Raw genomic sequence first — 72,089 nt, 5'->3', positions numbered from 1 at the left:
AAAATAGGCATTCAGCATGGTAAGACATTAAAATTAACTCCACATCTGTTCCTTACATCACTGCTAAAATATGCCAGATTCATAAGCTTTAGGTAGAACAGGGTATCTGCTCTTCTGGAAGCTCCAACCACATGGAGAAATGAGACCAGTGAAACATTGGATTCACTTGTATTTCAGTCACAGCTCTAATAGTGCAAGGTGTTAAATTATTTATTTAATTTTTATCTTCTGCTCATGTCAACAACATTTTAGATTCAAAGAACACCTGTCACTTCTGACATACTTTCAATGCCTTAAAATTTCTTCCTAAGGAAATATATTTAAATTTAAAATGTTCTAAATATATTAATGCATCCCAAGTATAGCATTGTTGACATGTCCATTTTCTAATCTACATTCATCCTAATTCTCTACTGGCAGATTCCCAAACTATATGTAATACAAGAAAATATGACAGAAAAAATAAACCTTCATGTTACTTGATTTGTAAAAACAACTAGAAACTTTCCTTATATTTTACTGAAAGAAAATTTAGAAGAAAATATAAGATACACTAAGACACCTTGGCTTTTCTTAAATGTAATTTTTCCTGGAAATATTTCATTGTCTTTAGAATTTGTGTAATGATATATGAAGATAATTGCTATAATATGTATTTAATCCTGACATTTTTAAAATAAATCCAATAAATTATAACAAAATGATCTGAACTTGAAGTTTAGTATATAGTTTTTCGTGTACTTTTATGCCTAAACATTGCCTGAATTTTTTTTTAGTTGATGCAAAATATTTATTCCAAGTTAGTTATTTTATACAGTAGTGTTCTCCCTCTACAGACTTGTGATATCCACATCTTTTAAATTTTTAATTAATACTATCAAAATAATCATAATTTTGAAATCTTATAAAAATTTATATATTACAATCTGCCGTAAATATCAAAGCTTCAAGAATAACACAACATTTCCTATATCCAAATAGTTTACAGCTCTATCCAAAAAAGAAAAAGAAAAAAGGCAATAACAACAGCAACAAGAAAATATATATGCTTTGTTAAGGGTTAGATTTACCTGAGCAACAAATTGAATATTTGTCTATACTTAATACTGAAATACTGTTAAATGTTCTAGAATGTTTACGTGTATTATTTCTTCAACTAGAGTAATAAAACCCATGGTAATCTCTATGACAATTAGATAAACTTATAGAGCTAATGGTGAAGCTAAGAGGATTTCTTTCTTTGTATACACTTGTCTGAATTCTGTCTTAATGGTAGGAGAGATTTGATTTATGAATTAGAAAAACAAGCAAAAAGATAAGATTAAGTAAAATTCCATAATGAGTTTTGAAAAAAGCAACTTGGCTTTTGCTAAATATGTGGAGATCAGAATGAAAACAAACCACTGTGTTAACTTTGGGAGACTCATTTAAAAATGTTTGCAATTAAACCCGATAGTTTTCTCTAGGTTGTAAACTGATATTTAATGCTTTCACAAATTAGAGGTCTTTGTAGGGGTAGTCTTTTGAGATAAAACAGCAGTTCCATGCAGTTGCAAAGATAATTTATAATATACTGAGGCATAGAAAGTACTTTTGGACTTTTTAATAAGGCTATGCCATCATATTTAGACTATCTACTTGTAAATTTCAAACCAAAGACTCAACTAGCTAATAGAAAATGTCTTATAATGAATAATGTTTAAATATTTTAAGGAAGATATCATTGCACATGCTTGCATTTTTAACCAGCTATTTAATTCCCTTTTGATTTGTGATGCTATAGCATTATCCATTTTATTTCAATTGCCTGTTTCCTAAAACATTGTGTATATAATTTTAAAAAGCAAAGTACATAGATGAAATTATTTTACTATTCTTGAATATTGCACATTATTATGATCAAAGAAATCCCTTGAAATATTAAAAATAAACAGGATGATGATTAGATTCTAAATACATAGTTGATATAAAATATGAATACTAGTCACTTTTAATAATTTGTCATAGGTAAACATTTTTCATACTTCTTTACTCCTATTTATATATACACATACACATATGCAGTTATATATCACTAATGCAATGGTGCTTGAATTAATAATATTAACAACAAACTTTAATTATAATAATAATAATTTTATTTACTTTTCCAACTATGTAAAGTCACATTATACTTTTTTTTCTTCCTGTCATAGTAACCATGCAGGACACATGTGCATTTATTCATAAAGATGCTTTTCCTCAGAGAAGGAAAATAACCTCATGCTTTTAGCTCAAAGACTTTCTTTTTTGTTTGATTATAACATCTGTACATTTTCTAATGTGTCATGACTTAGATACATTGGAAAAGGCATAGACGATGTGCTCAATTCTTCAAAATAAATAGTCTGTTCTCCATAATAAATAAGTTCCAATTTTACTATTATTTATTTATTTATTTTTATTTTACTATTATTTATTTATTTATTTGAGAGAGAGAGAGAGAGAGAGAGAGAGAGAGAATTTTTAAATATTTATTTTTGGTGAACACATCTTTATTTTATTTTATATGGTGCTGAGGATGGAACCCAGTGCCCCACAGCATGCCAGGCGAGCGGGTTACCACTTGAACCATATCCCCAGCCCCAAATTTTATTATTTTCTAAGACACATGTTCTACATATAAACAGTGTGAGTTTAATAGATTGTATAAGAATTTCTTTCTTTTTTTCCTTCCTTTCTTCCTTCCTTCCTTCCTTCCTTCCTTCCTTCCTTCCTTCCTTCCTTCCTTCCTTCCTTCCTTCCTTCACTTGTGCTGGGGACTGAACCTAGGTATGGTGCCACTGAGCTACATCAAAGTTTTTATTTTGAGACAGGATCTTGCTAAATTGCTAAGGCTGCCCTCAAATTTGTAATCCCTCCGCCCCAGCTTCCTAAGTAGCTGTGATTATGGATGTGTGCCACTATGCCCAGGGATTTCCTCCCTCCCTCTATCCCTCCCTCCCTCTCTTCCCTCTTTTTCTCCTTCCTTTCTTCCTTCCTTCCTTCCTTCCTTCCTTCTCTCTCTTCCACACTCCCTCTCCCTCTCTTTCTCTTAACATCCAAAAAAAAAGTGGCATTTATACACCATGGAGTATTACACAGCACTAAAAAATGACAAAATCATGGAATTTGCAGGGAAATGGATGGCACTAGAGCAGATTATGCTTAGTGAAGCTAGCCAATCCCTAAAAAACAAATACCAAATGTCTTCTTTGATATAATGAGAGCAAGTAAGAACAGAGCAGGGAGGAAGAACAGGAAGAAAAGATTAACATTAAACAGAGACATGAGATGGGAGGGAAAGGGAGAGAAAAGGGAAATTGCATGGAAATGAAGGGAGACCCTCATTGCTATACAAAATTACATATAAGAGGTTGTGAGGGGAATGGGAAAAACAAGGAGAGAAATGAATTACAGTAGATGGGGTAGAGAGAAGATGGGAGGGGAGGGGAGGGGGGATAGTAGAGGATAGGAAAGGTAGCAGAATACAACAGTTACTAATAGGGCATTATGTAAAATTGTGGATGTGTAACCGACGTGATTCTGCAATCTGCATTTGGGGTAAAAATTGGGAGTTCATAACATTGAATCTAATGTATGAAATATAATATGTCAAGAGCTTTGTAAGGTTGTGAACAACCAATAAAAAAAAAAAGAAACTCATTTTCTCACAATGCTGGAGGCTAGAAGTTCAAGAGCAAGTTGGCCACAAGGTTTGATTTAAGCCCTGCCCTCTGTCCTTGAGAGCAGACGGTTTCCTTTCACTTATGTCCTCATGTTTTTTATACTATATTAATAAAGTACTGTGTGTGGACTTCTGCCTAGGTAGTACTAACAACAATCATCTTTCATCTTTTAGATTCTGAATTAAAACAAACTGATATGATAATGATGAAGATAGGATAGTAGCACATTATAGAATTTTACTCCCACGTTCTCTTTTTAGGTATCAGATGAAAAGGAACAATATTTAAAGCACATAACAATTCCTATCATCACCATAAATACAGAATCCATTTTATGGATGATAACAATGAAGAAATCTGTTTTTATTTTTGTAGCACTGGTTCTCAAAATAATCTTTCCTTTTTGCATTTAATTTTTATTTTATTTATTATTAACCCATATTTTTTAAAAAGTAGGTCTCACTCTGAAATTTTTATACACACACGTGACCTGATCATGTTCACCTCTAGGCTCTAGACTCTCCTGCATTCACTCCTCTTGCGCCCGCTTCTTGTTTGTCCAGGACCCCTTCACATTCCCTAAGAACCCCTATTCTACTTTCCCTTCTCTCTCCCTCCCCCCCCCCTCTCTCTTTCTCTCTCTCTCTCCCTCTCTCTCCCTCTCTCTCCCTCTCTCTTGTTTCTACATAAGAAAGAAAACATATAATATTTGGCTCTCTGTGCATGACTTAGTTCTCTTAACATATCTTCCAGTTCCACCTATTTTCCTGAAAATGACAGGATTTTACTCTTCTTTCTGGCTCATACTCCATTGTGCATATATACCAGATTTTCTTTACCTATTCATTTGCTGATTGGCACCTAAACTGATTCTGTATCTTAACTATTTAGTTCCACAATAAACACAGATATGCAGGCATCTCTTTTGTATGCTGAGTTCCTTTCATTCAAATATATACCCAAAGTGGTAGAGCTGCAGCATATGGCAGTTCAATATTTAATTTTTTTTAAGGAAGCTCCACACTGTTTTCTAGAGTGGCTGCACTAACTTAGCTTCATACTAATAGTGGACAAGAGGTCTTTTTGTTTGTTTGTTTCTAAACATCCTCATCAGGAATTGTAATGTATTCTTTTTTAATAATGGCCATTCTGACTGGGTGAAGGGAATCTCAGTGAAGTCTTAACTGGCCTTTTCCTAAAGATGTGAACATTTTCTCTTATATTTATTGGCCATTTGTATCTTTCTTATGAGAAGTGTCTTCATGTTTGTATTGGACTATTCTTGTATTAAGTTTGACTTACTTATATAATCTAGATATTAACTTTCTGTCAAAAGAAAAATATGGTCAAGGTTTTATCTTGTTCCACGTGTTTTTTTTTTTCTGTTTCGATGATAATATCCTTTCCTATACAGAAGGTTTTTAATTCAATGTGATTCCATTTGTCCAATTTAGTTCTGTTCCCTGAGCTACTGGAGTCCCATTCAGGAGATCGCTGCGTATGCCAATATCTTCACACATTTTCCCTATGTTTCCTTGAGGTAGTTTTATGGTTTCAAATTTTACATAAAGGTGTTTGATCCGTTTTGAGTTGATTTTTGTACAGAGTGAGAAAAAGCGATCTAGTTTCAATCTCCAACATGTGGATATCCAGTTTTCCAGCACCATTTGTTAATGAGGTTGTCTTTTCTTCAGTATAAGTTTTTGGCAACTTTGTAGAGAACCAGTTGGCTATAGATGCAGGGATTTCTTTCTGGATTCTCTATTTTGTTGGTCATTCTCTCTCTGTTGTTCTCTTGGTCATTATGTGAGTTTCTACACTAATACAATGCTTTGGTTGTTGTTACTATTAACTTTATAGTGTATTTCGAAGGCAGCATTGCTCATTTTGCTCACAACTATCTTGACAATTGACGGTTTTTCTGCTCCCATATAAATTTTTAGGATATTTTTTTTTCTAATTTTAAGAAGAAAATATCTGACGTTTGATTGTGATTATAGTATGCACATTTTGACAATATTAAGTTTTCCAATCCATGAACATGAAAGATATTTAATTAACGTAGTGTCTTATACAATTATTATTTGGGGGGGGTTATAATTTTTATTTTGGCTGTCTCATCTCCTTAGTTTGGTTTATTTCTAGGCATTTCATTTATTCTTTTTAAGTGTAGTTATTTATTTAGTGGTCTGGAGGATTGAACCCAGAGTGTTCTACCTCTAAGCCAGATCCCCACACATTTTCCATTTTTGGAAAATTTTGAGATGAGTTCACTAAATTGCTGAGGTTTACTTAAAATTTTGAATCCTCCTGCCTTGGCCTCCTTATTTGCTGGTATTGTAGGTGCCACCAGAACCACCTTAATTTAATTTCTTCAGTCTATTGTAAGTGGATCTGCTGTCCTGATTTCTTTCTCAGCAAGTTCACTATTCACCTACAGAAAAGCTACTGAATTTTGTTTGTTGATTTTTGTCTCTTGTTACTTTACAGAATTTGTTTATCAGTTCTAAGAATCTTTTGGTGGAGTATACAATCATATCATCAGCAAATAGGGATTACTTTGACTAGCTCTTTCTTATTTTCTAATCTTGCCTATTTACTTTAGCTAAAATTCCTAACATTTCTTATACCATATTGAATAAGACTGGTATAAATGGACTTGTTCCAGATGTGAGAGGAAATACTTTCAATTTTTCCCCACCCAGTATGATGTTGGCTGTGAACTTGTCTTATATAACCTTTGTCCTCTTGACGTATGATCCTTCTATACTCTATTTATTAAGTACTTTTTAATCATGAAGCAATACTCAATTTTATCAAAGGCTTTTTTTGGCATCTATTGAGATGATCATGTGATTTTTATCCTCATTTCTATTTATATGCTGCGACTGAATTATCCACTGGCTTCATAGAATGAGCTTGGAAGAATTCCTTCCTTTTCTATTTCATAGAACAGGTTGAGAAACATTGATATTATTTATTGTTTAGAAGTCTGGTAAAATTCAGCCATTATTCCATGTGGTTCTCGTCTTTGCTAGGCTTTTCATTACTGCTTCAATCTTATTTCTTGTTAATGAAATATTTTTCTATTAGATCAATAGAAATGAGATTGATAAATAAATTGATTTATTTATCTATTTTCTGTTGATCTGGTGTTCTATTCCCTTTTAGTTCAATTTGGTGGTCATAGGCACTGAGGAATTTGTTGATTTCTTCTTGATTTTCAAATTCATTGATATATGCCTTTTCAATGTATTCTCCTTGAATCTCTCAGTCTAGTCACTGATTAATAAAAACTTTCCTTATAATGCTGCTTTTGCTGTGTCCTACAGATGCTGGCATGTTGTGTTTCAATTGTAATTTGATTCTAGAAGGTTTTAAATTTCCTTGTTCAAGTTTCCAATGACCCATGCTTTGTTTGAAAGTGTGTGTTGTTCAAACTATATATTCCTCTAATTCTGAGTTTCTGTTGCTGTTGACATCTAGCTCCATTCCAAGGTGATCTAATAAGATGCAAGAAATTACTTCATGTTTTTTAAAACTTCTTTTGTGGTCTAATAATTTTTGATGAAAAGAATATTTATTCTGCGGATGTTGGATGGGATACTCTTTAGTGGTCTCTTAAGTCTATTTGATTTTTAGTGTAATTTAATTCTAATTATCTCTGTGCTGATTTTTTTGTCAGTATTATCTATTAATGAGAATACAGTATTGAAGTCACTCACTATTATTGTATTGGGGTTTATCTCTCCCTTGTGTCCACTGATATTTGTTTAATAAAATTAGGTGCTTTACATTTGATGCATATATATTATAATCACTTTATTTTCATGATGAATTGCTCACTTGATCAATTTGTAGTGACCTTATGAATTTGTTTTTCTAACTTATGTTTTCTTAAAGTCTATATTGTCTGACATAAATACAGCTTCCCCTGCTTGCTTTCAGGTTTCATTTGCTTGCAATATCATTTTTATTCTTTTACTTTCAGTCTGTGTATGTCTTTGCATGTGAGGTAAGTTTCTTGCAGGCAGCATATTTCAGTCTCATTTTAATCTAATCTGGTATTCTGCATCTTTTAATTGGAGATTAAAGAGAATTTACATTCAAGGTTACTGTTGAAAGTCATGTGATTTTTTCTATCATTTAAAAAAAATTCCTTCTTGCTGATTTGAATATTCTATGTTCATCTTTTTTTCTCTAATTCATCTAAGATATTGGATGGCTTCTTATATTGATAATATTTAGTACTTTTCTAGTTCTTATTTCCTATTTTTCACTACTCTTCTTGTGAGATTTATTTTTTCCCATGCTTCATGATTGTGTTCTCTGTCTTTCCCTTCTAGGTGTAAGATTACTTATAATCCTCTGTAATTACAGTCTATTGGTCATAAAGGTCTTTATTTCTGCTTTGATTCTGAAGACTAGACTGCTGGGAATAGTAATTTGGGTTGGCAGTTATTTTTCTTCAAGATTCAAAATACACATTCCATTCCTTCCTGACCTTTAGAATTCCTGCTGAAAAATCAGCTGTTATTTTAATGGTTTTCACCTAGAAATGCAACTTGACAATTCTCTCTTGCAAGTTTTAATATTCTCCCTTTGTTCTGTGCTTTTGTCAGTTTAACTATAATGTGTTATGGAGAGGTGCTTTTTGGTCATGTCTGTTTGAGGTTATAAATGTTATCTATACTTGGATGTCTATGCCTTTCCTAAGATTTTGGAAATTTTATGCTATTATTTCACTGAATAGGTTTTCTCTGCCCTCAGCATGTGACTTTTCTCCCTGAGTTAAACTGATTTTGAAAATGTATAATTCAATGGTATCCTAGAGATAATTCTTTATTTTTCTATATTTTTATGTAACTGTAATATTTTGGTAGATTGTTGTCAAATTATGATATTCTTTTTCTACATGATCTATCTACACTGTTGTTAAAGCTTTTAAGTGATTTATTTAAGTTAATGGAAATTTTAATTTTTAAAATATCTATTTGGTTTTTTTAAAATCTCTTTTTATTGAATTTTTCATTTATATTCTGCATTAATTTTTAAAATTTATTCAGCTATTTATTTGTATTCTCTTGAATTTCATTCAGTGTTTTAAAATATCATTTTTTCTGAATTCTTTGTCCAGCATTTTATGTACTTTGATATATTCATAATCTGTTAATAATGGCTATGAATATTAGGAGGTGTCATATTGCCAGGTTATTTAATATTTCTTGTGCTTCTATCTTGAGATTTTTGCATATTTGGGAGGATATTCCTTGCATTTTTATGTGAGTGCGTTTTAGTAAGCAGTCTTCTCTTTACAATATGCCCTGGGATAATGGTATATTTTGTAGTGCTAAATGTAAATCAATTGAGCTTCCTAGTGTAGTTTCCCAGTGGCTTCTTGGGCTACAATTAGCAGGTTTGGGCACAAAAAAACATCATGTTGGAGATTGAGGGACCCATTTACTCCATTAAGTGGAGTTGGTAGTTGGAGGAATTGTGATGTCAACAGCAGATTATATGAGGTGCACTCTTTGTGATTATCCTTGCGATGGTAATAGAAGCCCCCCTAAGATGGTGCAGGATTAATCAGCCTCTTTTTATATTGACAGTGTGCTTGAAAGCAATTTTGATACTAGCTGTTCCAATCATAGTGATGGCCCTGAAGCTTTTATCCAAATGATAGGGTGTGGGAGAAATTGATGCTGAAAACACTCATGGGTATGTTGTCCACTACACATGGATTATCTTTCTCTGATGATAACCTCATTATTTCCATCAATGCATTTATCATCATGAAAACTTTCTTTATAAATTTCTGCATGTTAATAATATTAATGGGAAAAAACTTTAAAAACAAATATGGGATAGCCACTGGGAAAACAGTTATGCAAATAATTGTTTACAAATTTCTCTTATAGAATAAATGTATCCATTTCACAATCTCTCCATTTGGTTTTAAGTTATATATTAATGGCTTCTGTATTTAAGTTTAAGTGTAATTTTCCATGAAACCTGTTATATTTATTTCAGTACTTTAAATATTTATGAAGTATATATTATCAGAAAAGCACTGAAGATAAAGTCAAAAGGAGCAAAAATATATATTTCCTTAAAAGAATTGTCAAACTTTTAGTTAAAGAAGTAAATATACAATGATAATAATAATGTGTATTTTATTACATAAAAATAATTAGAAAAAAACAATGCACATGTATTGCTAAGGGATGGAGCAAACAAGTACAACTGGGAAAAACTGAGGAGGTTCCAAAAAAAAAAAAAAGATCATGTTTAAAGTTGATTTATAGAGTCTGTGTTTTAAATCAAAGGCAAAGGATCAGGGAGAAAAGATTAACTGGCTATTCAGGGAATAGCTTGTTTTTCATTTGTGCTGTAGCATATGGTATGTGGAAAACACTACAGGGAGATAAAGTTTGAAAGTCATGATATAGCCTGGAGTGCCAAAGAGTTTGTATTTCATATGGTATTTAAAAAAAGGAGTTTTTTATTCAAGGTGCAACATAATCAGAGTTTCTATCATAAAAATTTATCTTGTAGGAAAGTTGAGGTTAATGTCATGAAGATGAGCCTCTCTCTAAACTTTATTCTCTGTAGTCCCTGGGAATAGACTAGACAGCTTTACAGATTTTCAATTTCTATTTGGATACTTCCTTATGTCAATGATTATAAATGTGAGTTAGAGTGTTTTGATTCTTTTCATTTCTCTGAAAAAGTTGGTCTTGTTTGAGAAAGCTTGCACACGATCTCCAAATGGCATTCGAGTGTCTATTGGCACCTCATTGTGCACAAAACTACATTCATTTCCCAGAATCCCAAAGATGATTTATTTTATTCCCACTATTAGCATGTTTATGCATTCAGTTGCCTAGAAATAAATTCAGGCCATCATATGGATTTTATTTTTAAATTTTCAGTCCAATCAGTCAGTATTAATTTATTCCCTCTAATTAAGTTCATATTCTGTGTCTTATCACAGTTAGTCTCAGTATTCATTATACCTTTGTTCCAAAGTCTTCACAGTCCTAATTTCCTGTAGGATAAGGAACACATTTCTTAGTTTGACATGAAAATCCATAAAATTTTTTTCATGTATACTACTTTTCTGTCCCTACTTCTCTTAAAATTTACCTTCCCACAATGAAGAATGACTGAGTTTTCAGAAAAAGATCATTCGGTTTCTCATCAGAAGCTTGTTTTCATCTAATCAGTCTTTATCCTTCAAATCACTGTACTTCCATCAAACCACCACAAATCTCTTTGAACTCTATCTCTATAACCTTAATTATAGTTAATGATTTGCTGTATGTACTGCTTACACATGAGACATATCTAGTACTAAATATGTCAAAAAGTATTAGAATCCATGGAATACACATCATTTTTTTTCCCCTTTACTTGGTCATTAGGCCAATTCTACATAAAAACATGGAGTAATTTTAAAATGTATTTCCACAGCAATTGGCACATAGAATATAAATGATGCTCAGATACACAATTATTAAAAAAAGAAAAAACAAGAAACTTCAAGCAAACAAAAAAACAGTCAAAAATAAGTAAAAAAAAGGTTTTCTGGATGGAGATTTTTACCCGAAGATTTAAAAAGTAAAGAAATAAAGATAAGAAAAAATTACGATGTTTTGAATATTTAATGCATTTTATTCTTAATCTCAACTGCAATTTCCACTGGACACAACCTGTAATAGAAAATAGAGTCAAATGAGAGAGAAAAGGATTTTTATGATTAGTATAAAGTATGTTAATAATCTAAGAATATTCTCATTACAATGTTATGGACTCTTATTAACTGAAACAATAGAATATGTATTTGTACATCATGGTGGCATCTGCCATTCTCCACACAGACCAACACTGATGCAAGAATTTAATATTAAGTAAATGTTAAAACAATATAGTAAAAAGTCTTATAAATAGCACTTTAATTATCACTAGATGTAGTTAAACTCAACTACAAATTATTTTTAGTTTTTTTCAATTTCATTTTAATCTTACTTTAGAAGCAAAATGAAAAAAAATCAAATAATTTACCTTAATATATAAAATATGCTTATTTATAAAATTAAATTATGTTTTAATTAAAAGTAAGATGAATTGGTCTAAAAATGTTCTTTGATGAAAGTAGAAACAAATGACCTCAAATTTGTTTCTTTACTTCAATTCATGATATCTATTCTACATCAATTCAACAAACAAAAACCATTAGGTTGATATTAAAATAATGTATTATCAATAAGAAGTTTAAATTGGGCATTCATGAATATTTATTTGATGAAGAACACAGAAAATTTCTCTGGGAGGAATAATTGGGACTAATAATTAAAAATCGTCAAACAAATTAGTGGGAAAAAAGTGAGTTTTTAGAAATAAAAATGTCATTGATAATTTTTATTATTATTATTATTTTTAATTTCTAAATTTAGAAATTTCAATGCTATATCAATAGTAAAAATCAGTATATTTCAATATACTATCTAATAGCAGACAGAATTTTTATTTTGAAAATTTTATTCATTCATCTTTTTATATGTATTTATTTTGCAAATAATATCAGTATGTCATAGACCTATTTATAAAAAATTTGTAAGTATACTTTCTCAATTATTTGAGATGGAGTAATTATCATTTTTGTTATACTACAGTTTCTAACAACAAAATATTTCTAAGCTCAAACACCATTTCTTAAGCTGATTGATTATACTAAATGACATTTTTTAAAAATATAAACATCAGGAATGTCTCAAAACAAGAGTATAATTTTCATAATGTCAGATCACTGAATATTGAAATCAAAGAGTCATCTTCACATTCTGGTAAAAAAAAAAATAAGAAATCCAAAAACAAGTAAATGTGCAAAAAAAGTAAAAGTGAAGAACTGTATACATAACTTGATCACATTAATTATGAAATACATTTTACCAAAGTGAGAAATAGGAAAGTCATTTTTAAGCACTGTACTGTGGCAAGTCAGTGATGAAAAATTAAATACTCATTCAAGTGACAGATACGAGATTCTAGAAGTTACCAAAAAAAGGACTTCCAAGAACATTCTAAAAATCAGTTGGGAGGATTTTTAAAAAATATTTCAGGAGTTTCTGTAAACATTAAAGACTACAAACGAATTAAAAAATATATAAAAAGTATAAATTAGAATAAAATGGACATATGACTGTGTGCCATTTTAGTTCTGCAACCTCCGAGTTGCCTAATTTACAGCCTTCATTTGTATCATTTCCCCAAAATGTTATGTTTGTTTTATAAATTGTTCTCAAAATCATAGTACTCATGTGTCTGCACACACATAAACACACACACACAAACAAAAACATTATTTATATTCACTTTATTGGCCAGAAAAAAAGTTCAAGCCTCTTTTATATCCTGGGAAGAAATAAGATGTACTATGTGAAATATGTACAATAGTATCTAAGTACAGATGAAATATTTTGGCAATATACACAATAATTGATAATATTGCATGTATCAAAATATCAAAGCAACTTACCAAGACCTTGTCTCAAAAGAAAAGGCATAAAAAGTGCTGTAACTCAGTGGATAACCTCTGGGTTTAATTCCCAGTAAAAAAGAAATACACACACACACACACACACACACACACACACACACAAATATATATATACACATATGTACATACACATATAAACATGTATATATACATAAATAACATCTGTTTTTGTCTAGAACCAAATAGTAGATTTTTTTTACAGTAGATTTTTTTCAACCAGGAAATAAACAAGGATAACACTTTTTAATACTTAAGATTGCCAGAAAGATGTCATTGACTACCTGAATATAAAATTATATGAAGAAAATCTAACTTTCAATTTCAACTGATGTCAAAGGTCACAATGCTTTATATTTGGTTGACCATTAACAAATAAGCAGTGTAGAGCATAAACGACTGTAATGATAATAATTACAATTATATCAACAACATTTGAAAACAGATTGAGTGCTTGCTCTGAGCCAGACATTCTGCTAAGTGGTCAATAGAAATTATCTCATGAGAACCTCAAGATAATTTATGTGTTGTGAATTATCCTCATTTTACAGAAAAGGGAGGAAAGTTAAAATAATTTGCTGAAGAGCCCTAGGCTAGGAAGTTGTGGGGTCAGAACTGACCTTCAAGCAATGTCACTCTTAGAATTTACTTTCATACACTATATTTCATTTCATTTTTTTTTCACAAATTTTCAAAATTTCACATGGTGAACCTTAAGTAAATGAGGAAGTTATACTGGTCTAAGTGCCAAAGTGTGATAAAACAGTAGGATTACAGACACAAGATAAAGAAATGATAAGACTTTTGGAGAAAAACAATGATGGCATACACATCTAACGGAGGGGTTCTTACATTCAGTCCTTGCATGTGATAAACAATGGAAAAATGGAAAATGGAAATACAAAATCAAGGTAAAATAATTATGTAATTTTGGGGGGATGTAAAGGGCCAGATAAATACTGTTTCTATGGTGGTCAAAAGAGTTTTAGAAGTTTCTAAGCCCTTAAAGAGGGTGAAGTATTTCTAGCTTACCTTGTTGCTCTCTCTTTTTGGAAAGATGACTAAGTCAGGTCATTTCTAATGGGTATAAGAATCTGGTGTGGTAGCAAAAAATCTCAGTACTTGGGAGGCAGGAGGATCACAAACTCAAGGCCAACCTGGACAACTGAGAAAAGACCTGTCCCCAAATAAAAAGTAAAAGGGCTGGAGATGTATCTCAGTGGTACAGAACCCCTAGCTCCACTCCCTAGTACCTTACTGCTCAGCAAAACATAAGAATGAATGAAGGCTTTGATTCTCATGGTTATTTTTGCTTTAACTGGCTATAGGTATATCTTATAAGCTACACTTAGATAAGAATTACTCATTAAAAATAGAGAAAAAAACTGAGACAGGAAGAAAACATTATGAGTTGAGTGTGGTAGAGCACACCTGTAATCCTAGCAGCTCAGGAGGCTGAGGCAGGAGGATTTGGAATTCAAAGCCAGCCTCAGCTAAGCAACTCAGTGAGACACTGTCTTTAAAAATATATAAAATAGGGATGGGGATTTGGTTCAGTGGTTGAGTGTTCCTGAGTTTAATCCCTGCTACCAAAAAAAGAAAAAGAAGAAGAAAACAAACAAATAAACATTATGTAAGAAAATGATTGAGCCATGTTCAAAAAGACAAATAACACATGATCTCACTCAATGTGGAAGCTATGCAAGTTGATCTCATAGACCTTGAGAGTAGAATGATGTTTACCAGAGGCTGGGAGTTTAGGGAGAAAGAGGAATAATGAATGGTTGATCAGTGGGTCCTGAGTTAGGGTTAGATAGGATCAGAAAGTTTGAGTGTAGTACTGCACTGTTGGGTGACTAGAGAAATAATGTACTGCATACTCAGAAAGCTTAAAGAAAGATTTTGAATGCTTTGTCATAAATGAATATTAAATGTTTTGAGGAGTTATTGTTAACCTAATTGAAATGTTACACAGTGTACACGTATATCAAAACATCCCTTGGTATGTCATTACAATGTGTAATTTTTATGTTTTTATTTATCACTTAAAAATTTGATCTAAAAAATAATGTGTAGTTCAGCAGAGAACTTATAAGTTTACCTGAACATATTATAAGTCTTATAAGTTTACCTGAACATATTATAGACCCTGGAGATAATAGCTCCTGTCTCATTTGTGAAGTCAGATGCAGGCTCAAACTCTTCAGAGCTTTTTGTTATTATTATTATTATTATTATTATTATTATTATTTGTTACATGTGACAGCAGAATGGATTACAATTCATATTACACATATAGAGCACATTTTTTCATATCTCTGGTTGTAAACAAAGTATATTCACACCATTCATGTCTTCATATATATACTTAGAGTAATGATGTCCATCTCATTCCACCATCTTTTTTACACGCTATGCCCACTCTCTTACCCTCCCACCCCTCTGCCCTATCTAAGTTTATCTGATCATCCCATGCTTCCCCTCCTAACCCCACTATGAATCAGCCTCCTTGTATCAGAAGAAATCATTCATCATTTTGTTTTTTGAGATTGGCTAACTTCACTTAACATTATATTCTCCAACTCCATCCATTTAGCTGCAAATGTCATGATTTTGTTCTCTTTTATTGTGAGTAATATTCCATTGTGTATATATTCCACATTTTCTTTATCCATTCATCTACTGACAGGCATCTAGGTTGGTTCCACAGTTTAGCTATTATGAATTGTGCTGCAATAAACATTCATGTGGCTGTGACCCTGTAGTATGCTGTTTTTCAGTCCTTTGGGTATAAATAGGCTGAGGAGTGGGATTGCTGGGTCAAATGGTGTGGTTCCATTCCAAGTTTTCCAAGGAATCTTCATGAAGCTTTCCATATTGGCTGCACCATTCTGCAGTCCCACAAGCAATGTATGAGTGTGCCTTTTCCCCTACATCCTCACCAACACTTATTGTTGCTTGTATTCTTAATCAATGCTATTCTGACAGGAGTGAGATTAATTCTTAGACTAGTTTTGATTTGCATTTCTCTAATTACTAGAGCTGTTGAACATTTTTTCATGTATTTGTTGATTGATTGTATATCACCTTCTGAGAATGTGTCTGTTCAGTTCCTTGGTTCATTTATTGATTGGATTATTTGTTATTTTGGTGTTTAGCTTTTTGAGTTCTTTATATACTGTGGAGATTACTGCTCTATCTGCTATGCAAGTGATAAAAATTTGCTCCCAAGCTGTAGCTGCAGCTCTCTATTCACCTCACTGATTGTATCTTTTGCTGAGAAGAAGCTTTTTAGTTTGAATCCATCCAATTTATTAATTCTTGATTTTAATTCTTGTGCTATCTGAGTCTTATAAAGGAGGTAGGGGCTTAAACAGATATGATGGAGTTCCAGGCCTACTTTTTCTTCTATTAGATACAGGGGTCTCTGGTTCAATTCCTAGTTTCTTGATCCATATTGAGTTGAGTTTTGTACATGGTGAGACCGAAGGGTTTAATTTCATTTTGTTGCATATTCGTTTCCAGTTTTCCTAGCACCATTTGTTGAGGCCTGGTGCCCTGGACAGGCACTTGCTTCCTGCAGGTGGGGTGGGGGCGGGGGCAGGGATATCGCTGGCAGAGAAGCTGTATTCTCACAATTTGAATCCCAGGTCAGGGAGCCTACAGAATGGTGCCTCCCTCTGGCCCGCCATCTTGGTTGTCTCACTCTATAGGGTTTAACTATTAAAAAATCTGCTCTGTGACCACTAGCTATCTTATTTCACCTTGTGTCTCAACCTTCTTTAGTTCTAAAATGGATGAATAATATTAACATCATGTATAACTTTAGCTGTATGCTAATGCATCTCAAAATTGTTTACCAAACTCTGATGGCAACTTTGGATGCAAATAAGCTTAGACATAGGGGCCTATCCTTATTCCCCCTGGGATTTCACAATCAGTTCCTTCTTACCATACTCATAATCAAAATTTGCCTCCTAAATTGGCAATCATGCAGTCATTCCTCTTTTTGTGATACAGTATCACACCAGGTGACAATATGCTGAAGCAAGAGGCCTGAGGGTCTCATTGGTCCCACTCTCTTAGACTCACCATAGGTCATTAAAATATCATCTTGTTTTATTTCCCCTTTTTATATTCTCATTTTTAGGTTGAAACTATCATTTTTCTTTACTAAAATATTTTAATACTCTCCTCGAAACTGGCATTTCCATCTCCATTTCTGTGTAAATTCTGTAAGATAGATATTCTTTCCCTATTGCAGGTATAACAAAGGCTAAGAGAAGCTGAAAGATACTGTTGTACTGTAACAAAATCAGGGGAAAGTGACTTAAAAGTGTGAGCTATTAATCCCCAGGCACCAGAGGTTTTAGTTGAATGGGTGATTCTAGAGACAATTGGAAGGTAGAATGATAAGAAGGTTCTCATCCACCAAGATCCAACACAGTTGGATCTGAAATTGAATTGATATACACAGGGAAATAAAGTAATATGTCCTCAGAGACTCTATAATAGCAATGCCCAAAGTGGGAAATTAGCTTACTTGGTATAAGGGATAAACAAGTCATCTAGTTGGGAGAAAAATGAGAGCAATGATAAATTCATTGGCTATTTTTAGCTGAACTCTCAGAAAAAATTAAGTTGGCAATATATATGTTGTGAATGAAACATTTTTTATCTGATTATAGTTTTATAATCACATCACTATACCTTGTCATATTATTTGCTTTGAGTATTTTCTGTAACTTTTTTGAAATGTTATATTCCTACATAATAAATAGATATTTTCTTTTTTATTATTAGTGTTTCAATAATGAACTAAAATATTAGCAACCACATGTTATTCTAATCCATTGATTTTTTATGGTTACAGAGCTAGTTTAAGTTGAGAACATATTTATTACATAGAAAGAAGGAAAGAAAAAAAATTATGAAACTAAATTGTTCCAAAACTGAAACAAAATATTTCAGTTGAAAACAGCATTCCCAATATACCTTCAATTCATTTTTGAACCCAAATAAAGTCCACTTAAATACAAACAAGAAAAATCAGAAAGACATATGCATTCAGTATTTCTACTAACTTGTCAGTTCTGATCAGTCATTCTCAGAAATTCCTCTTGCTGTTGTCAACTAAATGGGTAGGCTATGGGAAAAATGATTCATTTCCAATTTCAAAATATAGAATTAATAGATGTGAGCAAAAAACTGGTGAGAAGGCAATGTACCAGAGGTTGTTTATTCTCCTTGCATTTGTTTTTATAGAATTTATTGGCAGATTAGAATAAATGCATTAAAAGAGACTTTTCTAATAATAAAGACTAGTAAGTATAATATCAAAATTAGAGAATAGAGATAAAATATTTTCAGGAGTAAACAAGTAAAAGGAAACTGCAAGTGGGCATATTTATACTATGGATTATTTTAGTCTGAATGGTTCATATAAACTACTTATGCAAAAGACAAAACACTGCATGAGAAAAACAAGTTAATTAAGAAAAATATACCATAAAATAAGAAATTGATTAGTAGTAAAATTTAAGCTTGGTTAATACTTGTATTAAAATGCTAATAGATTAGGACTGTATATAATAAAATATTAGTTAAGCCCTGCATGAATTATTCAATTTATTGATTTTGCTATATGTGATTGAGAATAAATAAGTATGAAACACACTTTTTTAAAATGGTCTTACTCTATTTTAGGCAGACTTTACCATCTGAATTTAACCAGAACACATTTTTCTAGTAATATCTCTTACAAACATTTTCTCCCCTATTCTACATAAAACCACACAAGAGAAAACCATTCTTTTAACTGCATTGCTTTAAGTAGTGAAAGACATTCTGCTTTTCTTCCTATCATCTTTCAATTAATATTTAAAAAACATAAGAACTCAGCTCCAGTGCTTTATGTATTAAACATTTGAGAGCTGGAAATATTCTGGTTATATGTGGACTTTTCATATACATTTTCAATGTGTTTACTATTAGTAGAAAATAATAGAAGTCTATGACCTGTAAGACTGTCTTAAAAAATAATCTACCCTGAGTTTTTTTTTAATTCCTAGTTACTCATTACCGTCTACTTCAGCATTTCCATATGACACATAATACTGTGACATTGGGCAATAATGTCATATATATATTTTAATAGATTGATGCTCTAGGAGCTTTCAAACGGGTATATGTCCCAATGCTCAACAGTCTTATATAAAGACCAAAGGTAAACACTTTTGCAAATATTTTTGTCTGATCATTGTTTTAAAATAAATAAAAAGAGCCAGGTGCTCCTTACAGGTGGTGGTGTATGCCTGTAATCCCAGCAGTTCCAGAGGCTGAGGCAGGAGAGTCAGGAGTTCAAAGCCAGTCTCAGTAAAAGCCAGGTGCTAAGCAACTCAGTGAGACTGTGTCTCTAAATGAAATACAAAATCAGGCTGGGGAATGTGGCTCAGTGGTTGAGGGCTCCTGGTTCAATAATCAAAAATAAATAAATAAATAGATAGATAAAAGTAAAACGGAAACGTTGTAATGTATTTCCACTGAAACAGATAGTTGAAAATAAGTGATTGTTTTTATATAAACATTTTGAAAGCAACTATAATCAAATGAGGTTCAAGTTCCAATCTTTATGAATCATTTTCTTTTATCCAGTTGCTTAGGAGAAAATAAATCGTCTTTTCAGAAACTTTGACTTACCTCTTAAGACACAGAGAAATATAATTAATTTCAGATGCAATAATCATCACTCACTTTAAAAGTAGACATTACTCTAAGGAAATGGACTATCTGTTTATTTACATGTGATTTTGCTGTCAAAGGTCTTAAATTCTGGATTTGACTTTTTTTTTTTACTTCGAAGATACTGGGAATTACTTACATTCTTATTTAAATAATAAATACCATGAACTTATAAAGTTCAATGTTAATAATCATTTAGTTGACACACTTAGCACAGCAGTGGTTCCAAGATGACCTTGCTTTGCAGTCTATGGGTAAGAGATGAATAATTCATTCTTTACTTACTTTTACCATGGGGTGACAGTAGACACTGGGGGAAGTGACGGGAATAATTAAGAAGCAATGCTCTGAGAAAAAATTTCAGAGGTGTCATTAAAGCATATTCAGAATGGCACTGTGGGTCGTGATTGGGAGCATTTCAGAAGTAGAAGTAGAAATCTGGGGATTAAGTGGACAGGAGTGAGCAGGGAACTCCATGTACTCTAGGATAACTGGCTTTATTAAATCTCCTTCCAACCAACACACAGTAGCAGGTTCTTTAGCAATGGAGAAGAAGGGATAGTAGTGATGTAATTTTATAGCTTTTGTGGTTTACTTATATGTGAAACCTCTAAGAGCTATTATTCAGAAACATTTGGACACACAGGACAATAGTTTGCTGCAAAGAGTAATGCCACCATTAAAAAGTTTCGTGGAAGTTAGAGAATATATATTCTTATGTCTGTAAAATTGTTATGCATGTAAATATTTTAGAACTGCATCTAATTCTGTATAATCTAATATGAGTCTTTATCCAAACTTCCCAACAATAAAATATCAGTATTATGTGAAGATTCCGAAAAGCAAACTTTCAAATATAATTTCAGTTTAAAATCTATTGTTTTATATTTGAAAATTTTAAAGGGAAATTATTAAATTATTTGTAATAAGTTAACAGACAAATTACAATACTTATGAAAATGATAATAATGATGATGATGATAGCTAATGTTTATATAGTTAAACATAGCAAATATAGTGGTTTTAATGAACTAAATTCATAGTGATATATGGAAACCTGATTTAAAAAAATGGAAATTTTCACATCTTACCATCATTCTTAGCATTAATAGTGGCTATATATCTGATTTTAAATTATATTTGCTGAGTGGTTTCAACATAAAAATAAGAATAGTCAAAACAATACATTTTTAAAAAATCAGCTTCTATAATTTAGATGGCTATTAGAAAACATGCATTTGAGACTATCCTCTTTAAAATGTAGAAGACACTAACAAAATAACTCTGACAAGAGTCACATTGATTTCAGCTAACAAAGGAGAGTTAATCTTTCTGCTAATCATTCCTTGTTCAAATCATATATCTCTCAATATTAGTTCAATTATTTATTGGGAAAAATCTGCAAAGCAATCCCTCAGATAATTGAAATCAATAGAGTATTCATCATCTAATCTCTCTTATGACATGGCCCATTTAGAATATAAGATATTCCTACCAAAAAAAAAAATCAAACTAGAAATTATCTGGAGCTATTAATAGCTTTTAAAGTCTATCTCCAACAAATGTATAGCCACTTTCATGAAAGCTGAATCAGTGTTCTTTAAAGAGGAGTTTGGGGCTTAGCTATTAGAAAACTTATTGAGCATTATTTTATAAAACTATGATATTGAAGTTTATTACTCACCATCCATTTTAAAGCCAAAATGACTAAAAAGGACAGAGAGGAAGATACAAGTAGCCAAGGGCTTGAGGGAGAGAGAAATGGCAGTTATCATCCCACAGTGCAGACTTTCAGTTTAATATAATGAAAAAGGACAGTGGTGGTGGTTGCATGGTATTGTCAGTGTAGTTAAGGACACTGACTTACATAACTAGTCGTGGCTGGATAACATTTATGTAGGATGTATTTGCCATAGTAAAAAATAAAGAGCAATAAATAAAGCCATCAAATATAAAGGAGAATTGTGGGAGTTGCCTCTAACGTGTTCCACAGGCTGATAGAACTTCCTGCCATGCACTTCCAATTCCTGTTCTGCTCTCTGATCTTGGCTCTCAAGTTTTGGGAGTCATTTGACTTGGGCATCCATCCTTCCACTCCTTGCTTATATCATCCTCTGTCACCCATTCCTTCAACACCCAGGGCAGTGAGGGAGAAGAAGAGCTTGTGAGTCACCAACATCGGTGTTTCTGCATAGGAAGGAGTCCCCAGGAGCGATTCCAGACAGGCTGTCTCACTTGGAAGTTTGGGGGAGTTTTCTGAGACTAACTCACTTCAAGTCTTTGCCCAATAAGATCAGTGTTAACCTGTTTTTACCATCCCCAAACAGCACTACCACTGTTCATATCTAAGTGAATCAGTATTATTTTAATTTTAGTGGAATTGATATTCAAAGGAACCCAGTGATTCTCACTATAAACCAAATATCTTGAAAACCAGTGATGGGGATGGGGTGGGAAAGCTTGATTTCCAGTGTAGCTTACTATCCCTCCTACACCGAGCATTTATGGGAATCCCAAGTTCAAAGGTACACACCCACTTAAGTTTCATGCCATCTAGAACTTGCCAGAAGCAAGCTGAGAGGCTTTCATGATTTTCCTGTGCTCAACAACTAAACTGGCAGCCTTTTAAAAGAACAAGTGAAACTTCAGAGGGCTGTGTAGCTCTGAAGTAACGGTAAAAGACCTAGCAGGGGAGTTGACTTGTAAAAAACAGATGATTCCAAGGGGATCTCTGGTAACTATAGTGTAGTTAAACTAACTTGGCTGCTAAAATACCTGCTGGGTCTGAACATCAGTCAAGAAAAGCAAAATATATATATATATATATTTGATTTTGGTTAAAGGAAAGTACCCTGTTTAAAACTCAAGACAACGTTTGATGGTGATTCTAATTCCCGTTCGTGTTGCTTTCTCACATTTTCTTTTAAAAACATATTACATTGAAACATTTTACCCTTTTTAATAAAAAATATTTGTGTAGGGATTTGTTTTATAAGCACAATAAACCATTCCATGCTGTGAATTGTGGGTTAATAATTCACACCTTATGCATTAAATAGAGCTCAGTATAATCTTATATCTAACAATGTAAAGGGTGTGGGTTATTACATCATAATTCATATCCTGTTGTGTTATGATTCTTAAATATAATCTCTTTTCAGAAAAATAACATTATATATTCATCTATCTTATTCTTAAGTTTGTATTTGGATATATGGCTTTTAGAACTGTATAAAATGCAAGACAAATCATAGTCTGATGCTGTAGATTATTAGATGCATTTTTTGTTTTACATTTGATGTATTGTTACAGTCTCATTTAAACAAAAATATATAACCATACTAACAAAGGCATTAAATAGGTATCACATAATTGCTGAACAGAATAAACATATTTCTCTGTCAGATTGTCTTGATTATTGCCTTTAATGTTAAATTCGTGTTTGCAACTTATCTTATAATTTGAGGCATGAATTATAAATAAGCTACTTGAATATTATCCTGATGGTAATGCTACTATTGTATTTAGGGTTCCATCTAGTTAAAATTCCTAGATGAAAATGCCCTTTGAAACTTCCTTTACTTATATCTGGCACTAGATATGTGCACGTTGTTATGGTTTGACTTTTCTTGCCCAGTGCAGCCCTGTTGAGAGGAGGGGTTTATAAGAGGTTATTACGTCATGAGGGCAATGCCCTAAGAATGGATTCATGCCTTTATCTTGGAAGCATGGTAGTTACTTCAGGAGTGGATTCCTGACAAAGAACGAGTTTTGTCTACTCCCCATCCATCTCTCTCAGGTTCTCTTCTTCTTTGACTTTTCACCAAAAGAAAACCGAACAAAAAAAGCTGTCAATCAGATGTGGCCCCTGGACCTTGGAGTTTTAATCCTCCACACTGTAAGAAATAAATCTCTGTTCTTTTAAAATTATCCAGTCTCGGGTATTCTGTTATGATGGCATAACATGAGTGAAGAAATAAGTGCTGGTAACCCTACTAATTTAGTTAATATTAAGTATCATTTTTAAATTAAATTAAAAAATGAACCTCAGTTTTGGTGTAAAACTTCTCATTCATATGCACCTTTACTTATATGACATAGAAATATAGATGGTCCCTGACTTATGATGGTCAACTTAAACTTATGCCTGTGTGATTCTGTGACTGTGATAAGAATTCAGTAGAAACTCCATTTTGAACTCTTGAGTTTTGATCTTTCCCTGAGCTATCAATTTATGATATCATTCTCCTTCACAATCCTGGCCAGCATCAATGAACCATAGCACAGGCAGCCACACGATCCTGAGGGTGAAGAACTCAGCCCCTACAAAGCACTGTGTTGCTAAGACAGGGTGATCCTCAGTTAGGTGCGTGGATAATCTCATTTACCATGGCATAATCTGGAAATAACCCAAAGTAAGTCAAAGAGCATTTGCATATGATTTAAAAAATCACCCTTCTCAAGTGTTCTTTTTTTATTAATTAGCTTCACAAAAATCATTGACCCTAGAATTTATCTGGCCCAATTGTTTTTCATTTCCCTGTTTGATTAGGTTGCCTTTTTTTTTTTTTGCTTGTTTAGCAGAAAAGCCTAATGCCAAAGACATAAAGTTTGATAACAGAGCTTGAATATTGCAATTTTTAAATGATAGTTTTGTAAGATATATTTCATGATTCTTAAAATGCCTAACATTCTATATTTAATAATACTGAGAAATCTAGTACTTAATAATTCAACATCTGTGTTAACATAAGTGTTACAATCTGAACCTAAGAACATGCTGTTTTTGACTTTGTATATGTTTGCATGTTTGTGTATGTATGTATATATATACACCAACACACTTATATGTACATATACGTAAATAAAACATATGTAACTTACTAGTTACATTTGTTATTTGAATTCTAATTTTAGTTAGTGAAAATGAAGTATAATTTAAAAGTCAGTTTCTTAGTCATATGAGGTACATGTTAAATGTTCAATAAGTTTCATTTCAGAAAGTTTCATAGGACTGAGCTAAATATATATATATATATATATATATGTGTGTGTGTGTGTGTGTGTGTGTGTATGTGTGTCTATATACATAGACACACATATATACATATACTTGCAAATTATTTAAATTTAAATTTATTTTATATATATATAAAATATTATATATACATTTATATGCACATATATGCATATACCTGCAAGTCATTTAAATTTAAATATTATCCATATATATGTATATATATATATACATATAAATGTATATACACACACACACACACACACACACACATTTATCACTATGTGTGTTTCTGTGTATTTTTCAGTTAGGTGTTTTCATGAACTTACCGAATTAGGTTGGCCACCAGGAATAACACTATGCTTCACAACAAAAATGATGCAACTCTATTGAAGGAATGTTTTGAATTGTTTTATTAAAGAGTGCATTTCAATTGCAAATGTGTTGCTTTCATTTGCTTGCTTGTTTTTAAACACTTCAAACCAAAATGGCATTAAAGTTTTTTACTACAAACTACAAGATGTTTACTTTAACATATATGAACTTAAAAATACTTGGAATATAATATCTCCATTAATTCATGTCAATCGTTTTTCCTTGTCACTATTTTTTCTAAGATATTTCTTTGCAATTATTATATAGATTCATTTTTTTTAATTTTTAAATACCACTAGTAGGGTCACAGGTGTGAGTCAAGTCAATTGTACCAGTTAACTCAATTCACATTCAGACTCATGGACCCTCAGAAGGCATTTCCTGAGGATAACCTCAAGCAGCCAGCAGAGAATGTCCCTGCATACACAATGATAGCACATCCAATAAAGGTGCTTAGAGGAGCTACTCACAGACATCAACTACCATCAAGAATGTCCAGATACAGGAGGGCCCACAGACCCCTGAAACTTTGCACTTGCAGATGGGGCAGGAGCCTCACAGTTCCTATGGGTCCCCCAGTGTCACACTAACCAGACTACAATATCTGTATCTTAGACTGCTAAACCCTACACACTCCAAAATGAACACAGGAGAGACTGGGTTGGATTTGACAACACTTAATACCTGGCACTTTTCTTCAGGAGAGCACATAAGACTGCACACCCTAACTGGTGGTAACCTAGTTGCTAAGTAATAGACAAATATGAACCATGTCCTCTGACACAACAACAATCTAGTAGGTATCTGGATATACCAAAGATTGGAGAGGACCCCTCGTATTGTTCCCAGGTGAGAGGATTTGATCACAGCCTCTGTACTCAGGAAAACGTAAGAGGTAATGCTGTGGAGTGGTGGGCATCTTCTAAAGGTCTGAAATCCTGATTAAATACAAATCAGTAAAACCCAATAAGAAATATCTCCAACTCAGCAGGGATATCATAAATAGCTCTAATGTCAATTTTACTTACCAATATTACTTTTCTTACTGAATCAATGTACATTTCCTTATTAATCGATATTGCAATCTTCAAAACAATGTATTGTATTTATTCTTGTGTTTTAAAGTATTAACTTGAATTATTCTTTCCAGCTTTTGTATTATAGATTTAAACTTGTTCTTTTAGTCGCTCTTTTCCATTTTGCATTACCTGCTCCTTTCTCAACCCCCGTACTGTCTACTACATTCTTCTTTTCATTTCATTTTCTTTCTTTTTTCCTTTGCCCACTTTCTGTCTTCAATCCTAATTTCAATTTATCATCTTCAATAACTAATTTCCCAACCTATTCAAAGACATTACCACAACATTATGCTAGGATTAAGGGGACTGCAGAGAAGACTTTTGTAAAATTTTTTCCTCTAAGTTTTATTAGTAAGTGGTTTTTATCTGAAGTGATTGCAGTTAACATTGGACATGGTACAGTATGCACAATGAGTGGGAGAGTCCATACTTGGATATTTGCTTTGCTTGAGGTAAATGATACAAATATTTAAGGGATGACCTAAGAGAAAAAATATAGAAAGTGAAAGAAAACTTTAATAAAGATGTAAGATTATGAAAAAGGACCAAACATAAATCCTGTAAATGACAGACTCAATAAATCAAGTTAAAAATTTAGTTGCATTCATCAACAATAGATTACATGACATAAAAAAAAAATCTCCGGCCTCAAAGACAAAGTATATTTTGAAATTAAATAATCCATATTTTAATGAGAAATGAGTCATAAAACAAATCAGGGGAGAAATAAAAATTATTAGAAACAAATAAACCCATACATACAATATACCAAAATCTCTAGGAAAGTGTGGAGACAGTTCTGTGAGGAAAGTTTATAGCCTTGAGTATCTACATTGAAAACAAAAGCAAAACAAATAAGCAAACACCCCCCCCCCAAAAAAACTAAATAAATAATCCAATGTTACACTTCAAGTCCTAGAAAAGGGAGAAAAACTAATGTCAAAATCAATAGAAGGTAGGAAATAATAAAGATGAGACCTGAAATCAATAAAATTGAGAATCTAAAAAACTATATAAAAGATCAATACAATAAAGAGTTCTTGATTCTGAAAAGATAAATAAGATTGATAAATACCTAGTCAAACTAATGAAAAGAAAAGGGAAGAAGACTTAAATAGGAAAAATATGTCAAATTATCTGTTTGTTAATGACATGATCCTATATCTTGAAGATCCAAAAAACTCCACCAGAAGACTTCTAGAGTTGATTAGTTCAACACTATGGCAGGATAGAAGATCAACTTGCATAAATAAATAAATTTCCTATACTCTAATAATGAATATGCTTTAAAGAAGTCAAGGAAATTGTCCCACTCAAAATAACCTCAAAAAAAAAGTCAAATTAAAACCTTGAGAATAAATTTGACCAAGAAAGTGAAAGACCATTATAATGAAAACTGTAGAAAACTGAAGAAGACAATTGAAGAAGACCTTAGAAAATGGGAAGACCTTCCATGTACTTGGATAGTCATAGTTAATATTATCAAAATGACAATATGACCAAAACAATCATCCATATTCAGTCTGATTCTCATCAAGTATCAATGACATTCATCCCAGAACTAGAAAAAAACAGTCCTAAAATTCATTTGGGAGAGTAAAAGACCCAAAATAGCCCCCAATGATACTGATCAAGAAGAGTGATTCTGGAGGCATCACAATACCTTACGTGGAATTTTACTACAGAGCTATAATAACAAAAACATCATAGTATTTTTATTTAAATGGCCAAGAAGACCAGTAGAATAGAATAAAAGACACTGAGACAAACTCATATAGATTCAGACATCTGACACTTGACAAATATGCCAAAAATGTGTTGGAGAAAAGATCATTTTTTAAACAATAGTGCTGGGAAAACTGGATATTCACATGTAGAAAAATGAAAAAAGATCCCCATCTGTCTTCCTGCATAAAAGTAAACTTAAAGTGGACCAAAAACCCCCAAATTAAAACCCAAATCCTTACAACTGCTAGAATACACCAATTCAACTCTCCAACACATTGGTACAGGTACCAATTTACTTTAGAAGACCCCCAAGGACCAAAAATTAAAACCAAGAATAAACAAGTGAGATGGCATCCAATTAAAATGTTGAAGCAAAGCAAACTACCCAGCAGGAGAAAATCTCTGCCAACTACTCCTCTGACAGGAGATTAAGAACAGAATATATAAATACTCAGAAAACTTGACACTAAAACAAAACAAATAATGCAATTAATAAATAAGCAAAATAACTAAACAAACCTTTCTCAAGAGAAGAAATACAAATATGACAAAAATATGAAAAAATGATCAACATTTCTAGAAGTCAGGGAAATGCAGATCAAAACTACATTGAGATTTCATCTCACTTCTGTTCAAATGAAAACCATCCAGAATTCAAATAATGATTACTGGTGAGGATGGAGTAAAAGTGCATTCATACATTGTTGGTGGGACTGCAAATTAATACAAGCACTTAGGAAGCAGTAGGGAGAGTCCTCAGAAAACTAGGAATGGAAACACCAGATGATCAGATGACTCAATTATCCCACTCGTTGGTATTATCCAAAAGAACTAAAATCTATATACTATATACTATAGATTATATACTATATATATTATATACTATATACAATAGATTATACTACAGGACTGTCAAACTTTGTAGCAACTTTTTTCACAATTGCCAAGTTTTGGAACCAGCCTGGGGGCCCATTAATGGACGAATGAGCAAAGAAAATGTGGTATATATAAACCACAGAATTTTACTCAATCATAAAGAGAAAAGGAATTATTACATTTAATAAAGGAATTATTACATAAATAGATGGAACTGGAGAACATTATGCTAAGTGAAATAGCCAAACTCAGAAAGTCTCAGATTGAACTATTTCTTTCTTTCATATGTGAAAGTTAGAACAAAATAAGGAAAAAAAATAATGAGGAATCCCATGAAAGGAAGGAGGGGAGGGAGGGAGAGAGGAAGGATGGGAAGAGGGAGGAATGGTATAATGAAATTGACCAAATTTTGCTTTGTACATATATAAAAATACCACAGTGAATATCATCTCTCAGCAATATTCACTAAACAAATTAAAAATGAAAATATCAATATTAGGCTATTATTTTGGAACACTAAAAACATCAGGACATACTTGTGATCTTTTATAAAAATAAACTTGTAAACTATGCTATTTTCAAAGAAGAGAAATTCATTAAATATTCACTGTTCAGCTTTCAAGTGTTTTACATGTGGAGAAAAGTATATTAAGAATAAAATAATGTAAATCTCTGGCTATTACAAAATTCACACAACATGTGTTTTTATAGAATATTCTAGTATTTGGTGAGCCTTGTTCTTCTAAGGTAATGTAAACCTAGATTACATTATTTTGGATTATTTACTTTGGGGTCCCCCTAATAAATTATCCTACTAATATGATAAATAGACATTAAAATTGGTCTAGTTGTCCTTCCATTTCCCCCTTCCCAACAGAATAAAATAGACATTATTATTGCTATGGGTATATACATGACTGTATGACCAATGTAATTCTGCAACCTGTACACTCAGAAAAATGAGAAATTATATCCCATCTTATTCAAATGTATGATATGTCAAGGTCATTGTACTGTCATGTATAACTAATTAAAACAAATTTTTAAAAAAGAAATAAAATTTGGTCTAGTTGATAAATTTAACCACTTCCTTGCACATGCTCAGCCACCACCCTTGGTAGAAGAAAAGCATCTCTCAAATCTGTGACAGCATTAGCCACAAATGCCTCCTTGTTCCTGTTCTGCTCCCCAAGAGCCCTCCAATCCATGCTCAGGAGGTTGGTCTCTCCAAATCTCATACATTTGATTGCTTCACTGCATTGCTTGCAAAATTCAAAAGTTCAGCATGTCCTTAGTTTTATAAAAGTGCATATGATGAAAAGGATTTGTTAAATAACAGCTAAATGTGTCTTAAGTTACCTACTTGTGCTAAACTGTTATAACAATAAACTTACAATATGAATATTTTCTTTGTTCTGTTCCATGATTTTCAATTTTGACTTGAAAGATAAACAGCTATGTGAATGAAATAATGAACTTGAGTCAACTCAGTCAGTGTTTACTTTATAATTTGTGGCAAGTCTCTGTTTACATAAGAAGTGAAAATATACAACGTTTTCCCCTATTTCATTGTCACCAGTCTCATGAAGTAAGTAGTGTTAGAACCACTTACAGATAGAGGCATAGACAACCTCAGTAGATTTTTCAAGGCCACACTGCTAGGAGTGAAGTTACATCCACATGTAGCTGGCCCTCTCTAAGGGTCTATGGCTTAACCTTCATGCTCTGATCATGAGAGCCATAGAAAAGCATCTCATTTCTTTATTATTATTATTATTATTATTATAGTATTAGGCTAAGTAGACTTTAGCATCTGTATGGATAGTTTTGACTTCCAAGGTTATTTTAGAGTATTCCTGTAAGAATTGGAATAGAAATAAAGTATTAAAATTAATCTTTTGATATTATTAAAATAGAAATAGCATGCTTCATACCCATCTTAACTCATTTATATTTTCGAAGGTGCATTTGTTCCATATCACTGTTTATGTTCAAGTGTATACATTTCTTAATTAACTGGCTCCCTAAATATCATGCATTTTGTTTATTAACATATAATGAGAGTTGGTATGGTATTGCTTGCTTGTTTTCTCTTACAGTACCCTATCATTTGAGCAAAGAAAGATGGCTAAGGTTAATGTAGGCCACACTAATCTAGGTATTTTGATATTTTAGAGTAAATAAAACCAAAATGTAAATATGCAAAAAGTCATTCTTGAAGCTGACTATGTTAACAAGATATGTGTAAATTAATGGTTATCATATTAGTTTTTTTTACATCAAAAGAGCCAAAATAAAAAATGCAAACCTTTTCATAAGGCCATGGGGCAGATAAAGACAGGAGAAGTCTAATTGCAATATATCCTGTAATGGGATCACAGTCTGTGTAGAGCTGATTAAGGTTAATTTGAATCACATCAATTTGAATTAACATGGCCTTTCTGGAATGAACAACACCTCAGTGCCAACATGATCAATTAGTACTTTTAACTCTATACATCCGCCTGGAAAGGTTAGATTTATTAGTTATCAAGACAACATTTTGGAATGCAAATCCATGGTACTTCATTTCTTCTATCCATCTCACCTATACATCTGGAAATTCTCAGGACAGATGTATCTTATGGTGCAGTCCTCTATAACGTGAAGCAAGAAAGGAGACAGGGAGAAAAGGAAGGCCAAGTTTACCAAAAAGAGTTTTGCTTGTCTGTAGACGGTGTATCCATGAATCCAACCTATCCATTCTTAGTTAAATTAAATTCTTAAGTTAAACCACAAGGCAGGGCAAATAATTCCTACATATGTGTTATCTATTTAAAATTTTGGAGTTCAAAAATTCTTGATGGTTTTAAGGAAAATTTATTTTAATCCCCTTATTTTTTTTTTTTTTTTAGTTTGGATCATATTTGGTTATTATTTAATGTATATCATTTATTTATTATATGTATAAAACCTAATTCTTAATCCCCTTATTTTATAGATCAAAATCTACCAAAGTCCAGCAAATTGAAGTAACTTGCTTAAAGTCAGATAATAAATATGAACCCAGTGAAGATCCTTAGACCATGCTGTATATTACATAATTTCTGCTGAACTGGATACTTTGTTATTTGCACACACGTGCAAACATAAGTTAATATAAATATATTATAGTGTGTCTATAAATTACTGTGTAGTTATAGGCAACCATGTTAACAATAAAATCATTAAAGGTATTATCTTTTTTTGCTTTTAGAAAATATATTTTTCTAAATTACCTTTTTCAGGAAGATTGTCTTATCCTTAGCCAATTTGCTTGATAGACTCCCAGAAAGTATTTGGATGAAATTCATTGTTTCGTATTTCCAGGATTTTTCTATTGCTCCCCTCTGGAATGTCCTTGTATACTAGTATCCTAATAATAGTCCCCCTCCTCTCATTTCTGTAAGTGAAGTATTAATGACATTAAATAATCACAAAATTAGTCGCTTAAAGTGACAAACATTCTTAGTACATGGTTCTGCAACTTGATCAGGTGAGCATGGCTTATGCATCTGGTTTAGTGGTTGTCTGGGACAATGCACCTGGGGCTGGGCCATTTAGGATGTCTTCCCTGAAGGTCTGTGACCTCACCTGTAGAACTGTAATGGTAGGGGCTGGCTGGGCTGGTCTGCCTCACTTTTTAGTTTGTTATCTGGAGCCTCTTGGTTTTCAAGGACTCTCTTTCCCTCAGGATATTCAGCTTAATTTTATAATGGCAGCTTTTTAAGATAGGATAATACCTACTATTGTGTTCTCTTAAGTTCTAGCACTTTCTGTGGGTCATGGAAATCTTGAGAGCAGCCATGTTCAAGAGAGGGGAAAACCAGTCCCCTCTCTGGATGGAATGCAGGGATGGTAGGAATGTTGTTAGCCACCTCTCTAATCAGTGTACACTAATGAAGACTTTTTTGTTCCCTGTTCTAGAAGGTTCCCTTCAGATGCCTACAGTCAGTGGAAGTTGGGCCAAGTTTCCATTTCCGCCTTTCTGTGTCTTATCACTATATGCATCACATTTCATATCTGAAATGGTTGTGATTACCCCTTTGCAAGACCATAAGAAACAAGAACACAATCTGTGCTTACTCGTCCTTGTCTGTTAGTATTTAAGGCATATCTGACAAAAGAAGTGCTCATAAGGAATTGCCAGGGGTAACTCACACCTTAAAAGTATTTAGAGGAAGAAACACAATTTTCTATGGTAGTCAGATGGCTAACTCATAAAAATTAAATTTAGGACATATATAAAGTAATATGGTAACAATGTACCAGAATATTTTACTAAAAAATTCACAGGATCCTGAGACATGGAGAAATATGATGAGCAGAGGTTGTACTATAATAGCCTACTGCTCTGAGAGGATATGAAGGAGACATTTGATTCTATGTGAATAACTCCCATTAGGTTTATTTGATATGTGTATTGGCATTTGGCTTTTGTTTGTAAGTATTTATTATAATGATTATATATTTTCACAAATCTAGATGACTTAGGAAATCTAAGAAAGGCAAATATTGCCTAAAGTTGAATTTTCCTTAGGGCAAAATTTCACAATTAAAACTTTAGGAGTGCAAACTATTTATCAAAATCCACAGCTTGAATCAGAATATTTGAAAGATGTGGGGGCTTCAGCTCCTAATATTTCCATCTGTCTCTTATTTCATTTTCTCTCTACTGGTAATAGTTGTGAGTTGACATAATTAATCCAAATGAGCTACTTTGATGGAGAAAACTCTTTTATTAAAAAAAATTTAGAATAATAAATATAATTTAATGCTTTCTATCCTCTTCTTTTTATGCAGGAAAAGCTTTAATAGAATCCAGGGATAGTTTCTCTGCAAGTTCTAAAGACAGGTGAGAAAGAGAAATAAAGACCTGGCACATTCTCCAATCCTGAATAAAGCATAGACAATGAATAGGATTCCTATATTTTTATGGTATTTTTAAATTCAAAAATAATTACAAAATAAATGATACTATACAAGCATACTTATAGAATTTTTAGTGAGTCAAGAATTGACTAGTTACAATGGAAACTTTGCTTTCAACTAGGAATTTCAATGAAAAATAGTTAAGTGATTAGTTTTAACTGTAGCTTTGTTTACATGCATCAGTATTTAAGTTGTTTGTCAATTAATTTCTTTAGCTTCCTATTCCTATTATGTTGAAGACTGTGAAAACAGGTCTATTTGAAATGTGCCCCCAGAGATATTTCTTTCTTACTAGAAAATCACTTAATGCGAAATTTATCTGCTAGACACAGAACCATGAGCACAATAAACAAACTTGCAATTTTCTCCATTATTCATAGGTATAAGTCACGTGGTTAGGAACTCTAGCAGAGGAAGAAGAAAAGTGCAAAGCAAGGAAGGCTTTATTAGTGGGAAGGACAGCCAGAAGAACTAAAGAGAGAACAAGTAGGATAGGCTGTGTCCTTCCCACTCTAATTGCACAAAGACTGATGTGAAACCAAATGTTCTTTACTCCAGCCTGGTAACTAAAGGGAAGGTGGACGTGAGGGTCCCTGCCAGCTGGGCATCCATTCTCTGAGATTAGCTTCTGTGATCCATGAGCATGAAGTGTTGGACAATGATATGAGCGACATGGCCTTCACACATGACCCTTCTGTCATGGTTCATTACGGTCAGTCCCAGCAGTCAAATGCACATCTTTGGAAGCATTTGAAATATGTAATTACTTATTATAAAACAGAGCAAGTAACATTTTTTGCAATTATATTTATTAACACTACATGTCTCATTTTCCAGCAATAGTTATGAGTGTTAATAAAATATCATGAAAATATCTTTTAGCAAACACTGGTCTGTGATTTTAAAATATTGACATCTAGTGTTGAAATATGTTGACATAAACTTGCTAAAATTAAAATTATAACAGATACTCATCTGCATTTTCTTGAGCTGAATATGTCTGTTTCTTTTTAAACTTTCATCCAAAGAACATTCAGGATTATTTATTTTTTTATCTATATCCTGTCATTTCCATTTAGTAATCATATCTGGTGTTTGTTCATTTTAGCACATTTCATATTCCTCAGTGCAAGTAGTCTCTCTTGATTTATGTGACTCTAAATAACATCAGGGTAAAGTATTGAGTGTTGCATTCCATTTAACAAAGGATTGTATGTCTCAGAACTTGATGTTCTATTTAAAAGCAGAGCACACACACATATATTTGTGTATGTATGTGTGCATGCCTAGACCTACATATATATTTGTGAATATTAATATAAATAAGACATATTTTAGTTGTATTAGTATGACAAATTCTTTAGTCTAAATAGCTTTTAGAGAAGATAACTTTACCTTGTTTTTTTCTGTGGTGATTAAATTCCTACCAATTTCAATATTTACTAAGGATCTCATACTTCTGAGACCAACTAATACAGCCATGCTGATCTTCCTAAAATGTAACACTTAGCAATGATTTAAGACTCTCTTTTTGAGAGTCCTTTTAGGAAGATCTGTTAATTGTTTATGTACTGGCCTCTGTTAGTATTCATTTCTGGCCCTAAATATCTCTTTTATCCACCAACCTTAATATATTTTTCTTTACTAGTAGAGTAACAAAAAATTGATTTTTTTAAAATGGTATGTTATCTTATTCCTCTGTATAAAGACACAGAATGGGAAAAGGCCCATTCAGAAGTTTTATCTATTTTGATATGTAGAGATATCTACTGAAGGATTCAGTTTTCCTGAATAGTTATGTAACTATTTCAATACAAGGGGAACTGAGAATGAAGGTATTAAATTCTACATAGACTTTTTTTTAAATCCACAATACCTTGTCACTTTACCTATCTAGAGGTACAGTCTCTCTATTTCAAAATCTTTTGAACCTCAGCTATGAACTGTTTATGGACCAGCAAACCTATCACATGTACCATGTTGTACATGGAGGCTTTCTGTCATGTTCCTCTTGGAATTCTGAGACTGCCGTGAGAATCTGGGCCAACCTACTGTAGTATAAGAGAGTACATAGACAAAGTACCCAGTTGGCTGCAGATGTCCTATCCATCATAACCCAACCAGTCCATCTTTTAACTACAGGTGCTTGAATGTACTCATTCAAGACCATCTGCCTGGCCATTGTAGAACATCCTGTGTATCTAGTGAAAAATTTTTGACCCACTGGATTACAAGCTAATTTTTTTAAGCCACTAAATTTTGTTGCAGTTTACTTTATATTAAGAGTTGTCCAACAGGGATGCCCTACTCTTGGTGTCAGGTCACATCAAATATATCTAAAAGATTTAGAAAGACTTTAGACTGGAGAGACAAAGAAGATAAAATAGGAAATTGTGAGAAATGTCTTCAGAGAGTAGAGGAGTGATTTGTAGCATCTACTGTGGAGGTTTGATTTGTCTTCAGATGAGCTGGAGGCCTGAAAGTCAGTAGAGCCCTGCTGTTGGTAGGAAGGAGCAACCACAAAATTTCCAGGGGTACTCCGAGAGAAACAGACAAGAAGAGTGTCTGTCAGCAGATGTCCCAGGGGCTAGGAATGCTTATTAGAATCATAGATTATTTTTCCAGTCACTAATGAAGCTGCCCAGAAAGAGAATCCTGGAAAGCTAAGGTTGGGTGGTGAAGAATTATTATGGTATGGAAGACACAGCAGCTGTGATTTGAGAATTTTTCATGCCAGGAAGCTGCTTAGACTGTCTAGCAGCATAACTCTAAATAGTCCAAATGTTTGCACAGTAGAGAAGAGGTAGAAACCATGGCAAGGCAGTCAAGAACAAGAAGCAAAACCACGGAGCGAGGATGAAATCCAGACTGGATGAAGGCACATACAGAATCTGGCACTTCTCCTATCCCACCATGGTACCAATACCCCTGATATAATTAAAGCCAACATTCATTGTCAGAGACAGCAAGCAAGTTGTTCACATGAAAGTAACCAGATACCCAAACCAGAGACTCTTGTGTCATCTCCCTATCCTCTCACTGAGACTGTGAGACAGGCAGAAGGGAAGAGGTTTTGGGAAGGGAAGGAATTGGGAGAGGGAGCTGCCCCCAGTATAAGAGGTTAAAAATGCAGAAATTTGGGCTGGGGGTGTACCTCAGCAATAGACCCCTTGCTGAGTATGCAGGAGGGAGGCACTGGGTTTGATCCTCAGCACCACTTAAAAATAAAGTGAAGGTATGTGTCCACATACAACTAAAATATATATATATATATATATATATATATTGAAAAAAGCAGAAATTTACAAAGCTTTACTTAAGAAAGAGAAAAATGATTAAAAAGTCATTATTAGAATAGCTGAGTGCAATACTGTTATTTTTGCACATGAAGATTTCCTCAATAAAGTAAATATGGGCAACTGCATGAAGAAAGCAGTTTTACTTTTAAGTATCCAATTTTTATGTATTAAGTTATTATATTTTATACTGGTGATATTATTTTTCTATATCTTTTCCAGTGTAATTCTTAACTGGTGAGTTCTTTGTAAGCAAAGGACAATGTCTTTTATCTTTGTTTTCTTGCATTCCGATTTTGACATTTGACACAGTGGACACCTAGTAGATATGTTACTAATTGAATGAGTGGGTAAATAAAAATGAAATACCTAGAGAATTTTAAAGATTAAGTCCAACTTTTCATAGTATTGTGAATAATCCAAAGGTAAGAAAATTCAAAATAAATATCATTTGCGGATTTTTTTCTGGGTTATTTCAACCAAAATAGCACAAACAATACCAGTAAAAGTTTATTGACACCAGCAATGTGCTATGTTATCTGCCTGTGTTATCTCATTTAATCCTCTCTCCAAAAGCCTTTTTGTTAGATGTAATCCTTCTCTCTGGTTTTCAGATAAGGCAACTATAGCTTGGAGCAAGAAAGTCAAAGGCTGGGACTATGGTACAGGATGTTTGACTTCAAAATGTGCATAACTATTTTCAGCTAAAACCTATTTTCAACACTGTTCTAATTGTCTTCTGTTCCTAAAATTGATCTTCCTCTAGTCATTTACCCAGGAAAGTGAAATTCTGTCAATCCCCTTAATTCCACCTGCTTCTCACAAACAGTAAAGTAAGAAATCATATCTAGTGCCTAAAGTCTTGCAAAGGGGATCTTTATTTGTTCCAATTCATTTGGTTCATAAATAAGAATTAATAATGTAAGAAAAGTAGGTTTCTCTGAATTCTATGAAACTCTTGATAAGGCAGATATGCAGGAAAACACCATGCTAACAAGACCCTAAGTGTTCATTTTGTGAGTTTATATGATTATCATTATCTAGTTAATGAGGTTATTACTATGCCTTAATTTCAAAGTGGGTGGATGTTAGATTAGGAAGTACCTCTTCTTTGTTTTGTGTAATCTGAAATGTTGAACTTGATCAATTTTCTTTTTCTATCCAACACAAAGAACTTCAATTGCAATAACATCCTTAAGATCTATCTCTGACAATGCTTCAGTAATGCAAGCATAATATTTCTTTTATCTTGTTTACACTTACAAGGTAAAAGAGATAAAAATTGTCAGAAAAACTCAGCAGTTCACATAAATTTATAGTTTCTTAAACATCTTCCCCTACAACATAACAAAAGCACAGGGCATCATGCTGTATTTTATTGACATTGTAAATAGTGATTTTTTCCCCAAGATTTCTGTCCTCATGATTTCCTCTCTCCTATTGCTTTTTGCAAGCTTCAGGAACAACCTAAGAATATATAGAACCAAATATTTCTTTCTCCCTTCTCCACACCATACAATCTGTCTAGAATGTTCTTGTATAACACTCTTTGATGTACTGTGAACAGAGATGACAGCAAGAACAAAAATACAAACTTTTCTAAAGCAAGGACATAGGAAATGATTGCAAATAGTGTCCCAAGCAACATTATTGAACATTATGGGATCCTAATGCATAGTTTTTGAGCCTATATGTGATATTCACTGTATATTTCTTTATTCCTTCTGTAGCTATAGCAGTTGTCCTTGATAGAGATGAACTCTAAATATTACTGGGTACAGAAAATGTTGCCAGGCATGGCCAAGTGAAGGCAAAGTGCCTACCTTACCACAGTGATAGTACACTGGCCATGTTTATATATTGCTCATTTAACATATTCAGGAAATATCAGACACTGAGTATTTTCTACATCTTGCTAGAATTTAAGTGCCACGTGAGCACAGATGTTGTTGGTTTCAACAATCTAGCTCAAGCATCTAGAATGGAGCTGGCATATAATAGGTGTTAATTGAGTGAACGATGAACATGTTCTAAACTGGATTCAGTATTTTTTCTGTAAATATGCAGAGAGTTAGATTATTTTTTCTTCAAGTTGTTGAAATTGTTTGCCTTTCTGAATTTTGTCTGTTTAAAATGTCTATTGAGAAGACATTTTAGACATACTAAAGAAGAGCAGGACCTATATATGGAGGAACATTGGAACCGAGGGAAGGAAATGGAATGATATCACGCTATAATTCTGAGTAGAATGACAATCAGTAAAGTTTGCTCTGTGCCTGCTCTTGCTTTTCTTGTTTTTTTGTTTTTCCCATGATTCTAATTCTTCACATTCACAGTCCTCCTCAAGAAGAGTGAATCTTCTGTGTCATATTTAGACAGCCAGAGAGACTTAAGACAAAAATGATTGACTCTTTATTCTTTTTTTATTCCAAGAATGCATTCTCACTTTTATTATTATCACCCATTATTCTTAGCACATTCAGCTCTAGAATTTCAGTTACAGATCTCAACATGTATATTTTTAAAATTCAAATAACAGAGACCTTGAACTAAACTGCCACTTGTATGACATGTTAGCAAGGTCTCTTTCCTCAACGTCCTCATGTGAGTATGAGATATTAGATATATTACATACACATATGATTTTAGAAATATTGTGTAGCATGCATAAAACTTTTAAAAAATATATAACACATATAACTTTTTAGAATACTTACTATATGTAACAAATATGTATACATACAAGTTTTAGATAAAGTATAAAGTTTCTTAAAAAATAGACACATTTTTAAATACAAATGTCATTATTTTGGAAAATGATTAATTATATAATTTTTACATTAAATTTAAAATGAAATCACCCAAGAAGGGCAATCATTTTCCTTTAAATGAAATATAATTTAATTAAAAGCTACTTGAAGAAACCTATGTGAATAAAACTGTAAATGAACTTATTACCTTCTTCTGATATTAAGTATTAGGTAAGACATCCTGTGGAGAATTGACCTTAGGGTCCAATAAATTACAGAAAGTGGAACAATATTGGGATAAAAATTCTACAACATAAAAAGCTGGTATCTGTTTTTTGCTTCAAGGAAATCTGGTTGGCAATTGTGATTATATATATATTTTATTTATTTTACTTTTATTCATGCATTTTTTTCATTCTGACCTGGTGCACAAACTGAGAAGGATGTGTGCTCCATGCAATATGATGATTCCGTGAGACCACAGTCATAAATAACAAGAGAACCATATTGGGATTCCAAAATGAAATGCCTTGCCAATGATTCAGAGTAAGCACCAAGGCTCTGCTTTGAGAAATTCTATCTTTGAGCTCCTGTAAATGGAAGAGCATAAATAAGGACCTGTCTTATCTGGGTTACTTTCTCCTGTAAAAGTTAACATAGAAATGGAATTATCCATACCACACACTTCTAAATCAAATTATCTTGTATAATCCTCTCATTCCCTCCCAACAATGTACCATATACCTTATTATCATAAAGTCAACACGTTTAAGGAATCGAAAATAATAAGGGAAGCACTACATAAGTTGGGTTAAAACTTATTTTGAAAACCCAGAAAATAAAAAAAAAACCACCAAAACTATGAATTTTATTTCAGACATGCTCTATACAATTCATTTTTTAAATTATTTATTTGTATAATATTGAGGAAGGGATTATAGTTTCAAGATTACATAACTAATCTGGGCTCTATTCTTTAGATTTCCCCTTCAAAAATATTAGAGTTCTTCTATATTCTTCTTTAATTTTTTTGCTTCTTAAAGTTGTATCTTTCAAATTCTCTCAAGTATATGAGTGAATTTTAGTGAACCTACTGAATTTTAGTGCAGTATTTCCAGCCACTTTCTAAGCATCTACAAATATGAACCTGAACAGGAACCCACAATTCATCTGTATATCTGGGTTAATTATCTTCTTCAAAACTTTGCTTTCTCATATTTTTGTATGTTGAATCCAGAACCCCAAAAGGTGGAGCTAGTTCCTGTCAACATATTTGTTTTCCTTCTCTCTGTGAGCCATCTCTTCAACTCCATCCTCACTACTTTTATCCAAGTTACAAACCATAGCATTTTTATTGTATTAATGCAATACCCTCCAACATTTCTGTGTTTACTTTTGCCCATTTTAGTGCATTTTGTATATCACAGAGTCTTATTTTCAAAAGGGCAACCTGAACATGTCAAACCTTGTGGATATCAATGTCATTGGGATACAGAACCTGTTGTGACAGTCAAAATTCTTCATGATATTGTAACTGGTAAATAGAATTGTGCCATCTTGCTATATGTTATTTTAATTCTCCAAATTTCCTTAATAAAATATGTCAAAGTTTGTACATACACACTTTTCACCGGTGCATAAAAATTGTGCACAGAGCTGGAATCATTATGCCATATTCATACACGCACATAACATAATTTGATCAATTTCATTTTCTAGACTTTTCCTTTTTCTCCTCTTCTTCCCATATCCATTTATTCTACTGTAATGAACTCTCATGTTAGTGTTATTTTAATTAGTGCACTATAGTTTTATAATGCCTAATTATATATTTATTTTCAGAATTGATTATGGTGTGTTCATACATAGCCTAATTTGGTAGGTTTCATTACCCAGTATTTCCTTAAGCACTCCCATCCTTCCTCTCTATTCATCTTCTTTTTCCCTCTATTCCATTGGTCTTCCCTCTATTTTCATGAGATCTCCCCACTTTTCTCTTCTGTATAGTGTAATACTGGGGATTGAACTCAAAAGTGCTATATCATCTTCAGTCCTTTATTAAAAATTTAGATTCAGGGTCTACTTATGTTGCCTAGACTGGCCTCAAATTTAGGATCTTTCTGCCTCAGCTTTCCAAGTTCCTGGGATTACATGCATGCTCCACAACTCATGAGACTTTAATTTTTTCAATGTAATACATTTGTGATTGGTGTCTCTCACATTTAAGATTATGAGGTAAATAATTTTCAGATCTGACTCAGCTTTTCTCTAGCATCTAGTTCAGTTGGTTCTGAACAAATGAATGAATTACAAGAAAACAGAAAGAAAAATAACCAGGCTGCATATAAAGGGAAAAAGTCTTTTAAAATGATAACTAGGCTGAATTTTGACAGCTCTTTGAAAAATGAACAATAATTTCATTTGACAATTGTATGAAGTTAGGATGAGAAATTCATGTACTCATTTATCCTTGAGCCAAACATGTTTCCTAGGAATCAGTATTATTTAAGAGGCTCAGTTGCAGCAAAGAACTTATCCACAAGTATACTATATAAGCTTATAAATATATAATTGAATTTAAGTGAGACATTTTAATATATTATTTGGAAGCAGTAATGTAGGAAACTCAAATGAGAGAGGCATTTGTGAATGTTTAAGAATTTGGCCACAGAATTTTTACTTTTCTGAGTTAATATGGGATAAAGGAATCCCTGAGTGTTTGATTTCAAAGCAATAAATATTCACAAATAGAGAAATAATTAAATAAGTTATGCTCTGGTCCCAATGAAAAATACTTTGGAGCTAGGTAGGGTGATACACACTTGTAAATCCCAGTGGCTTGGGAGGCTGAGGCAGAAGGATCATGAGTTCAAAGCCAGCCTCAGCAACTTAGCAAGGTCTTAAGCAACATAGGGAGACCCTGTCCCAAAATAAAATATTCTTAAAAGGGGCAAGTGCCCCAGGGTTCAATCCCCAATATCCCCCCCCAAAAAATTTGTAAATATTAGAGCAAGATAGATGGATGATACTGACGTGAAAATATATATAACAGTGGTATTTTGCTCACTGAAAAGGGGAAATTTGCAAAATAAAACATACACTATGTGCATAAAACTTATTAATGCATGGTAGGTAATCTCAAAGTGATACATTGCATGTATCAAAGTACTAGCAATGTTTAACTTTAGGAAAGAGCATTGCATGGTAAATGAAATGTCTAAAGGAAATGTTTCAATCATTACTTGTCATATATTATTTTCTTATTTAATTTTAATATGATTATTTTGCTTTTAAAATTATAAATTAATTACTTAGAAAAATAAGTAAACTATGCCTGACTATTTAGCTGGATATAGAGAGAAAAGAAAATCATTTGTACATTTGACCTTTGTGCACATGTTTTTCTGCCCCATTCTATTGTTCTCTAGTTGTATCTTTATTTGCTCAGTGAAATAGAAAAGAAGAAAAAATTGCTTGCAGTTCTAAAAAAGAACACAACACTGATTATTTTGTTAATTTGTTTGAACTCCATATGAATGGGAATGTTGAACTTTTAGTAAAGAAGTAATAATTATCTGAACCATAGTAACAATAGCTTATAGGTCACTAATAAGACATGAAAAATTTTATAGCACATATTTAAAATAAGTATGTACTGGAAATTAAGATAACTAAATTTGAAAACTGAAGATTAATCATAAATGTTCTAAATTAATTAATATAAAATTCATCACAGATTTAGAGAACAAATTGATTACAGGGGGATGGATATAGATTCACTAAACACAAGTTATTCAATTCATTCATTCAAAAATTCAATTAACACATGTCTCCATTATTGAAGTACAATAGACCTATAACATATTGCACTTATTTTCAGAGTATAATACAATAAACATTTTAAAATATAAACACCCATGTAACCATCATTGAGAGGTAAGAAAAAATTATGACTGCACTAGATGGATGGGGAAAAAATGTGTGCTGTGAGTGTCTGTGTGATGGTGGAAGCACCTGCATCTACTAGAGCAAGAATTAGGGCACTAAATTTTACTTGAGCAAAGAAGCTCTCCTTCTGTCTACAAAACTCTGCAATGAACTGTAAAAAATAAATTAAGCATGCTATTAAATACATTGAAAGAAACTATAGGTTGTCATTAAAACTTACACGGAGAAACAATGGGAATTTTTGGACTAAAATATTTGTAATTTCTTTAATAAATTTAAAATTTAAGTTAAATACATACATACTTATACATCATGATGAAATTATAGAAATATTAAATTTGGAACAGAAATTTTTGAAAAGATTTAAAAAATTTTTAAAAAGCACTGGCTTATCTTGGAACATATATAACAAAAAAATTTCCATTTTGAAATGCATGAACAACTAAGGTAATGCCCACATGTATTTAGAACCTAAAGAAAGAAATAACTTGAAAAAAGTAATATTTAAAAAAGTAGGATTCTTTGAATCAAATGTAACTACAATAAGGAACTAGATGAATATAAAAATATAAGAAACAAGTAACTCTCTCACTAGGGTGTCAGATGTTGTGTTTTAACTAATTATTAATCATTTTATAGGTATATCAAAGCTATGCAAGAGACAGAAGTAAACTTTGCAAGTTATCAAACTGCACATGTGACAAAAGTAAAAAAAAAAATGTTTATTTTCACAGGTACAAATCAAATAAATGAACCTTGACTATTTAAAGATACTCAAAATAGATATTTTAATTAAATGTCTACAATTACAAACCCAGTTTTAATGTTAAGTAATAACTCTATTTATGAGCCATCCTTAGAAAATGTTACGTATATGAGCACACACACATATATATATAATTTATCACACATTCATAATATAATTCCACATTTCTAATAAGAAAACTAAGTAACTCTAATACTGTTTGCTTTCACCTTCTCCTTTCATTTGTTTTTGCCTTCAAGCTAATAGCTGAATTTATTCACTTTACTTTTTTTTCTTTGATGATTAAAGACATGCCTCGCTTTGTACTGCAGCTGCTGGACAGTTGAAGAGAGCCTATTAAACTAAAGTCATACAAGCTGTACATTTTAACGCCTTGGTTCCAACGTGCAACCCAAGTGACTTTCTTTCATATGTAAGAGCAGTGAATTTCTGAAACATTTTAAGATGGGTACATAACAGTTTCATAAAACCCTCTTGGCCTTTTGCCATTTTAAAAAACATCTAAGTCAACTAAGCTGATTAAAGTCTTTTTTCAGTTGGGACTTCTAAAGGATTTTAGTGCATAGAGAACATGTAATTCTGGTTTATTATTAACTCTAAAATAATTTAGGGAGTATATATGATTACATAAGCCTGAGCTGACTGTGGGATTTTGTATTTGTGACAGAAAACAATTACATAAAAAGGTAAAATAATAATAATAATAATAATAATAATAATAATAATAATTTAAGTAAATAAAACTTGGATCTTAAAAAAAATTTCTGATCTGATCTAATCATGTGTCATCAAGACCATCCTCTATTTAATTTGTGGCATTTAATTATTATTTTGTGCATTTGAGGCAATCATGCCATTTTATGCACAGAATTTGAATGTTTCCTGTTAGGGAAGGTATTTCCCCTCTCATGTCCCATATTCTACATCTCAAAGAAACTTACAGGTCAAAATAATTGTCTTATGCAAAGAATATCCTGATGTTGAAGGACAAGTGATTAGAATGCTGGTGTATCTGTCTTACTCCCTTTAGCAATGCCCCAGTTGCAAATTAAATTTGCAATAGAAAAAAAGACAAATACGTATACTTCTGATGTGTTCTTAAAGCAAGGAGATGTTTTTAAAATGGAATTGTGTTTTTAATACCTCTTTGCCAAGATACCTGTTTTAAAGAATGCCAAAGCATGTCTCCTGAACCAGAGCTTACCCAGATCAGCGCTGTAACAGTGATGGATGCTCCTCGTTATGTGGTCCGATGGCTTATTTAGATCTGAACAGAATAGTAGTATATTTCCCTATCCTCTACTCAACTCTCTAAACTAAGAATAAATCCCATTGCCCTTTATGTGCATATTCTTCCCTTGGAAGCAGCCTGCATCAATTCAGAAGTGTTAAAATTTTATGTTTTGGCACTACATAGATAAAAATTTAAATAAGCGGATAAAAGGAGGTGTTTGTTTTTTGTTTAAATAAAGAAGTGCTAAGGAAACAAGTAAATTTGACATAAATAGCAACACTTTTAAACACAAATTTAACAAGACTAAATTATAATAGCATATTTTCCAAAGCAATGGAATATACAAATTGTTTTGTAAAAAAATGTTTTATGTAAATTGAGGATTTGAAAAAAAATAAGCTCAATATTTTGCAAAGCATAATCAAAACAGAAAGCATTTCTAGTTTCATTTTAATACATTAAATGAATCAAAAAATAATGATATGAAACCATTGAACCTTAATTGGAATTTAGTGTATTTAAGTTGCCATATGATATTTTTGGCTTCAAAGTGTTATTCACAGAGACAATATGTTTTTGTACACTATTCTAAATCGGCCTTCATATTCTTTTGGCTCCATCAGTGAATTGACATTCATAGGTAGTTTACAACAATTTCTTCTATTAAGCTCCATTTATAAATATTTTCTGAGTTGTTACTTTGTGTAAGACATAATGTTCAGAAAATTAACTACCAAAATAGGTATTCCCATTTTCTTATTTCTGTTACAAAATTAGGTAGCAACTACAATTAATGTTAAACATACTTGGCAGCCCACTTTTGTGCAAACTACAACATCTCATTCTCCCCACAGCCTCCATAGATTATAATATAACCTAGGTTTATCTAAATAATTTAAGGTTTGTTACATGATCACATTTTATATATTAAAAGTAAAGTTTTAAAAACTACATTGGGCATTCTGGGATACTATATTTTCAAATTATCCACGGGAAGACTTCAGACAAATTCTTAACTTTTTTTATGACTAACAAATAAATGTTGCTAATTGATCATTTCTGGAACTCTAGCAAAGTGGCCCCAATTCAGCAGCTCATTATTTAACTTGTTCTTTTTGACATTATTTGGTAAAACTATTTAAAGCTCATGAAAGGAATTTTCTTATTATTATTCAACTCTATTACAGTAATTTTCTGTTTTCTGTACCACAGTTAAAATTAGTGTTCCTCATAATTGTATTCTAACTGTGTTCCATTCTTCTTGAATTCAAATTCCAAGTTCACGTTGTCCAAACTATCCAACATTATTCCACCCCCAGACTTCAAATCTAGGACATTATTAAAAAAAAAAAAACCACAACTACATAATGTTTCTCATATGTGGAATCGTGGAAATTAACCTCACAGAAGTGAGATAGTAGTGATGTATTAACAGAGGCTCTGGAGAATAGGAAAGAAGGGTTGAGGACAGGAAGATGAATGGGTATTAAGTTAGGAGAAAGAAATGCTAGTGCTGAGAGGAAGAAGTTCTCATGCTAAGTTAGGAGGAAGAAATGCTAGTGCTAAGTTAGGAGGAAAAAGTGCTGGTGCTAAGTTAGGAGGAAAAAGTGCTAGTGCTAAGTTAGGAGGAAGAAGTGCTAGTGCTGAGTAACCACAGATAATGATAATTTGCTGTGTATTTCAAAAAACAAGGGGGAAGGTTTCCAAAATCTCTCACCATAAGGAAGTGATCAATATTTGAGATAAATATATTAAATCTGATTTAAACACTGGACAATGCATATATGTACATAAACCTTACATGGAAATCCCATAAATATAAAAAATATTTATATGAATAAGTATTTAAAAAAAAAATCTTAGGAGTTCATCATAGTACCAAACTCACAGATCAAAACTTGATCGATTACCTTAAAAATTCACTGGTTACCATATTTTCCCTAGAAGAAAATGAAGATATATCAGTCAATCAAACAAAAAGTTGCAAGTTAATAACTCTTGCATTTCGTGTGCTGTGTACAGGTATTGCTGTGACATAATTCCATTACTTGAATTAAGTTTGTTAATTCCTCTGAGCTGTTGACTACCTACAGCTTTTTCTCAAAGCAGTTCCATCCGAGTCCTGGAATTCCAGAAATCCGTACCCCTCTGTAATTAGCAGGAACCTTCTCCCACAGTGTGCTCCTTTCTTCACTTCAGGGAAGTGGGCTGTGTGAATTCTGCCCTTTTCTTATGTGATGTCACGATGCTCTTCCCCACCCCACCCCCACCAGAGTGGACAGGTCCGTTCATCACTGCTACATGGTGCATCTTCTCACTGATTTCTTATAAGAAGGGGTGTGGGGAGAGTTTTCTTTGCTACTGGAATTTAAAGCATAAAACAAAACATGTGCCCTGTCTGAAGCCCTAGTCTTGCCAAGTGAAGGAAGACACAGCACAGTAGGGACAGAGGAGGGATTTGACTAAGCAGATGGAGGAGTAGGAGTGAGGAACGGAAAGAAAGTCTTGGTGCAGTAGAAGTGCTGAACGGCAGCTGCTCTCAACACCCCAAATCCTTCCTGCTCTTTCCATGATGGTGCTACCTTCCCTTGCATCTTATGAGTGATTATGCCAAGGCTCATTGAGTTGGTTTCTATTACATTGAATATACCTGCCATGATGACTTCCACACAAGTATTCTGCCAAGAGTTAATTTGCAATGATAATAGTAATAATAATAATAACAACAACTTGACGGTGATGACAATTTTCTGAAATTAAGCAGTGGTGATGGCTTCACAACTCTATAAATGAAAAAGAAAATTTTAAAAACCCCAGCTGTACATTTTTAAAATTGAATTTTATGATATGTAAATATTATGTCAATAAAGTGATACAGAAAATATATATGTATATATAAGTCTCCTTAAATAAGGGATTTACCATATTTCTGTTTATTAGATTTTTCAATTTTTCTGTTATACAGTTCCCTTTGTCCATAACATATAATCTCCAAGTTTACATTTTTCTTTCCAATGTAGTCGTTCATTTTCCTACAGATATTACGTGCTGTTTCCCCATTCTTCATCTGTGACTTTCTGACCAAGCCATGTTGATTTTTTTTTTATGATCTGCTAATTATCTAAGCAATTGTCACTTACCTTTGCATTACTATTGATTAACCAAACAGCAATAACCTTACATTGCTGACATTCAGTGGAATTTAGTATGTGTCTATTATCATGAGTTATTTACTTTTGATTCGAATATTTGATTCAAAGAGACCACTTTGGGGTTGAATAATTTAAAAATAAAATCATGGAGCTGGGCATGGTGGCACATGCCTGTAATCCCAGTGGCTCAGGATGCTGAGGCAGGAGGGTCACAAGTTCAAAGCCAGCCTAAGCAACAGCAAGGTGCTAAGCAACTCAGTGAAACACTTTGTCTGTAAATATAATACAAAATAAGGCTGGGGATGTGGCTCAGTGGTCCAGTGCTCCTGGGTTCAAACTCTGGTACTAAAAAAAAAAAAAAAAAAGAAAAGAAAAGAAAAAGAAAAACTGGATTTACAATCATCTACAAAATATTTCTTTGTTAAACCAACTCACATTTTTGCCATAGTTTTATCTGCAATAGTATATTTATAAGTATAAGTTTATTCCTATAAAATATCATTTTTAAAATAAATTTGTAAAGTTGAATGAAATGAACACAAAAATTTGAAAACACATTCCTACTTTTCTTTCAAAAATTAATATTAAGAATTTTAGGGTCGGTGAACAGTTTGCTTACAGGCCAGAAGCCTACCTGTCGTGTATTTTTTCATACTCCACAAATGACAATGATGAACGCTTCTCCCCGCAGGTCTTTCCCTGACCAGTTCTGGTGCCCTGCCACAAGTGCAGGGCTCCTATCCTAGCCCAGCTGCCTCCATTCTGAGGCCTCTTTATTGGAGGCTGTGTCCAAGGGCAGGCTGAAGTTCCTCTCTGAGACTTCATGATGGAAGATGCGGGGGCCTTAAAGACATGTGTCCACGCTCAGTACTCAGTACTCCCCCCCAGCTAGCCTCTCCCAGGTCCTTTACATGGCAAGATACTCTTCCAGGCTCCTTCATTAGTGGGACATTTACCAGGATGCCAAGAAATTTTTGAATCTCTCCTGAGTTCTACAAAATAAAATGGAATGAATGGTGAGGAGGAGCCTTTTCCGGTTGATCCTCTTATATATAGCATGATAGTGATCAATAGGGGCTGGGGACGTGGCTCAAGCGGTAGCGCGCTCACCTGGCATGCACGGGGCACTGGGTTCGATCCTCAGAACCACATAAAAATAAGATAAAGATGTTGTGTCCACTGAAAGCTAAAATATAAATATTAAAAAATTCTCCCTCTTTAAAAAAAATGATAGTGATGAATAGGTCAACTGTTCTTTTTGCTTGTTTCTACCGCATTGTAATTTTTTTCTATACTTTATATTTTTCATTAGAATTTACATAATGGTGCATTCATTCACATACAAAATGTAGCCAGTATAAGTTGAATAATTTGGCCAGTATCCTTGGGCTTGATGGTTTGTCCAGCTTCTCTGACACCTGGCAACTCACCTTTGTCCAGTTCTACCCAGCTGTGGACAGATTTTGTCTTTTGTACCTGTTCATTTTCCCAGTGTATTCACAGCTACATTTGGTACTACTAAAATAAATAATTTCTGAAACAAAGAATGAATTGAGAGTTGCTATTAATACTTTTCAAATTATTTGCACTAATTTTTCCTGACCTTGTCTTAACTAGACTTGTATTTCAGTCACATTTTTGTTGCCATGACCAAAATAACCTGAAAAGAACAATGTAAAAGAGGAAAAGTTTATTTTGGCTCATAGTTTCATAGTTTGACTCCACAGCTCTGGACTTAAAATGATGCATAACGTCAAGACAGAAAGGTATGACAGAGAGATGCAGTCAGGGATGTGCCAATCAGAAAGCACCACAGAAGAGGGACAAGATATAACCCCAAAGACGTGCCTAATGACTTACTTCTAGCAGCCACACCCTACCTACAGTTACCATCCAGTTAATTCATATCAGTGGAGTAAACCACTGATTAGGTCACAACTCATAATCTAATCATTTCACCTCTGAAAACTCTTATATTGTCTCACACATGAGCTTTTGGGCAACAATCATATCTAAAACAACAAATGTTTGTTTAATATTAAAGAGAACAGTATTAGGCTTTTTTCTTTATTTCAACTATGTGTATAGTCTCTGTTCATTCAGTTGTGTTACATCATATAATTTAAATGGAATTTTGTTCTACAATTTTTTTCAAAAGTACTCACATCATTTATACATCTAAAATATGTTCAAATAACACAAATTAAACTGTCTCTTATGCTTATGACAATTTCACTAGTCATGTAAAGTTATTTTGGTTTGTGTTATTTGGACAAAATGTTTCAGTGCATTCCAACTGTTAGCTCTTGCAGAAATATATTGAAGCAAAGAGATGTAGATATTTGTCCTCAGATATGATCTAAATATGATAGAAATAAAAAAATGTTTGTCAAGGAACACTGGTATTAGAATGTCTTAAAATATTTAAGACATCCATGAAATTCTGGCTTTCATTCAGAATTAAGAGTACTTTAAAATTAGTAGTTCTGGGTGGCTTACCAAAGGAAATAAACTTTGAAGTACCTTTAGTTAACACTTCAAGTTGAAAATTGAATCATAAGACGATTTGTGCTATGCTTCTGCAACTTGGCCATATTCAACAAGAAACAGAATGTGAATAACTGCAGAAAAACCTTTCAGAGAATCTTTTAGCTACATTGTTGTCTTCAGCTCAGCAAGGCAAGTGCCAAATAAAATCTGTGTCAAGTAAAACGTATCTTCCCACCACTTAGTAATTCTCCTAATCATGCAGCATTTGTCAAAAGCACACATACCAGTTAACACACGCATGCGTGCAAAGAGGATCTCTAAAACCTGTCAGATTTCCATCTGCTCTGAAGCCCTTGAACTTTGCTTCTTCTAAGTGTTCTGGACAGCAGTTCATGGGACTTTGTTACAGCTCTCCTTTTGACACTTTATTGTGTACCTTGGTTTATATGCAATGTAGTTGCCACACTGAAGAAGGAAGCCCTACTTTCAGAAATTTGTTTTTGATATTCACTCAATAATTGTCATGACCAATTATCTTTGCTCTGTTTGATCTGAGCAACTTTTCTCACATACAGTATATTAGGAACAATAGTAAAAATACCATCCTGTTTTCATCATGCTTTTTTTACTAAATTTTCTCTACATGTGTCCACTAAAAGAGCATATTTTCATTGTGCAGTTGTATAAAACTAAACCATAAATGGCCACATTTAAAAATAAGATGAAAATCTTTACAACTGAGTAATTGCTCATTTAGAAATATCTCATGAAACCCATTATCTCAAGAGCGCTTCAAATTTTCGTTTTTGAGTTTTGAAAAAAAAAAAGTTTTTCTTAGTTTTGTTCCTCATTGAATATTAGCAAATCGATTTTAAAAAATTAGCACACAAGGTCAATTTTAGAAAAGAACTGTATCTGTGCATCCAAACTTAATGGGAGCAGAGACAGAATATCTGTTCAAGTTTCCTTCACCCATTGTGTATTCTATTAGCCTACATATTGAAATGTCGTGCTTTTGCATATTCCTTTACTTGGCCATTAACAATATATTTTTCTTAAATAAAGGATAGAAAGATATTGTATATTTGTTAGCCAGTTGTATAAATTTGTGTTACTAGTGAACATTTATTAAATGTGGAGTATCATGTTACAGGAAAGTATATACTTTTTGATATCTAATCCAGCTCTTCTTCTTGCCTCTGAGTACTATAGCAAGTTACTTAACCCAACCATGACTTGATTTCTTCATCTATAGCCTTTCTAAACTAGCTAGCCCATTTGAAATACTGGAAAGCAAATTGATTACCCCTGTTATTTTATGTTGATATCATTTGGAAATAACATTATGAAGTACATAGACACATGATTTCCGATTTCCTTAACCATGTATTTGTATATGAACATAGATCTAAAATAAACAAAAATTCATAAGGACCCATTTACTAAAGGGCTTACAGTTCAGGCACATGGATGTACCCTGTACCTTGAAAAGAGGGAACTTTGGAAAACAAGACTCATAAGCTATTCTGTGATTGACCAATAGAAGAGGATTATATTGTTAACCTATGACCTCTTAAATACTGAATGTCATGTTGTCCAGAGCCCTATAGGTATATGAAATCTACACTGATATCTGTTTTTGAACATCATTTATTAATTCTGGCTAAAAACAATCTAAGTGCCAAAGCAGAATTCATAGATTTCTAGATTTTAGGTCATTGTTTTGATCATGAAATAAAACCAAGAACCACCCACGCTTGATGAGCTGATCATGGAGGAAAATAGGTGATAATTGGAAATAGACAATGAAAAAACTGAAAACTGGGGCTGAGGATCTTGTTCCGTAGGTCGGGTGCTTGCCAGGCAAGCACAAGGCCCTGGATTCAATCACCAGCACCACAAAAAAAAAAAAAGTAAGTTTTGGGTTGTTTTTTTTTTAGGCACCCTAAAACTGTAGCCTCTCCATTAGTTTGCTGAATAACAAGCTGCAACATAAACATGTCTTGTGTATCAGGCATAAAAAGTCAAACCTTTGTAGCTGAGCATAGTGGAACACATCTGCACTCCCAGCAACTCGGGAAGATGATGCAGGAGGATCAACGTGCAAAGCCAGTCTCAGCAACTGAATGATGTCTTCAGAAAATTAACGAGAACATGTCTAAAAATAAAAATAATAAAAATAGCTGGGATGTGGCTCAATGGTTAAGCACCCCTGGGCTCAATCTCTGGTGCCAAGGTAAAATAAGATAAAAGTAAAACCTTTGTGAAAACTTTTTGCTTGAGTTTTAACTAGGATTTTCAGGTCCTATTATTAAATATAATTTCAAAAATAATGAGTCCACTCGCTATTAGAAGCAAACTTTTGATAACCAATTAGATTAAAACATGTCTTAAAAACATATAGCAGATTCCTAACTAAACACTGATTGTATCTATGACATTATTCTGAATTTTAGTATAAAATAACTCATGATAAGAAATAAGCCAGGGAATTTAAGATGGAAAAGGAAATAAATAGAGAGGTGATGGACAACTGTACATTTCTGATATCTGCGTTCTATCAAGAAAAGGATGCAGATATATAAAGTCTTCCAAGTAAAATAAAATAAATAACATGTAAATAACATTTGTAACAATATGCATCACTCTAGGTTATCAGCTACAATGTACATTGAAACTAGAGGGAGAGTTTACATTTTCCTACCATATTCCTAGTCAGATGCATTGGAAGAGACAACATGGACAAACAATTTACCTAAAACATAAAAGTCAAAATTTTACAATGTACCCAAAGTGTGTTATTTTTTTCAACTCTTACTGTAGATTAACCCAAACATAAAATTAATATTTTCCTTGCATTTCTCCATAATAGCAAAATCTTAGAGTCTATTTGTTTTAGAACTCCTCTGGGTTCAATCTCCAGTATTGCAAAACAAACAAAAATGAAAGCAAACACACACACACACACACACACACACACACACACACACTTTAGAAGAACTTTTTGCTTATGAATTCCAAAGAAAAAAATAAAAATAAAAGCAATTTTAAACACTTAATATTGTACATAATAGATTGAAGTAATCAGAATTATTCAATACAAGGACAATGAGATTACCAAAGCAAACTTCCTTCATTCTGAGTTCAGGATAATGTGAAACATAAAATGTAAGTTGTAGATGAGTAGTGTATTCATGATGTGATATTTTACAATACATTTTTCTGGACACAGAATATTGATTAATTAAGTTTGAGGTCTTTCTTGGAACCCAGAGAATTCCAACAGCTAGTTTGGGGTTTTTCCTTTGCTTTCTTTCTTTCTTTTTCTTTTTTAATTTGTTTTAATTAGTTATACATGACAGTAGACTGCATTTATGCACTTTGATACATCATACATTAGTGTGATTTAATTTCTCATTTCCCTGGGTGTACATGTTGCAGAATCATATTGGTCATGTAGTCATATATACATACATACAGTAATAATGTCTGTTGCATTCTACTATCTTTCCTATCCCCACATCCCCTCCGCTTCCTTCCCATCATTTCCCTCTATCTAATCTAAGGTAACCCTTTTCTTCCCTAGTGCCCCCTGCCTTGCTGTGAATTAGCATCCTCATATTAGAGAAAACATCTGGCCTTTGGTTTTGTGGGATTGGCTTATTTCGCAGGGTTTTTTCATCTAGAAACCACGACTGATTGTACATACAGGAAACTATTTAACATTTTCTGGATATTGTAAGGAATCTTCTTTAATATGAATAACCATGAAATATTTAGTTTGTTTCAGCTTGTTTGTGGTTTGTTTTTATCTGTTTAGTTTTATTATACTTTGTTTAAGGCAAAATCTTGTGCAGAGTGATACAAAATTTGTGTCATGCAAAATGTCTGGAGTAATAAAATTAACAAGAATGATTATTATTCTTAGATTTTGTGACTCTAATCACCAACCCCAAGACTCTGACAAAGTTTAGAATAACTTAATGGAAAACTCAATGATAATTAGCATTTTTGAAATATGACAATTAAAGAAGATAAAAATTATTCATTGTTCAATTTTGAAAAGAAAAAAACTAAAAAAAAATTAAATAGTCTTCAAGTATGGTAGAGATTGGAGTCTAACCCTTTGTTTTCTGAGTCTTAGTGTTCTTTATCTAAGATGTGATAGAACTGCTACTGGTAAGCAGTAGAATGTTTGTGAATAGGGAAATGTTTTTTTTCACTCCTAAAATTTCAGAACACAGTGCAATTGGTGGCACACAGCATTTTCTTGATAAATATTTATTGAATAAAACTATATGTTTTCCAATTATCAAAAATACATGGTTGCATCTTTATTCAGTGTGAATTGAGAAAAATATATTTGTCTTATATTCTAGAAATTTTGCATCTAGTTCCTTCAAGAGAGAATGATAAAACTGTTAGTTATTTTATTGGCAATATAAAAAATTTATAAATAAATATAATATTATGTGTTTATTATTCCAAGTTACTTTGACATTCTTTTTATACACAAACACACACACACTCACATATATATGTACATATATATATATATATATATATATATATATATATATATTAGTTGTAGGTAGACACAATACCTTTATTTTATTTTTATGTGGTGCTGAGGATCAAACCCAGTGCCTCACACATGCTAGGCAAGCGCAGTACTACTGAGCCACAGCCTAAGCCCCAACATTGTTTAATTGAAAGCTGAAAGATCAATGTTTGACCACATGTAGTGGTATTGTAATGCTTTCTACTTGGTGGGCTGAGGCAGGAGAATCACAAGTTTGAGGTCAGTCTCAGCAACCTAGGGAGATCCTGTCAAATTTTTTTTTTTAAGGGGGCTGTAACTTAGTCATAGAGCACGTCTGGATTCAATCACTGTAGCACACATGCATAGAAAGATATATATTTTTAGAATATATATGTATACAATATCTGTATATAATTTTATACATATTTATCTATATGTTTGTCAACTTTGAAATTTATTATGCTTCAAAAATTTGCATGTAATTCTTGACATTTTGCAACACACTCATAAAAGCGATTTAAGTTTAAACCAGCACATTTATTTTTATCCCTAACCAAGATTGATTTAAATATTTGTCCATTTTCTAGTTAAATGGGAAGAATTTAACTTATAAACCAATGCAGAAATTGATGAAGGACACCCAGATCTTACATTCCCCAAATGAATGAGCACAGGAATTCTTGAATTCTTTCCACAGATATTATTGCTTGCATTCTTTTGGAAGAACTGTGCATTTTGCCTTGGTTGGTTTTTACTCTCCAGGAATGACATGTGTTGATTTGCTTTTATTCATTTCTCACATTCTCACCTGACTGGTCTGAAATGAGGAGGAAAAGTTGAGGAACACAGATGGATCTAGACCACATGCTAATAAAGAAAGGGAAAGATACTACCACTGCTGAGATACAATAAAGAAAGCATTTGCTCCTTTACTTTGCTGCTCAGAGAAAATAGGGGGTTTATGCTTTACATAAACTGGTGTGCCAGGAAGTGTTTTTGCATCCAGTTCTCTGAGAGTAAAACCCTGATTTGAAAAGTGCTGATTTCCATGGAGAAAAATTTCTCTCTGTTCTTCTGTGTTAGCTATTGTAGAACCAGATCCTTTACATTATGGACTATTTTTCCATAGGCTTATTATTTAATATCAGTATCTCTAGCTAAAGTACAAATGATATGCTCAAGGGAATTACAATGTAGATAATGAAAGAGGAAATAAAATGTCACTGTTGGAAAGGTAGGGTTCCAATGAAGCAATCATACAGATACATTATTATTTTATGATAACACAGATTTGAATGTGTCACTAAAAGGAATAAATTCCACAAAAATACCCTGTAAAGCCAGCAATGCCTGAAGGAGATGATAATTAAGAAGTTCAAGAAAGACTAAACCATAGAATTTCCAACATATTCACTGTAATAAATGTTTTCACTCAAGAAAAGATGTTAGAAAGAAAAACCAAATAATAATTGAGCTTAGAACTTGTAGACCAATTTTTAGCTGGAAGCAAATATGTAATACAGATACATAAATCTCTCCACAAAGGTGTTCAATGATGGAAACCCTTAAGGGTGCACTCTACCAACGTTAATTTACTACTCCATGTAAAGGGTTGCATTGTACTTTATTTATAATGAAGTGTCTAAAATGCTCACTGTTACAAAGGAAATGAGGAGAGAGCAGAAGTTTGTTGTTCCTTGGAGTTCAGTACAATTTATTTCCTTTAACTAAAAATGCTGCGGTTTTTCCTTTGTCATATTTCTCTTACTTAGTGTCTGAGAGTGTGCCAGAGAGAAAAGGGTATAGACTGAATAAACACAGTAACTTTAATTCTAGTCTAAAAGTATTTGCTGTGCTAATATGGCAAGACGCTTAACACCTCTGGAATTCAATTTCCTTAACTGTGTAGAAAGTGGACAATAACAGTAATAGTCACCATATGGTGCATCATTATGATTTTTGAGTTATGCTAATAATTTTAGAAATATCCCTTAATAATTTTTAAAAAAACACAGAAACTCAGGTATTTCTATTTTTAACAGATAAAAAAATCACCTAAATTCCTTACTGAAAGTCACACATTAAGCCTGTAGCAGAGAAGAGATTGAACTTAGAGATCTGATTCCTCAGCTAATACTGTTCACCTCCTTACTTAACTCATAATATTTGCTAGAGAATTAAATGGATATGGAATGTGGCCATGATGCTTAGTACCTAGCAGAAACTCAGGAACTAAAATCTATCCTTACTTTTCTAAAGATTCTGTGTTGATAGGATGCATAGTGTTTTGTTTAAAATAATCATTAAAAGTATTCTACTGAGCATTTTGATTCCCGTTCATAAGCTTCATCCTAGGGGTGCAGAAAAAGAATTAAAAGGACCGAGGCAGGGAAGGTAAAAGAGAGAGAGGAGAAATCTACAAATTGAACTTGTAAAAATAGCAGGACCTGTCCTTCAGCACCAAGCCTGCTATTAAACTCTGGAGGTGCATGCTGAATGCACATCGATCTTCACTGTCACCTTCTACAAACTATGATTGAGTAATAGATGAGTATTTGCATAGAGCACTATATTCCATCACCAACATGTCAGACCACAGTGCTGACTAAGTGAATTGCGTTGCTCCCTGATTAACTTGAAATAAAGAGGACCATCATTTCCATCAACATTTATCAGAGCTTTGTGGCTCAGGCTAAAGAGCCTGTGCCACAACTATTTTTGGAGTTAATTTAAGAAATTCCAATTTATCAGCCGAATTAGTTTCTCAGATTTTCGGGGTTTTTCTGCTGATTATATTCTCTGATAACCTCTGCAGAATATTTTCAAGCATGTTAGCTGAAAACTCTGTGTCCATACCGAAAATCACCTTTGTGAAACACAGGAATGACTTGTTACTCTTGGTTTTCATGGTCATTTTATAGTAAGAAAGTTTGTAAAATGGTTACCAAAGCATTTACACAGTGTTTAGGGGAATAGGAAAAAGTACATGCCACCATTTCTGAACTATAGATTTATAGACAATAAGTTGACAAAAGATGAGACACAAACCATTATTACAACTACAGAAAAACCATTTTCCAGTACCTTTTACCAAACATTGAATTATTCATCGTTTGACTGCCTATTTTGAAAGCAAACAACCAAAGTTGGAGATATTTCAGAGATGGCAAATGAAGGTACACAGGTTCTTACCTATGAAAGGTCTATAATTCAGGAAAAAAAATAATACATCAGTCCTGGGGTATAACATAGTTGTAGAGAACTTGCCTAGCATGTATGGAGTGCTGGGTTCAATCTCCAGCACCACCTAAAACCCAACAAGCAAACAAAGCATCAACAACAGTATGCTGATATACAGTTGGAAATTTGAGAATATTTCTCCAAAATTCATAGTACTATTATACCCCATGATCTCTCTAAGCTGAAGCCTGATGTGATGCCTTTGATATTTATATTCTGGAATGATTCATTATTTTCATCCTTTATTTTTTCTTCTCAGACCATGTAGAAAACTCCTTGCTTTTGGAATACAGATCAATTGATGCTTTTATCATTTGTTTAGAACCATAAAAATGGGTTTAAAGATCATCTGTTGATTAGTCAAATTTCACAAACTCCTTTTTCCACAACACATCTGATGTTGGTCACTGAATGAAGAGGCCTGCTTTATGATAAGTGAGGGCTAACTATTGGAGTCAGTGTCAGCAATAAAACAGGGAACCATGGAAACCAGGTGGACAAAAACCTCTGCTCATCTGAGGTAGTCATTAACTAGGAGCTTGTGACTGACGGGCAGGAAGGGTGTAGTCCAGGGTGTCCATGGTAGAATAAAGTGATCAGTACATCGTAGTGCGGTGGTTATAGACTTAACAGGCTTTTAGATATGGACTGGGATGAATTCCACACTATAAACGATTCAGTTTAAGGTAAACCTAACAACTCCCCAAATTTCAAGAGTAAAAGGCATGTATCCTATATGTAACTTGATTTTAACTTTGAGAATTCTCTAAAATAGAATTAGATTACAAAATATCAGTCAAATAAAGCTATAATATGTTCCAATCATTCCTGAGCAAAAAAAAAAAATCAGTATTTAAAACTGATGTATAAAAATTTAAAAGGAAGATTTTTCTAATATAAGGAAATATAAACACAAAACTCACAATTGGACAATTCCTGACACTGACAACAAATAATAGAACATAAACAATTCCAGAATTTAAAGCATACTTTTTATGTTGTCCCGAATATTTTACATGTAATTTCTCACTTAATCCTTACAACAATTCCGTGGGATCAGTTCTATTCTTGCCTCCAACCTAAATATTAGAAAACTGAGGCACATGTGAGAAAATGACTAGCCAAAGAGAAATCAACAATCAATAAAGTCCTAGACTAAACTTTGAGCACACTTTTCCCTTCTTTCTTACACTCTGTTGTTGCCCATTTCTCTTTCTTTCTCTTTGATTTAATACTCGTTAATGTGAAACACACATATGTGCACCTGGCTTTTTGGACATGACACTGGATTTTGGAGATGTTTCCTATCAACCTGTCAGAGTCTCCTTTCCTTTCTCTTAACAGCTTCGTGATATGATAATATGGAGAAAATCACGCCTACTCTAACCCTTAGGTCAGGGGCCGAGAAGTAGAGTGCAGTGGTTTACACGTGGATTCTGGAGTCCAACACTTGGGTTTTGTGTCTCAGCTGTGCACTAATTGTGCACATTCACTCAATAGCCAGTTCCACAATCATGGTGTAAAATGGGGCTAAGAAGATGAAGTTGGGGAGGTCATTATGCAAATCAAAATAATAAATACTTTAAAGCATATAGAATAGAACCTACTGTACAAACAAACACATTATATGAGGATTATTAATGAATATTGAAGAATAGGTTTTTTATTGTTTCTAAGTTGCTGATATTGTAAACAATGCAAGTTTTTCAAAGAATATAGAATTTCTACTTTAGGATATTCCCAAATCTTTCTTGAAAGTGTGCTGGTTTATATGAGAAATATCTTAATATTATTATTATCGGCTCAATTTTAGGTGAAAAATATTTCAATTTTTTAAAAAATTCAATTATAAGTAAGTTTAAAAACAAAATTGGGATAGCTACACCTAATAATTTTAAACAGCCCATTTCTCATTTACATTTTTTAAATAATTGCCAGACCTACCCATTTCATAATTTCCTCATGAATTCCTTCTTTGCTTATTAATTGATGTTGAATTTTTTTGTGAATTTATTTCTCATATTTCTCAGGATTTTACTGTTTTTGTGTTTTGCCACATTTAATTTTTAAAATGAATTATGTAGTTAATTTGTAAAATTTTTTGTATTGATCCAGGAAAGAGCAAACTATTTTTATTAAAGGCTTTTTAAAACTTGAATTTCCCAATTATGATAAATAATAAACATGCTTTTTTAAAATACTTTTTAGAACTACAAGAATCAAACACTGTACTTTAATTTACTGGTTATACATGATAAACCCACTGTAAAAGACCAATGCTTCATACTCTAAAACATGTGCACTCTCTGAAAAAAATACTATGAATTACAGTAAGCTAATTTGCATTCAAATGAATCTAATTCTTAAAGTAATTTAATTTTAGGGAGCCAAAACTGAGGGTTAAATAGTTAGATATCAAAGTGGACAATATCCCCCGCCACTTTTCTCAATCATGTTAAAATAATACAACTCAGCTAAAATTCAAATATATTACATCCAGCTCTGTTCATTTTTCACTTGTCAATGAGCCATTAGACACTGCAATATTTTATTAAGAGTCTGTTGTTATTCTTTAATGCTTTGTTTCCTAATAATTCTTTTTGGTAGTTGACAGATAGTGCCATCATTCTTTGAAACAAATAATAACTGTAATGCTTTGGCAAAGAGTGCATCACAATCATACCTAAATTTTATCCTGTCTTACATTAGAGGACCTCTCCTTTGCCTTTTATTAGTAGAATGCAGCAGAATGATTTGATGCATATGGAATGTATTTTAAAGGACAGTCTAAAGATCGCCTTGTTATATACACAGCACTAATTGAAGTTATGGCACATTCTTCTTATTTGAAATGATAGTCCTACAGTGAGGTTAGCCCATATGATATGACAAAATAATTATGCTGAAATTATTCATAAAATTTCTCTTAAAATTCATACAACAATGTAGCGTATCTCAAGATCATTTTCAAATAGCTACTAGCTAAAATGGAGACTACTTTGTATTTTGATGAAACAAACAACAAAAAAAGAAATTTTTGAGTATGAAATTCTAATATCAGTGACTAAGGAAGATGTAGGAGAAGGATCAGGCTAAATAAATGATTTGTTTCAGGACCTGGCAATGGCACAGATGTGAAACTCATCTGAAACAGGAGCTTAGGAAAGCAAATTCTCTGGATTGGGAATGTAGCTCCAAGGTACCCACTTGCCTTGCAGGTAGGAGGCCCCGGGCCAGATTCCCAGAAACACAAAATACATTTAATTCAGAAAGAAAATTTTAAAAAGAGGAACAGGCAATATTAAAAAGATACATTAGTATAAAATAACAGTTTAAAATATAACAATGGAACTTTGGAACACATAAGCAAGTAATGCTTTGTATTAAACTGAATTCCAAATTTAGAAATTGAGTTAAATACTAGACATGTTCAGTAACATCTAAATATCTTTGCTACCAGAAAGGTCTGGAAGCATTTCCAAATTGTAAAGGGAAAATCATAAACATTTTATTTACCCTTCAACTTTTTATATTAAGAAAGCTAAACTTATGTTTTCACTTGTTTTTGGAGTCATATTTACTATTTCACTATTTTGACATGCTATTTATACTTTTTATCCATTGCTAGACTTGAAATATAGATGATTTTTTAAAAATTCATTTTTGAAAAGGAAGAACAGAAAAGAGATAATAAAAAGATGTTTACAAGGAATTGGCTCTATAAAGAGGAATATTTTTGTGTTTCCATTTAACAAACAAATTTTTGTAAATGCTCTATTGCCTGAAGCAGTATTTTATCATATTATGTAGTTATACAATAAGATTCTGGAAATGGAAAATATAGAGATAAAGAAAAAAAATGGAAAATATAGAGATAAAGAAAAAAATTTTTATATGTGTGTGTGAGTGTATGTGTGTGTGTGATTAACTTCAGATTCTGGGAAAAAATATGTATATACGTGTGTGTCAATCATTCGTTCTTTAGTCTTTTGAAGTCGCTTTCGTGAATAAAGGCATTATGAGTCCTTAGCAATGGAGATATAGAAGCTGATTTCTTTTGTTGTTTTATTTTATATTTGTTTTGTGTTCACTTTTCTTTTTCAGTCTTTCAGATATGAACCCAGGGTCTCACCCTGCCAGGCAAATGGTCTACCCCTGAACCACACCTCCAGTGCAATGAAATGCATCTAGAAGGTTGCAGACAAGGAATGGAAAAGGCTTATTAGGCAAACAAAAGATGGTGCAAAAAATATCAAGGCAGAAATTATAGCAAGTCTCAGGGAAAGGCATTATTACTTCAGTTTGATCTATATATCTTTTACTGGTGAACACGATATCAATAAGGCTCAAGTTAGCAATGGGTAGAAGGACTCTGACTCTCCCTACAAAACTCTGCCTAAGAGGAGGAGGACACTGTGCCTCAGCCTAAGAGGAGCTGTGAACAGAACTTTAGTAAAGGGGCATCATGACTCAATCCTGTTCTTTGTGGCTTAGGACTCTGATAGCAAGGAATATAATTGTTCAGTTTAAAGCAAAGAAGTAAAAAAAAAATCATAAAATTTGGAGATGGAGATCATGTGGAGTCTTATGGTAGTAGCCTGGTATGCCAGTTATGGTGGCTTGAATTCAGAAAAGAAAGTGAGAATGGAGAAGAGAACATTTACCTGGCTCCTTAATGCTTGAAGTATTGACAAAGACTGCCTGAGTTTTTTGTTATATACAAAATATGGAAAAGATGAAAACTATCCTGTTGCCTCAGGGACCAACTGAAGAAACATGGCAGAAGAAACATGTGGGGAATAAGAATGATCACTGTGTTTCTAAATTAAGATATGTCCCAGTATTGACAGAATAGAGAGTAATGGTAGACTTCAACTCTGAGAGGAAGATGACGAACACCACACACCACATACACACACACCACATGCACACACCAGCACTACACACATACAACTATAAAAGAAATAGGTGAAGGTTTAGGTCTAATCATAAAACATAAATCCTCCCTAAATATAGATATTGTATCATCAAAACATGTTCAGTGAAATGAGCCAGGCCCAGAATGTCAGGGGGTTCCTCATTTCTTTTGAATGAGGAAGCTAGAGAGAAAGAGGGGGTGAGTGACCTCATGAAAATAGAAAGGAGACCCCAGTGGATTACAGCATCCGGGTCAGTGGGAGAGACGAGGTGGGAAGTGGGAGGTACAGGGTGAAGCAGGCCAAATTAGGCTATGTGTGGGTATGAATATATCACAAGGAAAGCTACTATCATGTATAATTATAATTCACCCGTAAAATGTTAAACATTTTTAATTGAAGAAATCTTTGAATCCATATAAATTTGGAATTTCCTTGGGTAATTGTAAACTATATGAAACAGGACTATTTACAGAAATCTATTTAAATAGTAGCCACAGAAAGAACCCACTATGAAAGACACAGAAGAACCATGAGGCATGGAAGAAGTTGACTGGAAGCTTCATACTGTGGATGCCCAGGAAGGAAAGCAATCATGACCCATGTCAGATGTCACAGAGAGATCTAGTGATGGGCAGGCAGTGTTCCAAGGCCCTGGGACAGTAAGAGAGCAGTGTTACCGAGCAACAAGGACACCTACCAGGCTGCAGGGTGGAGAGAATGTAATCTCGTGTGGACTTCTTGTGGCAAAGCTCAGTTCTGAGGAGAACAGATAAGACTGTCAGGAGAGTTCCCAAGGGGTCAGGGGCATGTTTATATAAATAAGAGGAAGGGACACTTGGAGAGAGATGAGTTGAAGAGAAGAAAGGATAAAAGATGAAGCAAGACAATCTCAGTGATAACACGGACATTAGAAGGAAAAGTATGAAGCCGAAAAAAGTGTCTTTATCTAGTTGAGGGAGAAGGAAAAGAAAAATACGTGTGTCCTAGGAACAAAAGAGAGTTCCAGAAACCATCCTCTTTCAAGCCTTTCGGAGAGGGTGTGTTGCAGATGTCATCTCATGGCTCAAGTGTTTTGCAGTTTTAATTAAAGACTGATTAATAGCAGGATCGGAGAGAGAAAGGAAACGTACAATGCCTTATTTCATAAGATTTACTGAATCCTGAAAGAACTGGCATAGAAAGCAGTTTCGGAAGGCAGACAAGGGCCCTCAGGGCAACACCACCAAATTGATAGCAGGTTGGCTCAGGATCCCTAGGAGCTTTCGGATACCACTTCCAGATGAACAGAATGTGTTTCCTCTATCAGGGTTTTCTTAACTTTTCAATGTCTTCAATATGTTTTCATCCTGAACCTCCTTAACTGATCTATAACTGACATCTACGGGGACATTCTCAAATGGATCAACATTTGATTAGTGCATGTTTCCTTTATATATATATTTTTTATTCTGTTACATCAAAACAAACTCTGGAATAAATATTTTGGGGCAAATAATACTGGATGCCTGACATACTTGCCTTTGTGTGGATCTGAGATATGAACTCCTCTGGATGAAAAGACGAACCTCAGTGAACTAAGACATTATAAATTGAAGACATGTGCTTTGAAAATGAAACTGGATACCTTATGTTTAAAAAGGTGGAAGAAATATGTTGTGATACTTCACAGTAATGGAATGTCCAAATAATAAAAGAACTTTGAAATCTGCATTTTCTAGTAAAATATTTATAATCATGTCCACTTCTTTTTCCTTTCAAACTTTTTTTTCCTCTCCTTTCTTTCACAAAATCTAATGTTCAGGGTTTTAATATTATTCAGAAAGTAAAACTTTCATGTTTAAAAGTACCCAAATAATATACACTATGCCAGACTGCCACAACAGACGGACCCCTTATTGAGCTTGGGACCAGTCCAGAATATTCTGCCAGTATAACCTTTTGTGCCCACTTTACTCAAAAATAAATCTTCATAAAATAAATAAAAATTATACATGGTTTTTTATGTCTTTGTACTTTTGTTACTGTATACAATTATATACAACTTTGGCAATGGTAGGTAGCAAAACTGACTTCAATGCATCAATTTCTTAGACTTAAACTAATAAGAAAAATAAAACTAGTGCATAATAAACCAAACAAAGACTCAATTACTATCTTAATAGAAGCATTAGAATCTTATTTCAGCCCATTGATGTAAAGAAAATGCCCTGGATTAAAACACAAGTAATGATAGGAAAACCAAATTTTAACCATTTTTTTTTTTCTCTAGGACTGTCAAAGCAATTGAGCAAGTAAGTCACAGAAAGTAATAATAGTATTTGAGAATAAATTAGTAAGAATCTAGATCACATTTTTATATGAACTATATCTAACATCAACATTTGGAACCCTCTAGGCTGATACAGAAATGAATAAGATTAAAACTTTCTCTGAAGAAACTTAGAGTTAATGAAGAGATGACAAAACTAATAACAATACTAAAAGTAATCAGCTCAGAGGTAAACTAACAAAAGGTTCTAAAACACACCATGGGAGATTCTGGAGGGAACTATGTCTTTTCCTGAAGGATGCAAGAAGACTTCCTCATGGAAATGATATTGATCCTGAGAGTCAAGAGATGAATAGGAGCACATCAAATGGACAGAGAGGGCTAAGGAGGCAAAAGCTCATGAAAAATTACAGAAATGTGAATCAGGATGCAGATGTCAAGAGCATGTACACACACACACACACACACACACACACACTCACACACACACACACTCCTACCACCTAGAATCCTGTGTGTGTGTGTGTGTGTGTGTGTGTGTGAGAGAGAGAGAGAGAGAGAGAGAGAGAGAGAGAGAGAGAGAGAGAGAGAGAGAGAGATTTGGTTACTTCTATATGGCAAAAGTCTATACGATCTGTTGTTCTAAAACATGATGTAAATTTCTTCTGTGACAAGATGTGTCAAGGATAAAGGGGGGAAAGAAAAAAATTTATTTGTAGAGAAAAATGTTTATTGCAATTTGGAGGAGATAGAATGGAGAAAAGGAGAAGTATGGGGATCTTCCCAAATAATCTCCAAAAATAATTCGACCATAAATTCATTATTATTGAGGCAATTTTTTACAGAAGTAAAGCACAGAGGAGCACACAATGAAATACTTCCACAGGAAGTTAAGGAGCCACCCTTGAAGGAAGTTAAAGAGAATAACCTTATCAGATCTGTGACTTAAAATTTTAAAAATGCGAATGAAGAACTGGGTTCATTTTCCACTAAAAATCACTAAGATAGTAACTCATCACAATGTAAATATTTTTAGATGATTTTGCATGCCTTTTGTAATGTTTAGTAGAGGAACAATTCACTTTGCACGGTTGTTTCTCTGGGAATTAAACTCTAGGGAAGGGGTGGGAAGGGAAAAGGAGGGAAATCAAGGTGTTATGGTTTAGATTTTAGGTGGCCCCCCAAAAGTTCACATGTGAGACAATGCAGGAAGGTTCAGAGAAGAAATGATCGGGTTGTAAGAGTCTTAACCCACTCAGTGGTTTAATCCCCTGGTATGGTTTAACTGAGTAGTAACTGAAGTGATAGGTTGTGGCTGGAGGAGGTGGGAATTGGGGCATGGCTACTGGATATATATTCTGTATCTGGAGAATGAAGTCTCTCACTCTGTGCTTCCCACTCAGGATATGAGTTGCTTACCTCCATCATCCTCTCCCTCCACGATGAGCCCCAAGGAATGGAGCCAGCCTTCCATGCACTAAGACCCCTGAAACTGTGAGTCCTCAAATAAACTTTTCCTACAAATGAGCTGATCAGATCCTTTAGTCACAGCAGCAAAAAGCAGACCAAAACACAAGGGAAGTAGAGGTCCAATAGAAATAGAGTCCCAATTTGTGTCAGCTCTGTCCACAGAAATCTCTGAGGCTGAAATGGTCAGCATTCGTTGTGTGATTGTCCTTGTCCTCAGACCTCCACAGGCATGACCCCTTCAGTCTGGCCAGCCCCAGAGGGCACGACATTGGATGCGATAGCTCTTCATTGCTCTTGTAGTTGAGGCTGTCCACGAATGGGCTGACACTTGACAGCTGTCTGCAGACAGAAGTGTTGAAAACAAAATCTTTCCTGAAGGGATACTTGAGGGGGACACCATGCCCAACTCAGTGCCATCTACATATCTGTTCTTCAGTTGTTTGAAGACAGTTATTAATTACACAGCAATCAGATCTTTCCAAAGTATTTATATCATTTCCATTTCATTTATTTCTTTTTCATATTATTCTTGATTTTAAGTTTTTCATCTATTTCTTTCATTTAGAAGTCTAAACCTAGACCAAAAAATAAAAAAAATCTAAAAAACTTTGCCATGAAACTTCACATGGAATGTTGCAAAAGACAAATTAACATTTTTTGTTGATACATTTTTAGGAGTATTACTTTTGTAAAATCATTTACTTACATTGAAACTAGCATATTAAAGATATTGAGTGAGACAAAAGATTGGGTTCTTCATAAAAATAGTTTATTTAGCTATTTGTTTTCTAGAAATCTCACGATCGTTATAAATTTCTTCAGCAAATAACATAGGGCTAGAGTTACAACATTAAATAGCCTAATTGACACCTCATTTTAAGTGCATGAGCAAAACTACTAAACTAAGCTAGAGAATAAAAGTCATTGATCTAAAGACTATGATCCACAAGGTTGTAGAACAAAGTTTTGGTTGGTTTGGTATTATAGACAATTTTCTAGAAAAAAAAATGTAAGCAAAATTATTTTATGTCTGAAGTTGGGCTGTATTTGTATCACACCGACCTTTCTGCAGAACATGCCATCTGCCATTCTGCAGTCTTGGAAAAACTCTGGACAAGTTTTAACGCCATCAACATGAAGAAGACAGAATACTTATAAAACTTTACCTTTTCATCTGTGTTTTAAAAATATTTCTGTCACTATCTTTTCTCACAAGAACTTAAAACAATATAAAACTGGACTCATGCTAAAGCCTCTGATAGAGATTTCTAATTCATTAAATTGGTTAACGATATACTCAGCAGTTGACAAAGGTCACTTAAGTCTGCGGCTATAGCCTATCTCATTTATTAAAGCACATAGCATACCATCCCACAGAAAGAATACACAAGACAAATACTACCGCGGAGATCAAGCCGTTGTCTTCTATGTACATTATATGATTTTTCTTTAATACATCTAGCTTCCAGGAGCCATCCATGGGAACAAACAACTGCAAACATCTACGTGTTATACAATCACAAATAAAACTCCAGCAAAAAGAAACACATTTTTCAACTTTGTGATTCATACAATCTTTACCTACTTATTTATATCAGGTTTCAGGACCAAACTCATTGGATTTTAACAGTGAAAAATAAATGAGATAGGCATCTTTATTTAGTTTGCAAAGTAGTTTGGTTGTGTCTTTTAGATTTTTTTAGAGCTCTTTTTAAAGTCAAGCTTCTGGACCTAAAGAAAATACAAACTGAAAGAAAACGCTTTTGAAGTAATAATTACCTTTTTTTTTTCTCCATGGTGGCAATGGCAAACCCAGTTTCTTATTTAAAGCTATGGAAAATAGAGTGTATGACAATTTCTGATTTTCTCCTATCCCTTCTAGCATGGCTTTATTTTTAGCATAGTTCATCTTAAAATTTCATTCCTGTCTTTTTTCATATAGCCTGCTTGGATACCTCTTTATTTATTACTTGCTTTTTCTAGCTTGAGGTTTTCATATCAAATGCAAGATTTCTTAGAGAAATGGGTATTTCAAACTGGTTACATTATAACCACTAGAGACCTTTTATGAAAATATATATATTCTCAGATCTTTTAAAAGATTCTGACTAAGCAGGATGGATTCTACAGAAACAGACATTGAGAAGGAGATTCTAAGGAAGAAAGATATGTGGGGGTGCTCCTGGGAGACCAAGCACTAAGGAAAGGAGGCAAGAGGCTGGGCAGGGGGCACACCTAGAAGCCCACTCTGTACTTGGTAAGGCTCTTCAAAGCTATCCCTACTTCAGGCAAGAGACTGGGATTTTGTATCTCCACATAAGCCTGGGATTCTGTCTTTCTCAGGAAGAGGCAGGACCCAAGACAAAATATCTCCTCCTGAGTGTAAATCACAGAGAGAATTTCTGATCCTCTCCATTGTCAGTGTCTCTTGGCCAACAAGCATGAAATGTGCTCTATTGGACATAACGGCAAAGCCTAAGAATCTTGGACCCCTCAGGTCAGGCTGTAAATTATTTCCTTCGTTTCAGATCTTTACAGATCTGGCCAGGGACATGAGGTTGCATGATGCGTACCCTGAGTACCAGGACAAAAGGAATTGACAGCCTGGAGCTATGTCTCACAATTCGGGACAGTGGTTTTTAAAGCTCTTAAAACAACTCAAACTTTTCTGCAAGACACCCAACAATCTTATATATAAATACAAATCATGCTTCAAATGCATACAACAACAACATAAAAACTATTTTTATCTTAAATGTTAAAAACAAATGATTTAGAGTCAAAAATACAGTTTTGCATATCTCAGACAATTTACTTCTTCATTTATTCAACAGTTAATTATTGGACATCTCTTAAGTGCCATTTGCAGTTCTAGGCGCTGGGGTACAGTATTGACAGCACAAGTATACAGAAAAACTCTTTGTAGAGGATTACTTTTTAGCAGGATGTACATTATTTAAATATGTTGTGTTAATTTCCTATCAATAAAAAACAGATTCATATCTGCCTGACATCACTAATGCCAGAGGTTGAATCTACATTATTCAGCCACTCTTGCTAGTTGATATTAGGCAATTAAAAAGCAATGACTATGGGTCAGTTGTGCTTGCCTGTAATCCCAGTGACTCAGGAAGTGAAGCAGGAGGATTGCAAATTCAAAGCTTACCTCAGCAAAAGTAAGCTGCTAAGCAAATCAGGGAGACCCTGTCTCTAAATAAAATAAAAAAAACAGGGCTGGGGATGTGACTCAGTGGTCAAGTACAATCACCCAATCCCCCGTACTGAAAGAAAGAAAGAAGAAAGGACCCAGCAAATTAAAACTTAGAACAAATACTAATGAGATGTTCATGTTTTTAATCATTAAAAATTAATTCCAGTTTTAGCCAAAAGCAAAATAATTCCAAATTTGTGAAATCTGCATGCTGAGAAACAGAGACAAAACATTTTCTAAAACTAAAAGCTGCACTAAATTTGAAGGAGAATTTTCCTTCTTTTCCTCTAAGAAAGATTTCTTTAGAAACATGTTTGATCATTTATAACAAACCAGTAGAACAGCTATAGAAAGGACCGTTCCCTTCCAGAAAAAAATCTACCTTGATACCAGTGTCTTTTTTAAAATTAGTGAATTGCAATTTCTAGTATTGCTTTTGAGAGTCATGAATGGGATTTGAGAAAGCTGATCTTGTTCAAGAACTGAAGGGAAAGAAGACACATATATTTAAAAGGCTTTTTCATTTTTTTCTGCCAATTCTTAAGTTTCTTCTGCTGTAGCTTCTCAAGATTAGGCTAACTTGGTGGAGCAATTTCCAAGGATAAAATACATAGTGAAACAAAGTTCCATAGGTGGAACTTTGCAAAGATATCAGACTCTAGAGCTAAAAGAACAAAGGAAACATCTTGGAGTTAAAAAAAAAAAAATTGGAGCTGGGCTGTAGCTCAGCGGTAGATAGAGCATGGGCCTAGCATGCATGGGACACTGGGTT

Source organism: Ictidomys tridecemlineatus, chromosome 9 (genome assembly GCF_052094955.1).
Source record: "Ictidomys tridecemlineatus isolate mIctTri1 chromosome 9, mIctTri1.hap1, whole genome shotgun sequence".
Classification (NCBI taxonomy): domain Eukaryota; kingdom Metazoa; phylum Chordata; class Mammalia; order Rodentia; family Sciuridae; genus Ictidomys; species Ictidomys tridecemlineatus.
The sequence above is the reverse complement of the archived record's forward strand: the minus strand, read 5'-3'. Positions refer to the sequence as shown.